General features: G+C 41.7%; 1 protein-coding gene across 2 annotated transcripts; it reads right to left on the bottom strand.

The window, feature by feature from the left end:
• Nucleotides 1-17,680: 17,680 nt before the first annotated feature.
• On the bottom strand, nucleotides 17,681-59,561 carry LOC311113316 (kinesin light chain 1-like). Of its 2 annotated transcripts, XM_084156537.1 has the most exons (16): nucleotides 59,243-59,561; nucleotides 51,665-51,948; nucleotides 40,321-40,551; nucleotides 39,189-39,267; nucleotides 38,571-38,799; nucleotides 38,264-38,351; nucleotides 37,615-37,716; nucleotides 36,982-37,155; nucleotides 34,470-34,569; nucleotides 32,132-32,181; nucleotides 31,479-31,534; nucleotides 31,247-31,355; nucleotides 30,746-30,862; nucleotides 22,727-22,851; nucleotides 19,749-19,812; nucleotides 17,681-19,451 (listed from the first exon to the last, which is right to left on the bottom strand). In XM_084156537.1, exons 2-16 carry the CDS (start codon nucleotides 51,911-51,913, stop codon nucleotides 19,368-19,370), a joined length of 1,857 nt encoding a protein of 618 aa, XP_084012663.1. In that variant the 5' UTR covers nucleotides 51,914-51,948; nucleotides 59,243-59,561; the 3' UTR covers nucleotides 17,681-19,367. The 2 variants fall into 2 exon arrangements, with proteins under 2 accessions (XP_084012663.1, XP_084012664.1); XM_084156538.1 differs by lacking the exons at nucleotides 17,681-19,451; nucleotides 19,749-19,812; nucleotides 22,727-22,851 and adding an exon at nucleotides 23,752-26,444 and having other exon boundaries at nucleotides 59,243-59,552.
• Between the last annotated feature and the right edge of the window lie 667 nt (nucleotides 59,562-60,228).

The following is a 60,228-nucleotide window of genomic DNA, read 5'->3' as shown; positions in this document are numbered from 1 at the left end:
GTTACAGCCTTATTCTAAAATGGATTAAATTGCTTTTTTTCCCCTCAGCAATCTACACACAATACCCCATAATGACAAAGCGAAAACAGTTGTTTTTTTAAAACCCAGAAATACCTTATTTACATAAGTATTCAGACCCTTTGCTATGAGACTCGAAATTGAGCTCAGATGCATCCTGTTTCCATTGATCATCCTTGAGATGTTTCTATAACTTGATTGGAGTCCACCTTTGGTAAATTCAATTGATTGGACATGATTTGGAAAGGCACACACCTGTCTATATAACAGGGGTGTCAAACGTACGGCCCGCGGGCCGGATCAGGCCCGCAAACGGGTTTAATCCGGCCCGCGAGATGATTTCGAAATGATTTTTTTTTTTTTTGGTAAAGTATAAAAATGCGCTGCAATTTTTCAAGAAAATAAACTGCTGTTCCAATTGCGTCCACTGGATGGCGCAATAGCAATTGTGTTAAGCAAGCAAACTGTTTATACCGGGGCAGAGCAAGTAGGTCAAGCACGTGCAGCCAATGAGCTACTTTGTTTTGCCCGCGATATTTATTACGGCTTCTACTTTTAACATGATGTGCTTTGGCACCCTCATTGCCCCAATATGTCTCTGTCAAAAAAGAGAAAAGTGGACGCAGAGTGCAGAGTGTTCCAAGAAAAATGGTCATCCTATTTATTCACGGAATTGAATGGGAAAGCTGTATGTTTGGTGTGTTCAGAGCATGTTGCAGTGCTGAAAGAATATAACCTTCGTCGCCACTATGTGAGTCTTCATGCCGACAAATATGACAACTTTCAAGGACAGCGGAGATGAGAGAAGGTGAATGAACTGTTGGCGGGTCTGAAGAAACAGCAGTCTGTGTTTACTCACAGCCGAGACATCAGTGACGCTGCATTGAAAGCTAGCTACCTCATTGCTAATGAAATCGCAGTGGCTTCAAAACCATTTAGTGAGGGTGAATTTGTAAAAACATGCATGATGAAGGCAGCGGAGATTGTGTGCCCTGAAAAGCGGCAGGCTTTTGCAAATATCAGCCTGACAAGAAACACAGTTGCAGACAGGATTTCCGATCTTTCAGTGGATTTGGACAGCCAGTTGAAGCAAAAAGTAAAGTCATTTATTGCGTTTTCGGTTGCAATTGATGAAAGCACGGACATTACAGATGTTGCACAACTGGCCATTTTCATCCGCGGAGTTGATGACACATTGACCGTCACCGAGGAGTTCGTGGAGTTGGTGCCGATGACAGATACAACGACAGCAGCTGATATTTTTACCGCACTCGTCGGCGCGCTGGACAGGGTTGGAGTGGACTGGTCCCGCGCTGTCAGCCTGGGTACAGATGGTGCGCCCTCAATGATCGGGAAAAAAGCAGGCGTTGTGACAAAGTTCAGAGAGAAAGTGCAATCTGCAAATGGAGGACGTGATTTTTTGACTTTTCACTGTATTTTGTACCAGGAGGCTTTGTGTTGCAAGTCATTAAAGATGGATAACGTCATGAAGGTGGTCATCCAAACTGTTAATTTCATCCGATCCAGAAGCCTGAATCACCGTCAGTTTGACAGCCTTCTCAGAGAGAAAGACCACATCTATGGCCTACCATACCACACTGAGGTAAGATGGTTAAGCCGAGGTGCTGTGCTGAGGCGTTTCTTTGATTTACGAGAAGAAATTGAACAGTTCATGGAAGAAAAGGGCAAACCAGTGTTAGAATTTCATTCCGCAGAATGGATGCAGGACCTTGCATTTATGGTGGATGTTACAGAGCACCTGAATAACTTGAACAAACAGCTGCAAGGGCGCAACAAAGTTGTCACGCAGTATTATGACAGCATACGTTCTTTCAAGTTGAAGCTGTCATTGTGGGAGACGCAACTTGCCGGTGGTGATGCAGCTCACTTCCCCTGTCTGAAAAATGTGTGCGCGACCCAACATGTGGCAGACATGAAGCGGTTCAAAGATAAAATAACGGGACTGTTACGGGAGTTTGAGCAACGCTTTCAGATTTATGTTTATATGTTTTTATGTTGATGTGCTATTGTTTTTAATTGATTTTATTTTATTTGTATATTTAACCTATTCTTGACTCTGTGGTTCTTGCACTTGTTTGGGGAACAGGATTTCATTATTTTTATCTACATTTCTGCCTGAGAAATGACACCCTGATATAGTTCTGTGATCTGTGATATACTTCTGTGAATCACTGAGGCATTGTGTGTTTGTGTGTTCTTTGTCCTCAGAACTTTCAAATAACTTGAGGTGTTTTATGATTAATAGTGATGTTGTGCTTTTGGACACTGTCCTCAGGCTCCAGCTTTATGTTTATATGTTTTTATGTTGATGTGCTATTGTTTTTAATTGATTTTATTTTATTTGTATATTTAACCTATTCTTGACTCTGTGGTTCTTGCACTTGTTTGGGGAACAGGATTTCATTATTTTTATCTACATTTCTGCCTGAGAAATGACACCCTGATATAGTTCTGTGATCTGTGAAACAGTTCTGTTAATCACTGAGGCATTGTGTGTTTGTGTGTTCTTTTTCTTTAGAATTTTCAAATAAACTTGACGTGTTTTATGATTAATAGTGATGTTGTGCTTGTACTATTTTGGACACACTGTCCTCAGGCTCCAGCTTTATGTTGTATGTTGATCGTATTAAAACAAAGAAAACAATCTGAAGTTGTTGTTTTTAAGTTATATATACCATGATTTTTCCGGTCCGGCCCACTTGGGAATAGATTTTCCTCCATGTGGCCCCTGAGCTAAAATGAGTTTGACACCCCTGCTATATAAGGTCCCACAGTTGACAGTGCATGTCAGAGCAAAAACCAAGCCATGTGGTCGAAGGAATTGTCCGTAGAGCTCAGAGAAAGAATTGTGTCGAGGCACAGATCTGGGGAAGGGTACCAAAACATTCTGCAGTATTGAAGGTCCCCAAGAACACAGTGGCCTCCATCATTCTTAAATTGAAAAAGTTTGGAACCACCAAGCCTCTTCCTCAAGCTGGCCGCCTGGCCAATCTGAGCAATCGGGGGAGAAGGGCCTTGGTCAGGGAGGTGACCAAGAACCCGATGGTCACTCTGACAGAGCTCCAGAGTTCCTCTGTGGAGATGGGAGAACCTTCCAGAAGGACAACCATCTCTGCAGCACTCCACCAATCAGGCCTTTATGGTAGAGTGGCCAGACGGAAGCCACTCCTCAGTAAAAGGCACAAAACAGCCCGCTTAGAGTTTGCCAAAAGGCACCTAAAGGACTCTCAGACCATGAGAAACAAGATTCTCTGGACTGATGAAACCAAGATTGAACTCTTTGGCCTGAATGCCAAGCGTCACGTCTGGAGATAGCCAGACACCGCTCATCACCTGGCCAATACCATCCCTACGGTGAAGCATGGTGGTGGCAGCATCATGCTGTTTTTCAGCGGCAGGGACTGGGAGACTAGTCAGGATCGAGGGAAAGATGAACGGAGCAAAGTACAGAGAGATCCTTGATGAAAACCTGCTCAGGACCTCAGACTGGGGCGAAGGTTCACCTTCCAGCAGGACAACGACCCTAAGCACACAGCCAAGACAACGCAGTGGCTTCGGGACAAGTCTCTGAATGTCCTTGAGTGGCCCAGCCAGAGCCCAGACTTGAACCCGATCTAACATCTCTGGAGAGACCTGAAAATAGCTGTGCAGTGACGCTTCCCATCCAAACTGACAGAGCTTGAGAGGATCTGCAGAGAAGAATGGGAGAAACTCCCCAAATACAGGCATGCCAAGCTTGTAGCGTCATACCCAAGAAGACTCGAGGCTGTAATCGCTGCCAAAGGTGCTTCAACAAAGTACTGAATAAAGGGTCTGAATAGTTATGTAAATGTGATATTTCAGTTTTTTATTTATTTAATACATTTTAGAATAAGGCTGTAACGTAACAAAATTTGGAAAAAGTGAAGGGGTCTGGATACTTTCCGAATGCACTGTATGTCACTCATATACAGTGTATTTCATTGCAGTGAATCGAGCAGTGTCACGTTCGTTGAATGACGGGTCAGACCAAGGCGCAGCGTGATATGCGTACATGTTTATTAAACTTTAAACACACGACAAAACAACAAAGGAAACGAAACGTGAAGTCCAAGGTAGAACACACAACATACCTTACAAGGAACAAGATCCCACAACTAGACAGTGCCAATAGGCTGCCTAAGTATGGTCCCCAATCAGAGACAACGAGCGACAGCTGCCTCTGATTGGGAACCACACCGGCCAACATAGAAATACACATACTAGATAATAAACATAGAAAACGCACAACAAAGAATATACACACCCTGACTCAACATTTAAGCGTCCCCTGAGTCAGGGCGTGACAAGCAGGTGGAGTAATGAGTCACCAACACTCTGTATTAAACCCACTGCCCAGCACAAGAGACCAATTCAAGTTTTGCAGACTCTATATTGAGTAATTCCGATTACATCTTGTATTTTATTAAATGTGTATTTATTTAAAGAGTGACTGCCCCTAAAAAGCAATTAATCCCTTTGAAAACGGCCTATGTGGCTTCGATATGAGTCAAAAACATTTATTCTTGTGTCAAAATTGACTACAAAGTTTAAATAGGATAATTTTTAATGAAGTCAGTCTTGTCTAAAATAGTTTAATATTATTTTTTCTGGTTTGTCTGTTGAGCAACACATCCTAGTCATGTCGAGTTTTGTGGATCTATGTATGTGTAAATGTTTAATTAATTATGGAAAAACTACACTGAACAAAAATATAAACAATATGTAAAGTGCTGGTCCCATGTTTCATGAGCTGAAATAAAAGATCCCCCAAATTTTCCATAAGCACCAAAATCTTATTTCACTCAGTTTTTGCATTAATTTGTTCACATCCCTATTAGTGAGCATTTCTCCTTTGCCAAGATAATCCATCCACCTGACAGGTGTGGCATATCAAGAAGCTGATTAAACAGCATGATCATTACAAAGGTGCACCTTGTGCTGAGGACAATAAAAGGCCACACATTTTCAGTTTTGTCACAATGCCACAGATGTCTCAAGGTTTGAGGGAGTGTGCAATTGGCAGGCTGACTGCAGGAATGTCCATTAGAGCTGTTGCCATATAATTGAATGTTCATTTCTCTATAATAAGCCGCCTCCAACAACGTTTTAGAGAATTTGGAAGTATGTCCAACCAGCCTCACAACCGCAAACCACATGCATGGCGTTGTGTGGGTGAGCTGTTTGCTGATGTCAACGTTGTGAACAGAATGCCATATGGTGGGGTTATGGTATGGCCAGGCATAAGCTATGGACAATGAACACAATTGCATTTGATCGATGGCAATTTGAATACAGAGATACCGTGATGAGATCCTGAGGCCCATTGTCGTTCCATTCATCCGCCGCCATCACCTCATGTTTCAGCATGTTAATGCTGAAACATGTCACAAGGATCTGTACACAATTCCTGGAAGTTGAAAATGTCCCAGTGCTTCCATGGCCAAAATTCTCACCAGACATGTCACCCATTGAGCATGTACGACAGTGTTCCTGTTCCAGCCAATATCCAGCAACTTCACACAGCCATTGGAGAGGAGTGGGACAACATTCCACAGGCCACAATCAACAGCCTGATCAACTCTATGCGAAGGAGATGTGTTGCGCTGCATGAGGCAAATGGGCACACTAGATACTGACTCGTTTTCTGATCCACACCCCTACCTTTTTTTTAAAGGCATCTGTGACCAACAGATGCATATCAATATTCCCAGTCATGTGAAATCCATAGATTAGGGCCTAATGAATTTATTTCAATTGACTGATTTCCTTATTTGAACTGTAACTCAGTAAAATCTTTGAAGTTGTTGCATGTTACGTTTATATTTTTGTTCAGTATAAATTAAATCTTACACAAATAATAGTTTGAAAACATTTTTTTTCTTTCACCTTTATTTAACCAGGTAAGCCAGTTGAGAAGAAGTTCTCATTTATAACTGCGACCTGGCCAAGATAAAGCAAAGCAGTGCGATAAAAACAACAACACAGAGTTACGTATGGGGTAAAACAAAACATAAAGTCAAAAATACAACAGAAAATATATATACAGTGTGTGCAAATGTAGCAAGTTATGGAGGTAAGGCAATAAATAGGCTATAGTGAAAAATAATTACAATTAGTATTAACACTGGAGTGATAGATGTGCAAGAGATGATGTGCAATTAGAGATACTGGGGTGCAAATTAGCAAAATAAATAACAATATGGGGATGAGGTAGTTGGGTGGGCTAATTTCAGAAGGGCTGTGTACAGGTGCAGTGTTCGGTAAGGTGCTCTGACAACAGATGCTTAAAGTTAGTGAGGGAGATAAGAGTCTCCAGCTTCAGAGATTTTTGCAATTCGTTCCAGTCATTGGCAGCAGAGAACTGGAAGGAATGGCGGCCAAAGGAGGTGTTGGCTTTGGGGATGACCAGTGAGATATACCTGCTGGAGCGCATACTACGGGTGGGTGTTGCTATGGTGACCAATGAGCTAAGATAAGGCGGGGATTTGCCTAGCAGTGATTTATAGATGGCCTGGAGCCAGTGGGTTTGGCGACGAATATGTAGTGAGAACCAGCCAACAAGAGCGTACAGGTCACAGTGATAGGTAGTATATGGGGCTTTAGTGACAAAACGGATGGCACTGTGATAGACTACATCCAATTTGCTGAGTAGAGTGTTGGAGGCTATTTTGTAAATGACATCGCCAAAGTCAAGGATCGGTAGGATAGTCAGTTTTACGAGGGCATGTTTGGCAGCATGAGTGAAGGAGGCTTTGTTGCGAAATAGGAAGCCGATTCTAGATTTAACTTTGGATTGGAGATTCTTTATGTGAGTCTGGAAGGAGAGTTTACAGTCTAACCAGACACCTAGGTATTTGTAGTTGTCCACATACTCTAGGTCAGACCCGTCGAGAGTAGTGATTCTAGTCGGGTAGGCGGGTGCCAGCAGCGTTCGATTGAAGAGCATGCATTTAGTTTTACTAGTGTTTAAGAGCAGTTGGAGGCTACTGAAGGAGTGTTGTATGGCATTGAAGCTCGTTTGGAGGTTTGTTAACACAGTGTCCAATGAAGGGCCAGAAGTATACAAAATTGTGTCGTCTACGTAGAGGTGGATCTGAGAGTCACCAGCAGCAAGAGCGACATCATTGATACAGTGGGGGAAAAAAGTATTTAGTCAGCCACCAATTGTGCAAGTTCTCCCACTTAAAAAGATGAGAGAGGCCTGTAATTTTCATCATAGGTACACGTCAACTATGACAGACAAATTGAGAAAAAGAAATCCAGAAAATCACATTGTACGATTTTTAATGAATTTATTTGCAAATTATGGTGGAAAATAAGTATTTGGTCACCTACAAACAAGCAAGATTTCTGGCTCTCACAGACCTGTAACTTCTTCTTTAAGAGGCTCCTCTGTCCTCCACTCGTTACCTGTATTAATGGCACCTGTTTGAACTTGTTATCAGTATAAAAGACACCTGTCCACAACCTCAAACAGTCACACTCCAAACTCCACTATGGCCAAGACCAAAGAGCTGTCAAAGGACACCAGAAACAAAATTGTAGACCTGCACCAGGCTGGGAAGACTGAATCTGCAATAGGTAAGCAGCTTGGTTTGAAGAAATCAACTGTTGGAGCAATTATTAGGAAATGGAAGACATACAAGACCACTGATAATCTCCCTTGATCTGGGGCTCCACGCAAGATCTCACCCCGTGGGGTCAAAATGATCACAAGAACGGTGAGCAAAAATCCCAGAACCACACGGGGGGACCTAGTGAATGACCTGCAGAGAGCTGGGACCAAAGTAACAAAGCCTACAATCAGTAACACACTACGCCGCCAGGGACTCAAATCCTGCAGTGCAAGACGTGTCCCCCTGCTTAAGCCAGTACATGTCCAGGCCCGTCTGAAGATTGCTAGAGTGCATTTGGATGATCCAGAAGAGGATTGGGAGAATGTCATATGGTCAGATGAAACCAAAATATAACTTTTTGGTAAAAACTCAACTCGTCGTGTTTGGAGGACAAAGAATGCTGAGTTGCATCCAAAGAACACCATACCTACTGTGAAGCATGGGGGTGGAAACATCATGCTTTGGGGCTGTTTTTCTGCAAAGGGACCAGGACGACTGATCTGTGTAAAGGAAAGAATGAATGGGGCCATGTATCGTGAGATTTTGAGTGAAAACCTCCTTCCATCAGCAAGGGCATTGAAGATGAAACGTGGCTGGGTCTTTCAGCATGACAATGATCCCAAACACACCGCCCGGGTAACGAAGGAGTGGCTTCGTAAGAAGCATTTCAAGGTCCTGGAGTGGCCTAGCCAGTCTCCAGATCTCAACCCCATAGAAAATCTTTAGAGGGAGTTGAAAGTCTGTGTTGCCCAGCGACAGCCCCAAAACATCACTGCTCTAGAGGAGATCTGCATGGAGGAATGGGCCAAAATACCAGCAACAGTGTGTGAAAACCTTGTGAAGACTTACAGAAAACGTTTGACCTGTGTCATTGCCAACAAAGGGTATATAACAAAGTATTGAGTAACTTTTGTTATTGACCAAATACTTATTTTCCACCATAATTTGCAAATAAATTCATGAAAAATCCTACAATGTGATTTTCTGGATTTTTATTTTCTCATTTTGTCTGTCATAGTTGACGTGTACCTATGATGAAAATTACAGGCCTCTCTCATCTTTTTAAGTGGGAGAACTTGCACAATTGGTGGCTGACAAAATACTTTTTTTCCCACTGTATACACAGAGAAAAGAGTCGGCCCAAGAATTGAACCCTGTGGCACCCCCATAGAGACTGCCATAGGTCCAGACAACAGGCCCTCCGATTTGACACATTGAACTCTATCTGAGAAGTAGTTGGTGAACCAGGCGAGGCAGTCATTTGAGAAACCAAGGCTATTTAGTCTGCCAATAAGAATGCGGTGGTTGACAGAGTCGAAAGCCTTGGCCAGGTCGATGAAGATGGCTGCATAGTACTGTCTATTATCGATCGCGGTTATAATATCGTTTAGGACCTTGAGCGTGGCTGAGGTGCACCCATGACCAGCTCGGAAACTGTATTGCATAGCGGAGAAGGTACGGTGGGATTCGAAATGGTCGGTGATCTGTTTCGAAAGGCAGGGCAGGATGGATATACAGTGAGGGAAAAAAGTATTTGATCCCCTGCTGATTCTGTACGTTTGCCCACTGACAAAGACATGATCAGTCTATAATTTTAATGGTATGTTTATTTGAACAGTGAGAGACAGAATAAAAAAATAAATAAAATAAAAAACGCATGTCAAAAATGTTATAAATTGATTTGCATTTTAATGAGAGAAATAAGTATTTCACCCCTCTTCAAAACATGACTTAGTACTTGGTGGCAAAACCCTTGTTGGCAATCACAGAGGTCAGACGTTTCTTGTAGTTGGCCACCAGGTTTGCACACATCTCAGGAGGGATTTTGTCCCACTCCTCTTTGCAGATCTTCTCCAAGTCATTAAGGTTTCGAGCCTGACGTTTGGCAACTCGAACCTTCAGCTCCCTCCACAGATTTTCTATGGGATTAAAAGGTCTGGAGACTGGCTAGGCCACTCCAGGACCTTAATGTGCTTCTTCTTGAGCCACTCCTTTGTTGCCTTGGCCGTGTGTTTTGGGTCATTGTCATGCTGGAATACCCATCCACGACCCATTTTCAATGCCCTGGCTGAGGGAAGGAGGTTCTCACCCAAGATTTGACGGTACATGTCCCCGTCCATCGTCCCTTTGATGCGGTGAAGTTGTCCTGTCCCCTTAGCAGAAAAACACCCCCAAAGCATAATGTTTCCACCTCCATGTTTGACGGTGGGGATGGTGTTCTTGGGGTCATAGGCAGCAATCCTCCTCCTCCAAACACGGCGAGTTGAGTTGATGCCAAAGAGCTCCATTTTGGTCTCATCTGACCACAACACTTTCACCCAGTTCTCCTCTGAATCATTCAGATGTTCATTGGCAAACTTCAGACGGGCCTGTATATGTGCTTTCTTGAGCAGGGGGACCTTGCGGACGCTGCAGGATTTCAGTCCTTCACAGCGTAGTGCGTTACCAATTATTTTCTTGGTGACTATGGTCCCAGCTGCCTTGAGATCATTGACAAGATCCTCCCGTGTAGTTCTGGGCTGATTCCTCACCGTTCTCATGATCATTGCAACTCCACGAGGTGAGATCTTGCATGGAGCCCCAGGCCGAGGGAGATTGACAGTTCTTTTGTGTTTCTTCCATTTGCGAATAATCACACCAATTGTTGTCACCTTCTCACCAAGCTGCTTGGCGATGGTCTTGTAGCCCATTCCAGCCTTGTGTAGGTCTACAATCTGGTCCCTGAACCTTGGAGAGCTCTTTGGTCTTGGCCATGGTGGAGAGTTTGGAATCTGATTGATTGATTGCTTCTGTGGACAGGTGTCTTTTATACAGGTAACAAGCTGAGATTAGGAGCACTCCCTTTAAGAGTGTGCTCCTAATCTCAACTCGTTACCTGTATAAAAGACACCTGGGAGCCAGAAATCTTTCTGATTGAGAGGGGCAAGTTGCAGCGGAGGGTGCAGAGGTGGTGGCCGGGGTAGTGGTAGTCAGGTGGAAAGCATGGCCAGCCGTAGCAAAATGCTTGTTGAAATTCTCGATTATTGTAGATTTATCGGTGGTGATAGTGTTTCTTAGCCTCAGTGCAGTGGGCAGCTGGGAGGAGGTGCTCTTATTCTCCATGGACTTTACAGTGTCCCAAAACATTTTGGAGTTAGTGCTACAGGATGCAAATTTCTGTTTGAAAAAGCTAGCTAGCTCATACAAGTTTATTGTGTATTTTCTAGATACTGCTGGTTATGTAATGTTAGCATTTGATAATGCAAGCTAGCTAGCTACAGGCTAGCTAATGTTCGCTAAAGTGCTCATACAAGTGTATTCTGTATTGTCTAGGGCAAAACGAAATAATGGATGCAGCTATGGCCGTAGCTAACTCATGTCTGAATCTGACTAATACAGTTAACTAGGAGCAACAAACCATAAATAATGGCGTCACCGGCCTGAATCTAATCTAATCCAATCTGGAGCTACAGTCAGCCTACATCTGTAAAGCATAGAATAGAATTAGCTTGACCCGAGTTACTGCCCTGATGACACAGACGGCTTCATCAACAACTGTAATGTGTGTTATGTGAAATGTTTTATAAAAAATACCCGGTTTGATAAACTAGTAGGTTAATTACCCAACCAAGCAGATACAAGTAGTAGAGTCACTTTGGTTGTGAAGTGCATTATCAAAAAGCTTTGTCCTTTCTTTAGAACAAAATGCAATTTACCACGTGGCTGTCTGTTGTATCACCCCGTCACAGGCCCTCCCAGTCAACACCACCTCATAAGATGAGGAAGTACATTGGTTATGAGGATTGCCTGCTGCAGTTGTTCGAGATATGTCCAGCTGAACATGCAACATAGAGAAGACCAGCAAGGGGACCCTCCAGCATCACAGACATGCCCATGCTTTGAGCGTTCCTATAAATGGAACAGGGAGTACACTTAAATCAGATTGGTTACATTTGACCTGGTGAAAGGTCAAACCAGTTTAGAGTTTTGTCCAAATTCACCTTTATAACCTAGCCTGGTGAAACCAGCCTGATCACTGTGTTTACCATTCTATTTCACTACATATACCATGATATCTGAAGTGAAATATAAAGGTGAATGCAGCGATCAGGTAGTTCCACCAGGCTAATCATAACCACCATTGATCATGTAATCAGTGCTCTGGGTGTGTGTTTGTGTGTGACTGTCCAAAATCTTTGATGAGGGGCCAGGGGCTGATCTACGCTGCCATGCTCACCAACGGGGCGCTTTCAAAGACCTTACCTCCAGCCTCACCTCTTTCCCGCTCACCAACGGTCGTCGATTAGGTAGGTTTAGTCTGACCTGTTCAAACTTCAACATAGTATATGTTTGTGTGTCAGATATCACCTATCCTAACTGCCATTGGTAATAGAACAGTGACTGTGTGTGTATGTATTCGCAGAAACATGTATGGAGCCAGCACATGGAGACTTGCAAGATGATGTGATGAAGTCCAGGACTGACAGACGGGCTTGATACTGATGTCTCTAAATGGAGAGAGACCTGGCACTCAGCATAACATTTTTACTAGACAACTTTTACTTGTATTGTCTTTTTTAAAATTGAATTTAATGTTATCAGTCAATATGGGGAGGGAGAAACCCTGTGTATTCTGCACCAGGATCAGGGAACTCCTGTTGTATACAGGACACCACACAGGAAGGTATAACCACTCTGACATGTTCGCCAACAAAATTATGATAGGCACAGTATCTGTATCAGCTGAGAATGACAATGAAAGGTGCAGATTGTTATATTAGCAGAACACTGCTTCTATGGTAATTATGTAAACGGTTGTTTATTCTACATGGACCTGTTACTTCATTTGAAAGTTATCAAAACACTTTGTTTAGAATATCTACATAAATTCAGCAATTGAATTCTTCTCATATTACTCTGTAGCCTACTGACCTATTTAAAGCTTCCTCCGGCATCTCACCACACATCTATCTGCCTTTAGTCATTGAACTCAACCTGCAGGAGGTTTGTTGATTGAGTGGGGTGAAACAGCTGCGGCAAGGTTCTGACAGATGGGTGTGTCTTGATGGTGGCAAGGACACACCCAAATGAAACCACACACCCAAGCCAACTGAAGTTTTGCTTCTGTCATAGCCACCAGTATTTCTTGAGGAGCAAGCCAAAAAATAAGTCAAAATTAGCAGGCGCAGTTCCCCTTTAAATATAGCCTGCCCTACACAATAGCTTTCAACATACCAGTATTGGTGTAAACTTTTTTAAAGAAATGCTGGTATAAATAATACAATATAAGAGTAAAAAGTATCTCACATTATCCATTTATTTTTTCAAAGGTGGTTGCAATGCTGTGAAAAACAGTTGTACTGCACTAGAGTAAAAAAAAAATCGATATGCCCAAAGTTTCGCATGAATTTGCAATGGGACTCTTATTTATTTATATATATATATATATAAAGAAATCCGCGATCGTGCTGCCAGCATAATATCCTGCTGCTATGAGAACGGTACTCAATGCCGCTGCGCGATAGGAAGCGGGGGTGTAACGTGTGCATGTCCTTGGAAAACAAAAAAAGTGATACATCAAACCGATGACGGTGCGTATAACAATGAATTGTATATATAAGGTTTATATACATCATTGATATATCAGCCACCAATGTTCCATGAAACGATGCCTACCATTGACTATACTTGACAGTTTATCATTAATGCTTGGTTGCTCCACCTCGGACTTTATTTTGTTCATTATATTCTATTCTTGTTCTATTCTGTTCCATTCCATTTCTATTATTAGAAAAGCGATACCCCTTGATAAGTTAAATAGTTTGATCCATTTTCTCAAGACAACTGCTGATGACTTGCTATGATTACCCAGCAGTGACATGACATTGTTTGTTGTTGCAGTTATGCATAGGCACAGCGTTGTGCCGACATTATTTTACGTCATTTAGCAGACGCTCTTATCCAGAGCGCCTTACATGAGCAATTAGGGTTAAGTGCCTTGCTCAAGGGCACATCGACAGATTTTTCACCTAGTCGGCTCGGGGATTAGAACCAGCAACCTTTCCGTTACTGGCACAACGCTCTTAACCACTAAGCTACCTGCCGCCTCTAAAGGCCGTGCATTATGTCCACAGTCATCATAGGCTATCAAAAGATTAGTAATAACAATCAATACCAGGACATGATATTAATTTACATTCAATGAAGGAATTCTGACTGAAAATGATTGCATGAGATGAATAATATCATAACCTGAGAATGGTAAACAATTTTACACCACTAAGAGACCCTTTAAATGTGAAGTAATATGAAAAACCTTTGATCTACATATCTATGTCTATCTCTCTATATATATATACATACATACACAGTGGGGAGAACAAGTATTTGATACACTGCCGATTTTCCTATTTACAAAGCATGTAGAGGTCTGTAATTTTTATCATAGGTAAACTTCAACTGTGAGAGACGGAATCTAAAACAAAAATCCAGAAAATCACATTGTATGATTTTAAAGTAATTAATTTGCATTTTATTGCATGACATAAGTATTTGATACATCAGAAAAGCAGAACTTAATATTTGGTACATAAACCTTTGTTCGCAATTACAGAGATCATACGTTTCCTGTAGGTCTTGACCAGGTTTGCACACACTGCAGCAGGTATTTTGTCCCACTCCTCCATACAGACCTTCTCCAGATCCTTCAGGTTTCAGGGCTGTCGCTGGGCAATACGGAGCTCCCTCCAAAGATTTTATATTGGGTTCAGGTCTGGAGACTGGCTAGGCCACTCCAGGACCTTGAGATGCTTCTTACGGAGCCACTCCTTAGTTGCCCTGGCTGTGTATTTCGGGTCGTTGTCATGCTGGAAGACCCAGCCACTGAGGGAAGGAGGTTGTTGGCCAAGATCTCGCGATACATGGCCCCATCCATCCTCCCCTCAATACGGTGCAGTCGTCCTGTCCCCTTTGCAGAAAAGCATCCCCAAAGAATGATGATGTTTCCACCTCCATGCTTCACGGTTGGGATGGTGTTCTTGGGGTTGTACTCATCCTTCTTCTTCCTTCTTCTTCTTCTTCTTCTTAGGCCAAGACCTAAGAGCTCTCCAAGGATGTCAGGGACAAGATTGTAGACCTACACAAGGCTGGAATGGGCTACAAAACCATCGCCAAGCAGCTTGGTGAGAAGGTGACAACAGTTGGTGCGATTATTCGCAAATGGAAGAAACACAAAATAACTGTCAATCTCCCTTGGCCTGGGGCTCCATGCAAGATCTCACCTCGTGGAGTTGCAATGATCATGAGAACGGTGAGGAATCAGCCCAGAACTACACGGGAGGATCTTGTCAATGATCTCAAGGCAGCTGGGACCATAGTCACCAAGAAAACAATTGGTAACACACTACGCCGTGTAGGACTGAAATCCTGCATCGCCTGCAAGGTCCCCCTGCTCAAGAAAGCACATATACAGGGCCGTCTGAAGTTTGCCAATGAACATCTGAATGATTCAGAGGAGAACTGGGTGAAAGTGTTGTGGTCAGATGAGACCAAAATGGAGCTCTTTGGCATCAACTCAACTCGCCGTGTTTGGAGGAGGAGGAATGCTGCCTATGACCCCAAGAACACCATCCCCACCGTCAAACATGGAGGTGGAAACATTATGCTTTGGGGGTGTTTTTCTGCTAAGGGGACAGGACAACTTCACCGCATCAAAGGGACGATGGACGGGGCCATGTACCGTCAAATCTTGGGTGAGAACCTCCTTCCCTCAGCCAGGGCATTGAAAATGGGTCGTGGATGGGTATTCCAGCATGACAATGACCCAAAACACACGGCCAAGGCATCAAAGGAGTGGCTCAAGAAGAAGCACATTAAGGTCCTGGAGTGGCCTAGCCAGTCTCCAGACCTTAATCCCATAGAAAATCTGTGGAGGCAGCTGAAAGTTTGAGTTGCCAAACTTCAGCCTCAAAACCTTAATGACTTGGAGAAGATCTGCAAAGAGGAGTGGGACAAAATCCCTCCTGAGATGTGTGCAAACCTGGTGGCCAACTACAAGAAACGTCTGACCTCTGTGATTGCCAACAAGGGTTTTGCCACCAAGTACTAAGTCATGTTTTGCAGAGGGGTCAAATACTTTTTTCCCTCATTAAAATGCAAATCAATTTATAAAATTTTTGACATGCGTTTCTCAGGATTTTTTGTTGTTATTCTGTCTCTCACTGTTCAAATAAACCTACCATTACAATTATAGACTGATCATGTCTTCAGCAGGGGATCAAATACTTTTTTCCCTCACTGTATATATATATACATACATACATACATACACATATATATATATATATCTCAACACATACAGTGGGGGAAAAAAGTATTTAGTCAGCCACCAATTGTGCAAGTTCTCCCACTTAAAAAGATGAGAGAGGCCTGTAATTTTCATCATAGGTACACGTCAACTATGACAGACAAAATGAGAAAACAAAAACCAGAAAATCACATTGTAGGATTTTTAATGAATTTATTTGCAAATTATGGTGGAAAATAAGTATTTGGTCACCTACAAACAAGCAAGATTTCTGGCTCTCACAGACCTGTAACTTCTTCTTTAAGAGGCTCCTCTGTCCTCCACTCGTTACCTGTATTAATGGCACCTGTTTGAACTTGTTATCAGTATAAAAGACACCTGTCCACAACCTCAAACAGTCACACTCCAAACTCCACTATGGCCAAGACCAAAGAGCTGTCAAAGGACACCAGAAACAAAATTGTAGACCTGCACCAGGCTGGGAAGACTGAATCTGCAATAGGTAAGCAGCTTGGTTTGAAGAAATCAACTGTGGGAGCAATTATTAGGAAATGGAAGACATACAAGACCACTGATAATCTCCCTCGATCTGGGGCTCCACGCAAGATCTCACCCCGTGGGGTCAAAATGATCACAAGAACGGTGAGCAAAAATCCCAGAACCACACGGGGGGACCTAGTGAATGACCTGCAGAGAGCTGGGACCAAAGTAACAAAGCCTACCATCAGTAACACACAACGCCGCCAGGGACTCAAATCCTGCAGTGCCAGACGTGTCCCCCTGCTTAAGCCAGTACCCGTCTGAAGTTTGCTAGAGTGCATTCGGATGATCCAGAAGAGGATTGGGAGAATGTCATATCAGATGAAACAAAAATATAACTTTTTGGTAAAAACTCAACTCGTCGTGTTTGGAGGACAAAGAATGCTGAGTTGCATCCAAAGAACACCATACCTACTGTGAAGCATGGGGGTGGAAACATCATGCTTTGGGGCTGTTTTTCTGCAAAGGGACCAGGACGACTGATCCGTGTAAAGGAAAGAATGGATGGGGCCATGTATCGTGAGATTTTGAGTGAAAACCTCCTTCCATCAGCAAGGGCATTGAAGATGAAACGTGGCTGGGTCTTTCAGCATGACAATGATCCCAAACACACCGCCCGGGCAACGAAGGAGTGGCTTCGTAAGAAGCATTTCAAGGTCCTGGAGTGGCCTAGCCAGTCTTCAGATCTCAACCCCATACATTTTTTTGGGAGGGAGTTGAAAGTCCGTGTTGCCCAGCGACAGCCCCAAAACATCACTGCTCTAGAGGAGATCTGCATGGAGGAATGGGCCAAAATACCATTAACAGTGTGTGAAAACCTTGTGAAGACCTACAGAAAATGTTTGACCTGTGTCATTGCCAACAAAGGGTATATAACAAAGTATTGAGAAACTTTTGTTATTGACCAAATACTTATTTTCCACCATAATTTGCAAATAAATTCATTAAAAATCCTACAATGTGATTTTCTGGATTCTTTTTCTCATTTTGTCTGTCATAGTTGACGTGTACCTATGATGAAAATTACAGGCCTCTTTCATCTTTTTAAGTGGGAGAACTTGCACAATTGGTGGCTGACTAAATACTTTTTTCCCCCACTGTATTAAGCACTGGAGTGATACATTTTAAATCTTACAATCATATATAAACAAATATTAATCATATTAAAAAACATTCACAATTCAAGCTTAATGATATTTTTATCTCAATACTATATTCATATGATGGATTAATACAAACTCAATAAAATGTTACCAATCATTATATTTATGCATAATCATTTTTCAATATATAATGTAATATCTGTCCTACAACTGGTAAATAGATCTTTCATGGCTGAATGAAAACAAATGTCTTACTTTTGGCATCTCTCCAGCAACGTTCTTAGGGAGGAAAAGCTATAGAGAAAATGACCATTCCCTTTCAACATTGGAACATTTCGACATCCATACAAAGTTAGCCTTAGCTTGTCACTTATTATCATGCCAAACAATTACAATTTTGCTGTGAGGCTAGACTGTTGGGCTTGACAATGAGCAATGGAGTGGTCAAGAGCACAAACAGATCTGAGACCAGGCTAGATATGGCTTAGCTACACTCTTAGAAAAAAAAAAAGTGCTATCTAGAACCTAAAAGGGTTCTTTGGCTGTCCCCATAGGAGAAACCTTTCAAGAACCCTTTTTGGTTCCAAGTAGAACCCTTTTGAGTTCCATGTAAAACCCTTTACACAGAGGGTTCTACATGGAACCCAAAATAGTTATACCAGGAACTAAACAGGGTTATTCTATGGGGACACCTGAAGAACCCTTTTTTCTACGAGTGTATTGCATGAATTGGAACTAAGATACAGCATTGGAAAGTATAGCTTTCGGAAACACTAGATCCCTGACCCTGAGATAAATAATTACTGTATTAGGTTCTTATACAGTGCCTGAAGAAACAACATAACCAGGTCAATATGTGGTTACCATCTAACCTAAAATGATAATTACATCATGACATTTGGCCTTTACTGAGTAAGTACTTAGATTAAGGTTAATTTCAGTAGCTGCACTTTCCCCCAGAGTTATTTGTGCTCATATTGCTCCTTTACTTGAAAATCTCTGAGGAACACCCTAATTAATGAACATGGTCAAAAAAGAAGTAATTTGGAACAAGCTAACAGGGCCACTTTAATTATGTTACACTCAACAATGCTAAAGGCTAAACTGTAGTAGCTATATAAACAAGAAATCTCTGGTTCCAAACTATTTTCTTAATGTACATTGTTATTAGGTGAAGTACCCCTTTAAATCTCAGATATATTTTATTCTATATTCTAAATTCATGATTATGATCTTCATGACTTAATTACTATTTAACAACAGTACCGAGTATCTTCATGGTTATGGAAAGGGGGAGAAAACACTGTAAAAAGAAGTGTAACGGCTAAATTGGACAGCTCTTGAAAATAATAATCCTCTCCGATTTGGGAAGAGTGCTTTCGGAAGCTGCAGGTATAGTGAATAATAGATCCAGGCTTGGTCTCCACGGGAAACGCGAAACACTATTGTCCACAATACACTGCCCTGAGAGTCTGATTGCACAGTGCACCTTAAGGGGATTTGTATCAAACTAAGCCAAGCAGTAACGATTTTCGCTGTCTGATCTCACAATATATTATTACATTAAAACCAAGCAAATTTTTACAATATATTTTTTGTATTCTACAGAAAGTCTACAACATTAATACAATGTCTAGAAAGCAGCAATAACATTAAACAGTGTTTAAATGTAGGAATGGAAACTACAGAATTTAGGTGTAGAATGGCACAAGTGAAAATTAAACAACATCATATTTGGAAAAACTGTTGGGAGTGTGTGTGTGTTCAGTTTCCAGTTCCACTGTAGAGCTCAACAGTACTGGAACTCAGGTACCTGCTCTGCCTTAGCCTCCTGCCACCTGCTGGACTCTGTAGATAGAGAGAGAGAGAGAGAGAGACAGGAGGAGGAGGGAGAGAAGGAGACACAGAGAGAAAATGAAAGAAATACAGATTTAAAAAACAAAACATAAAAATACTAGGTCATGCTTTATCGCTAAACTTGTTTCTGAAGAGAGAGAATGGCGGGGTTGTTTTTAGAACCGGTATCTTGTTCCTGGGTGAACTAAGGTGAACTATCCAGCAGGCAGCTGATAAATTGCTACAAGGCCATAATGCAAACTAAGCAAGAAGTATGAACACCAGTATATCCATTAGGGGACGAGTTACCTGAAAGGAGTCATCGTCATCACTGCTCTTGTTCAAGTAGTTCAGAGAGGCAGCTCGTTTCATACTGCAAAGGAAAAACAAAGTATTTTCATTGGAGTGGGTCTTAAGCAAATTTACATTAAATGTCTTATGCTTTGGCGAGTGTGTGTGTGTGTCTTTGTGTGTGTGAGGCCACTGAAGGGTACTGGACCTAGCATGAAAAGAGGAGTGTATCATGTTGTGTGAATTTGTGTGTCAAACGAATGTCACAACATTTTAATTTGTTAAGTGCATTTCATTTTGTTTGATAATGATTTAGTAACACCGTTACTGAATATCTGCTCAGAATAGCATAGCTCCATGTGAGATTCATCATTATTATAACTGTACATTTAAGATAATTTTCTTGCTATTTATCTTCAATTGAATCTTATACAGAAATGTTGGGTTGGTGGTCCTAATAAAGTAGGACCACCAACTCAATATCTAAAATAAAAAACACTGCAGCATTTTCCTTAACCAAAAATGCAGTGTCAGACTATCTGCTGTAGTTGCAGAAACACAATTGTAAGATAGTGAAAATTGGAGTGGAGAGGGGATAAAAAAATGTTGAGGTACTTGGTTAAAATAATTTACTATGTGTGAATATTGTTGTCCATAATCTAAATCTATATTTTTTAAGCCAGGGTATTTTGACACTATTGAGACAGCATGGAAATCAGATGGGGATACAGGCGGGTGGGAGACACATTGGGATAGGTGAACATGGGGATTGAACCCTGGTCTCCAGTGGGGAGATTACAATGTCAATAATCAATTAACTATAATGGCTTGGGAGTATGAACATGTCGTAGTAAATATATTTACTCGTAGTGAATATAAATGTTATAGATGTGTAAGATGTTGTGCAAAGACCTATTTAGGTCAGGAGCTTGTTTTCAATAAATGCTGTTCCTATGCAAGAACAATGGACAGAGGACCATATCTTGTCACCAGGTGGCCAAGGACAACACCCACGCCACAGGCCACAATCACTTGCTGCTCCCCACGAGTTTCCCTTGAGACACACACACACACACACATCTCACTGTGGACGCACACTCATTCTCAACTTGACACACATACACACACACATCTCACTGTGGACGCACACTCATTCTCAACTTGACACACATACACACACACACACACACATCTTACTGTGGACGCACACTCATTCTCAACTTGACACACATACACACACACACACACACACACACACACATCTCACTGTGGACGCACACACATTCTCAACTTGACACACATACACACACACACACACACACACACACACATCTCACTGTGGACGCACACTCATTCTCAACTTGACACACATACACACACACACACACATCTCACTGTGGACGCACACACATTCTCAACTCCCCTGTCTACTGGTCGGGTGCCAAGGGCAGAGGACTCTGCCGTGCACCAATGGGGCTTCTGCTCTGGACAGAGCAGACCCGCCTCCTACGCCTCGGGAACCAATCAAGGGACTAGAAGAAGGACCCCTTCCTTTATGTTACATTGTATAAAGTAATGCTGTAAACTCTGTTTTTTATCCTTCTCAACTGTCTCCATAAGAGGCAATTGATTGGGTCCATGCATTGGGCCCATGCATGTAGCTTGAGCAGTACCAGCTATCTCTGTTTTAATAAACTGCCTTTTGCTTAAGCAAATTCCTCTCTGTCTAGCGTCGTTGGTTTTGTACTTCCTCTCCTCATTATGGTTTCACCAACAAACACATAACTAAAGTTGGCAAATAATTAGTAGGAAACCACTTTATCATTATTATAATGGCGTCATATTTACTTTAGACAGATAGCTGTGTTGCCACATTAGCTTGCAACTATCGTCATAAAAACCTAGCAATTCTAACGTTAGCTAACTAAAATACAGCGGTTTTCATTCAATCTTAGCTAGCCAACATTATACTACATCTAAAGTAATTCTGACGACAAAGGTTTTGCCTAACTATTTGCTTACTTTAGAAATGTAATTGTATTTCCAGCCACTATAATACACTGTAGAATAAATCTTCATCAGCGGAATGCATTGAGGTGAACTGTCAGTCGACCAATGCCATAACAACATTCAGTTACTGATTGGTTGTTGGAAATAACAAATATTTTACATGACAACATTAAGAAAAGACGACGCACTAGGGGCTTTATTTTTCGTGTGGCGTAGCGTACGTTAGTTGGCTATTTCGGCATGTAAACAGGCGCTCTGGAATTTACCACCCCTGCGCCTAATCCAACCTGGTGTCTGAGCATTTCTTATTAAACATTTACCAAAATTTACGCACTGCAAAAATTGAGCATGGAAATTAGTCTTCCTCTATTATTTAATGTTCCTACAGTGAGGGTTCAACCAACGATGCATACAAACCCTGGGTTGCTGTTGCTATGTCTTGGCCAATGAGAGGCTTTGAAGCCACTGTTGACCTTAACAAGGGCCCCAGGACTAGTGGAGGCAAAATAACCCCATAACATCAAAGATCCACCACCATATTTTACAGTAGGTATGAGGTTATTCTCTGCATATGCATCCGTTTTGAGACGCCAAACCCACCAGTGGTGTGCGTGGCCAAAGAGCTCTATTTTCATGCCATCTGACCATAGCACCAGTTTCAATCCAAGTGCCAATGCCGTTTTGCAAACTCCCGGCGCTGCTATTGTCAGATGGGTCTTGGGTCCTTCTAAAGGCAGGTGGCTACGCCTCTTACGTGGGAGCACAGGCCAAATCTTCCCGCCAAATCGTACCTGAACACTGTTATTCCAGCAGCTACCAGAGGCAACACTGGGGTCTGAGGTTATCATGTAATCTTCAAAGCATTTTATTCTCTGATCCTTGCCACTTTATTATGGCCATTTAGAGCTATCTGAATGAAACATTCTTACATAATGGGGTGTGAGGACTCACTAGGCACTGTGTGTTTGTGCATGTTTATAACTTACTGGGGGTTGCGTGGGTCGGGGGGACCGTTCCCCTGTAGTTTCTTCACCAGCATCTCACTGCTTCGCCGTATGATGTCCCGGAGCTTCCCCATCGATCCTGCCCTCCTCAGGCCCCCACTGCCATCCTGAAAAAACACCAGGGTCAGGCAGTCCTGTAAACTCAGTCTCCCAATCCATTCCTGAAAGACCCCAGGGGGTGTGCACATTTTTATTCCAGTCCAGCCCAAACATACCTGATTGCTTTGACAAATTGTCTCCAAAGAGCATCAGCAATAAACTTCCTTTACAATACCCAATGTTTTTTTGTGCTGGCCTAGAACAAAAGCCTGCAGACCTTGTGGCTCTCCAGGGGTGTATCTCAACTATTAAAGTGGCTTACTCATACTCACCTTGTCTCCTTTCCTTCATCTGTACTGATGGGTTAGGGTTAGTACTGGACGATTAAAATCAAGTCCACAAATTGTTATCCACCCTATGGTTTTTACTGTTCAGTATTTTTCAGACCAGTGCAAATGAAGGCGGCTGATGAGAAGAAGCTACCTAACCCTGCCCTCGCTAAGGCAGTCAAGGGCATTATTTCAAAATCAGTACTTCTCCAGTAGGGGGCAGGAGAGATAAGAATTGACAGTGTGTCGAAGACAATACATTTCAAACACAAAAATGCATGAATAGGATGGAATAGGAAGCTGTAGAAATGCTTTGCTTTGAGAAACTAGTCTTTGATGCCCTACCACCACTGAAGCAAACCTTCAGTCCTTAGAGACTTAAACTGACACGAAGCGCACACTTCGAAGGAGAATGTACAAGTGCACACTTCAGGTAGAAGGGGGTGAAATGTAATTGGATTAATCTGCATTTTAGTATGACAGTGAAGCTATCATGCGCCAGAGCATCCAGGTAGTGAAACTAGGTCAATGGACTCCAGAGGGGGGAGAGAAAGAGTGTGTGGGAGAGAGCGAGAGCATATTGGATGTGCGGTTCTCCCTCAGGTTGGTTTCCACAAGCATCCAGCCAAAGAAAAGCCCAAAATGAAAGTCTTTATTTTCAGTCGATGTCAAACAAAGTTAAGAGACACATTCATCACAATGTAACAAAGCGAGGGTGTACGTAGGCCTACATAATGCCAGGACAGGGGTATCAGTAATGGAGAGCACAACGTTCTACAGACAGACCGATGAAAAAAAGGTGTGACATAGCTAGATTGCTCCACTACATAGGCCTACCAGCCCGACAGCCAGTGTGTTTCAGAATTGGCTAGCTCCACTATTACTGCTTTTCAGAATCGGTTAGCGACATTGGAGCCGTCTCTTTACACTGAGATACCAAAATGCCACAGTTACATGGAAATTGCATTTTCATATGGTAACAAATAGTGTAATTACTTTTAACTATTCAATAACTACACATTAACTAATAGTCTCGTAGTACTGCATCAGTTTTGGTAAAGCACATGCACTTTCTTTTAAACCATTATCTGTAAATGTACTATAATTGAGTATATACCTGCACTGATTGTGAAACAGTTCTTATATAATAGTTAAAAGTCCTTATAGAGTAACTACACGGCATACAGGCAACTTCAATTTGGTGGTGTTGGCTAATGCTGAAAAGACTGGCTAGCTAGAAGGTTAGTTACTAGTACTACACGTATTCAGACTAAAATACATTGTTCCCCTCGTTCCTTCTTTATACTAACTAAACTAAAGTGACTGAAACATGGGAAATAGAAAAGAAACTGGAACAGTTAAGTAGTGGACATCCGTGAGTACATTTCAAGCTGCAGTGTTGTTTGAAAAATCTTTCCATTCAGGTAACATAACACTGTTCAACGATGCCTCACAATATTGTCACACCTAACTTAAAATACCCAATCTACAGCAGATCTTTAAGCTGCTATAAGCATAGCATGACAATGTCATCAGGAGCAATCAAAATCTGATGTCAATTTATAACGTATAGCTTATGAGCAGCCAGATAGGTCACATGTCACTGTGTTCAAGGTAACTAAGTTGTTGGCTGACAAGGTAGCTAACATTTGTCGTTTCATATGTGCCATGGCTATTCATAGAGGTGTCATAAACTAACATAAGCTGTTATGACTGCCTTACGTCATGACAGGGTAAAGTAGGCTTTTAAGATGAGGATAACAAGAGAGAGAGAGCTGTGCCAGGAACAACAAGATGACCATCACGCTAAAACCAAATAATGGACCTCACGAAATTTCACTCAAAATACAAAGTCAAATACAACGACTTTGTGCGGCAGTGTACATTAATTTGTGTGTTTCTGTGTCTCTGGTGTTTGTGTCCCTTTTCAATGGCTACTTCAATACATGAAACAAGATTCTCTCTTGCTTGGAGCATAATTACAGAGAAAATCACATTTTTCAAGCCATGGCTTTGGAAAAGCAACTTGCACAATGCCATTCAATTCAAAGACTTAGTTTGAACCTACATTTAGCAAGCTGTTCCTCTTCAAAAGTCAATACCATAATCAGGCACTGACACCACCATTATTCCTGATCCTATGGCTATATAATAATAATAATGGCTTTAAAATATTAAGCAATTGCTTAGAGGGACAATGCAAAGATAAATAAGCATGATGATAAACACTGTTTAATATTTTCTTAAATAGCATAAAAGTAAACTAAATAAAAACCATAAAACAGGAGACATCGATACACTAATCTCAATAAAACACATAAGTAATCAATGTGTAAACTCAAAAGGTGCTTGTAAGTGGCGACGTGACTTGGAATCATTATAATAGCGTCACAATATTTTGTATTTTCTTACATCTGCTCCCATATAACATAATAGTACGCATTAATATTTTACAAGGGTCATGGTCACACTTAAAACAAGTTGCAAGTTAAAATAAGTGAAAATAAAAAAAGGCACCTAGGTAGTTCAATCCTGGTCAAATGTCAGGACAAAAAGCTGTCTGCAGCAAAATAAAAAAACAGTACTGTAGCTAGCTGCACTGTTATAGCTGTAACAAAACAGGATACAAATTCTGACTGGTCTCATTTGGTAGTGGACTAATAATTGATGCCATTATAACTGTGTGACTGTGCTTGGTGGAAATATGAAGATCAATTGAAAAGCAATCATATTTGCATACAAGGAGAACAGAAAAGAGGGAAAATCAAACAACCAATCCAAAGCTTTGATAGTTAAGTTTCCGGTGTTCAATTGGCCTCTGGTGCCACTGTCCACCATCTCTTATTGGTTAGAATATCATACATAGTACACAAGTGATGACACAGCAAGAGAAAAGGGAGAGACAAAGAGGGGGAGAGATGGATAGAGGAAGAGAAAGATGATGTGATGCAGCATGATGAGAGAAATGAGAGGGCATGAACGAAAGAGCAATTTAGCTAGAGAGGGAGAGAAAATGCAAGAGGAAGAGGGTAAGAGATGAGGAGAAGCAGGGCAGAGTGTGGAAAATGCAGGGAGATAGAGAACATGTGAGAGAGAGAGCGAGGGAAAGTGTGTGAGAGAGAAAGAGGCGGAGGTGAAAGGGATAATCCGTTTTGGGCCAGAATTTGGAGTGGGGATGAAGGAGGTGTCCTCCATGAGAGATTAGAAGAGGCTTCACACAGAGGGAATGACAAACGGCATCCATTTTGATTCGATTGGCGTGATTTGATTGGTTGGCTTGATTTGATTGGTTGAGGAGAGTGACGGAGGAAGGTCATCCCGCTGATTTAGGCCTAATGAAGGAGAGAAAGAGAAGAAGAGAAAGAGAAGAAGAAGAAAAGTAGAGAGAAAGCAACAGAAAAAAAAGAGAGATTGAGGAGAGAGTGAGAACCAGAACGAGGAGAAAGCGAGAGATGCAGCAAGAAAGAGAAGAGAAACACACAGGTAGAAAAACATGAGGTTAACACACCCTTCTAGAGAAGAATAAAGCAAGATTAAAAGATCAAAGCTTAGAACATTAATTTATGACCAATATTAATAAATCAGTATCAAACGTGACTGTACATTTGCACCTGTCATAGTGAATTAAAATGTAGAAGACAGACAGTGTAGGGCCACAAATGATTGACAATTATATCACAGTAATCATTTGAAAAGGTTTAGAGAAGACAAAGCTTTTGTAGTATTCACTAGGCTGCACTGAACGCATTATCGAAGAGTCAGCTAATGACATCAGTGTGAGCCGCAGTGGGACTCGAGGGGCACCTTGGCAGTCTGCTCACCCTGCAATGCAGTGTGCACCTAGCCATTTACAGTAGGGACCAGGTCTGTGGAGAATCTGCTTTAAAACTGGTCAGAAACCATTATACACTGAGTATACCAAACACTAGGAACACCTAATATTGAACAGCCTCAATTCGTCGGGGTATGGACTCTACAAGGTGTCGAAAGCATTCCACAGGAATGCTGGCCCATGTTGACTCCAATGCTTCCGACAATTGTGTCAAGTTGGCTGGATGTCCTTTGGATGGTGGACCATTCTTGATACATACGGGAAACGGTTGAGCGTGAAAAACCCCAGCATCGTTGCAGTTCTTGACACAAACCGGTGCGCCTGGCACCTACTACCATACCCCGTTCAAAAGGCACTTACATTTTTTGTCTTGCCCATTCACCCTCTGAATGACACAATCCATGCCTCAATTGTCTCAAGGCTTAAAAATCCCTCTTCAACCCGCCTCCTCCCCTTTATCGACACTGATTGAAGTCGATTTAACAAGTCATATCAATAAGGGATTATAGATTTCACCTCGATTCACCTGGTCAGTCTGTCATGTATACTTAGTATATATTAAACCAAGTATAACATACAGAGACGTGATTAGAGGATATTAGTTATTTATTAATAAAATGTCTTCTGGATTGACAAGTTGCTGACAAAGAACCAAATCTATGTTAGAAATACACTACATGACCAAAAGTATGTGGACACCTGCTCGTCAAACATCTCATTCCAAAATCATGGGCATTAATATGGAGTTGGTTCCCCCTTTGCTGCTATAACAGCCTCCACTCTTCTGGGAAGGCTTGACTACAGTGAGGGAAAAAAGTATTTGATCCCCTGATAAAAATATCATTAAGCTTGAATTGTGAATGTTTTTTAATATGATTAATATTTGTTTATATATGATTGTAAGATTTAAAATGTATCACTCCGGTGCTATATATGTGTTGAGATGTATGTATGTATGTATGTATGTATGTATGTATGTATGTATGTATGTATGTATGTATGTATGTATGTATGTATGTATGTATGTATATATATATATATATATATATATATATACATACAGTGAGGGAAAAAAGTATTTGATCCCCTGCTGATTTTGTACGTTTGCCCACTGACAAAGACATGATCAGTCTATAATTTTAATGGTAGGTTTATTTGAACAGTGAGAGACAGAATAACAACAAAAAATCCTGAGAAACACATGTAAAAAATGTTATAAATTGATTTGCATTTTAATGAGGGAAATAAGTATTTGACCCCTCTGCAAAACATGACTTAGTACTTGGTGGCAAAACCCTTGTTGGCAATCACAGAGGTCAGACGTTTCTTGTAGTTGGCCACCAGGTTTGCACACATCTCAGGAGGGATTTTGTCCCACTCTTCTTTGCAGATCTTCTCCAAGTCATTAAGGTTTTGAGGCTGATGTTTGGCAACTCGAACCTTCAGCTCCCTCCACATATTTTCTATGGGATTAAGGTCTGGAGACTGGCTAGGCCACTCCAGGACCTTAATGTGCTTCTTCTTGAGCCACTCCTTTGTTGCCTTGGCCATGTGTTTTGGGTCATTGTCATGCTGGAATACCCATCTATGACCCATTTTCAATGCCCTGGCTGGAGGTTCTCACCCAAGATTTGATGGTACATGGCCCCGTCCATCGTCCCTTTGATGCGGTGAAGTTGTCCTGTCCCCTTAGCAGAAAGACATCCCCAAAGCATGTTTCCACCTCCATGTTTGACGGTGGGGATGGTGTTCTTGGGGTCATAGGCAGCATTCCTCCTCCTCCAAACACGGCGAGTTGAGTTGATGCCAAAGAGCTCCATTTTGGTCTCATCTGACCACAACACTTTCACCCAGTTCTCCTCTGAATCATTCAGATGTTCATTGGCAAACTTCATGTATATGTGTATGTATATGTGCTTTCCTGAGCAGGGGGACCTTGCGGGCACTGCAGGATTTCAGTCCTTCACGACGTAGTGTGTTACCAATTGTTTTCTTGGTGACTATGGACCCAGCTGCCTTGAGATCATTGACAAGATCCTCCCGTGTCGTTCTGGGCTGATTCCTCACCGTTCTCATGATCATTGCAACTCCACGAGGTGAGATCTTGCATGGAGCCCCAGGCCGAGGGAGATTGACAGTTCTTTTGTGTTTCTTCCATTTGCGAATAATCGCACCAACTGTTGTCACCTTCTCACCAAGCTGCTTGGCGATGGTCTTGTAGCCCATTCCAGCCTTGTGTAGGTCTACAATCTTGTCCCTGACATCCTTGGAGAGCTCTTTGGTCTTGGCCATGGTGGAGAGTTTGGAATCTGATTGATTGATTGCTTCTGTGGACAGGTGTCTTTTATACAGGTAACAAACTGAGATTAGGAGCACTCCCTTTAAGAGTGTGCTCCTAATCTCAGCTCGTTACCTGTATAAAAGACACCTGGGAGCCAGAAATCTTTCTGATTGAGAGGGGGTCAAATACTTCTTTCCCTCATCAAAATGAGAATCAATTTATAACATTTTCGACATGCGTTTTCTGGATTTTTTGGTTGTTATTCCGTCTCTCACTGTTCAAATAAACCTACCATTAAAATTATAGACTGATCATTTCTTTGTCAGTGGGCAAATGTACAAAATCAGCAGGGGATCAAATACTTTTTTCCCTCACTGTAGATGTTGGAACATTGCTGCGGGGACTTGCTTCCATTCAGCCACAAGAGCATTAGTGAGGTCGGGCACTGATGTTGGGCGATTAGGCTTGGCTCGCAGTCGGCGTTCCAATTCATCCCAAAGGTGTTCGATGGGGTTGAGGTCAGGGCCCTGTGCAGGCTAGTCATGTTCTTCCACACCGATCTCGACAAACCATTTCTGTATGGACCTCGCTTTGTGCATTGGGCATTGTCATGCTGAAACAGGAAAGGGCCTTCCCCAAACTTTTGCCACAAAGTTGGAAGCACAGAATCTTCTAGAATGTCATTGTTTGCTGTAGCATTAAGATTTCCCTTCACTGGAACTAAGGGGCCTAGCCTGAACCATGAAAAACAGCCCCAGACATTTATTCCTCCTCCACCAAACTTTACAGTTGGCACTTTGCATTGGGGCAGGTAGCGTTCCCCTGGCATCCGTCAGACTGTCAGATGGTGAAGAGTGATTTATCACTCCAGAGAACGTGTTTCCACTGCTCCAGAGTCCAATGGTGGCGAGCTTTACACCACTCCAGCCGATGCTTGGCATTGCGCATGGTGATCAAAGGCTTGTGTGTGGCTGCTTGGCCATGGAAACCCATTTCATGAAGCTCCCAACAAACAGTTCTTGTGCTGACGTTGCTTCCAGAGGCAGTTTGGAACTCGGTAGTGAGTGTTGCAACCGAAGACAGACGCTTCAGCACTCGGCGGTCCCGTTCTGTGAGCTGTTGCCCTACCACTTCTCGGCTGAGCCGTTGTTGCTCCTAGACGTTTCCACTTCACAATAACAGCACTTACAGTTGACCGGGGCAGCTCTAGTAGCCAGAAATTTGACAAACTGACTTGTTGGAAAGGTGGCATCCTATAACGGTGCCACGTTGAAAGTCACTGAGCTCTTCAGTAAGGCCCTTCTACTGCCAATGTTTGTCAATGGAGATAACATGACTGTGTGCTTGATTTTATACACCTGTCAGCAACGGGTGTAGCTGAAATAGCCAAATCCACTAATTTAAAGGGGTGTCCACATACTTTTGTATATATAGTGCATATTTTACACTACATTTGCACTCAATGCCTTCCTAAATAATATATGAAGGCTTAGGTGTGTGTGTCTGTGCAGTGCACTCACCCCATTCCAGTCCACGCTGCCGTCCTCCCCTGCTTCGGAGGCGCTCTCGTATTTGACGCTGCTCAGACTCTCCCTGCTCCTCCTCCCGTCTCCGTCTCTCTGCAGCTCCACCACACCCTGAACAAAACACACAAATCCTTTCAATATTGCTATATCATTTCACCTTTTGTTCTTACATTATTATTGAAAGTAATTGGTGCAACTGATTGGTAAATCAGTAAACCATGCAGTCACTCAAACACACACTCAAGCAAAAAAGTCCATGAATATACAGATGTGCCCTGGATCAAAGGCAAGCAAGAAATAGGGAAATCCTAATACTCAATATGCAACAATAGATCATCAAGTCTCTGTGGATGTCTACATTCAGTTAAAGCATTCCCATAACTGAATATAAACAAGTTTGGATTTCATAGTGTGGATTTAAGCTTGAACGTGTGTGTGTGTTTTTATAAAATGTGAGGGATTAGGCGTGTGTGTGTGTGAGCGAGAGAAGCTGACCTGTTTTCGGGACCTCAAGGCACACTCCTCCAGGGTCTCAGCGGCCTCCATCTTGCCTTGGCGGCGGTACAGAGCTCCCAGATTACGTAGCGTGGTGTTGACAGTGGGGCTGAGGGACACACACACACCAAGGTCACTTCAAAATCACTGCAGTGACTACAGAGATGCTAATCACTACCATTCCTTTGCTTCGGTAATGCTTACAAGTCTTTAAGTGGACTTATTTTCTTACCTGTTCACCTTGCAGTTTTTATACCAGCCGCCATAATCTCCATAGTCATCTTTGCTCTGATGATAGAAGGATAGAGAAGGAGGGGGATAGAGGAGCACAAAAAGACATCACAAAAAGGGTAACCCCTCACATTCTCCAAAATGTCCCTCCGATTGACTCAGCTATTTGACAAACACAGCAGGGCAACATCCTGCTAAAAGACATCTACAACAGAATTCAAATCTGTCCAGACTACCACTGACTGTTAGCAATGTGCACCTTCCCTTGAGGCATGCTTGGGAAGAGCTTTTTGTTGTTGTGGATTTCAGTTAGCAGGAAGTTGCTCCCTCGATGTGTATGATGTCATATCGCTGAGTCTACCCAAAATAAGCATTTTTCCAAAAAAAAATAATTTAGCAGACGCTCTTATGCAAAGCGATTTACAGCAGTGAGTGCATACATTTAGGTTCTTTTACTGGTCCCCCGTGGGAATCAAACCCACAACCCTGGCGTTACAAGCGCCATGCTCTACCAACTGAGCAACACGGGACCAGACAGAACACTGGACCTACCAGAATTGACAAGCAAACAAATAGGCGCTCCTTATAAAAATGGGCACCCCTGCCACATGCCCGCGCTCTCTCACACACAGATACACTTTACATGGCACTCACCTTGCACTCCTCCCGCTCCTCGGCATGCATCCAGATGGGCTTGTTCTCAGCTGCAGAGACAGAGGAGAAAGAGAAAGGTGTGCTGTGTGCTGGCAAAAACATCCCCAACGATTAACAGACAGACGTTGAACAAATGGTAGGATACAGACGTAGACGCCTGCACCTTGCTGACATGTAGGCAATATTAGTTCAACTTTGTTCCCATCCTTCGTGTGACAAGATCCTATCGCAACCTCTCAATCTCAGTAATCGTTAGAGATACGTTGAAACCGCGTTTAAAACAGAGACCAGAGTTCTGATAATCCCTCCAAAATGCACCCCCACCCCACTCCCTCACGGAATCAATTGAGACTTATTTGTTAATTAACCGTGCATTATATTGGCATGGTAAGAAACTCAAGAGAGAGACAAGGTCACAATTCTGCCTCAAATTTATTGAGAATATGGAAATACGTGAAAATAATGTAGGCATGAAAGGCACTTGTGTGTAAAAATACTTAAACCTCAAATCAAAGTCAACCCATCATTTCACATGTTAAATCTTGAGGAGAGATAACAACTTTGATGAAATCATTTCATTAGATTATGGATCAAAAATAACAAATAAATGAAGTATATTTCATATATTTCATAAAATATAATAAATCATTCAAAATAAAATAAACGTCAAACATTCAATAAAAACTCAACATAACGAGAACACAACATGTGATTTGCGAAAGACAATGGAAGGACAGTAAAGAAAAATACATGAGAAATGTAAAGAGGATGTGGTAGCTTACTTGAAATATCTTGGTATGTTAAGCGTGAAAAACACTATCATAATGAAGACATGCTTATCCCCCCCCCAAAAAAACTTTTGACAGTATGATAACCAACCTTTGTCTTCTTTACAGCGACATCATAAGTATTATGCTAGTAGTTATAAGAAAACATTGGCTGTAATAAGTGGTCATGTATGTTATGTGATCCTATAACAGTGTTACGAAGGCATTGTGTCAGACTACTTCAAGAAGTGATTTCCAAAGAAAAGTTTGTGAAATAAGAGACGACTTCATGACAGAAGAACCAAAAAATACAATGAAACATAAAATGTGCCACTATTTTAAAAAGTATGAAAAGTATATAACAAAGTATGGAATTTTACATAAGACAAAAACAAGCAACACAAAACAAACAAAGTCCAGACAATTCCATGCCCTCATGCATGAAGACACACAAAAACCGAGACTTAAATATCTTTGTTCACATTCTTTATATCGCAATTGGTAATAAAGAATTAAATGGTGGACAATATAATAAGCACCACCTATGTAAACCAAGTTGGATTTTGTTCTTGTTTCAGATATGTGCATATTCCACTCCGGGAAAAACCCATCAATGTTTCCACTCACCTTCATTGCTGTGTATCATATGCACACGCCCAGTGATTATCCTACAATGTGACATGGCATTTAGGGTGAAAGTTCAAGAATACCTTTTATGGCACTTTGATCAACCATAACACCTCAAATTAAAACTCTCAGAAACAGCTTGCAAATGCTAGAAAATAGGAAAATGGTCAAGATCCCAGTACATTCAATATGGGAAGAAGTCACATTTTTTCATCTTCTTGGTATCAAAATACTTCTTCCAACGGGGGAATTTAACAAAACAGAATCGGTTAGTTAGTCAGCTGGCACTTAAATAATATTCAACATCTTTACATCTAAAAAAAATTAAATAAAAAAAAAGACTAAACTATCCTTTCATATCCTCTATACTCTTAGTAACCAGTTGCTTTCTTTATAATCTAGAAAGTCAAAAATGATTTCGAAGTATTTCTTGAACAGCTCTTAAATCAGTCTGCTCTAGCCTGCACTGTTCTGTAAGAGGTGGTTGAACCATACACTTCAAGTCGAATATTGATTATGTTCTCATTAGCAATGAACCCCTACACTTCAAGTTGACTTGTCATCCATGTTGTCATTAACTGGGTGTCATAATAACCCATCCTAACAATTGATGGCAAAATGTGACAAATCAGTTAGCATTTTCTGCTGGCAAACTAGCTATGTGTGAAATAACGGTGTTCTACAAATGTCAGAACCACAGACTTATTGTATGTCTATGGTCAGTACAGTCAAGTGCTCTATTGTTCCTTCTAGAAATGTAAGACTTTGAATTCACATAAGGGTTTATGTAAATGACTCACATTGATCTCGATTGACTGAACAGCCATTTCATGTGAAAGCAACACCAGAACGTTTTGAAAAAAGTTTGCAAATAAGGACGCAAAGTGACTACTATCCCCAAGAGTTTGTTGTGGCCCGTTCGAGTTTTGGACTAGTTTGCTCACCATCCACGGATCCAAATTCCTTCTCGTGAGCTTGGGTGAGGATCTCTTTGTAAAGGATTTCCGCCTCCTTGTACTTCCCCTGCTTCAAGTAACACGAAGCCTGGGAGACAAGAGAAAAGGTTCAAACAGTTCAGACATTTCACCTTTGAACTACAAGTATGCACAAAGCAAAATCACTGAACCAGGTGCTATCTATACAAAGCAACAACCATCAAAGTTAGGGCGGCAGGTAGCTTAGTGGTTAAGAGTGTTGTGCCAGTAACCAAAAGGTCGCTGGTTCTAATCCCCGAGCCGACTAGGTAAAAAATCTGTCGATGTGCCCTTGAGCAAGGCACTTAACCCTAATTGCTCCTGTAAGTCGCTCTGGATAAGAGCGTCTGCTAAATGATTAATTATTATTATTATTATTATTAATTATTATCTTTAAAGGAAAACAAAGTTCATTCTCATCCTTGCACCATCTTGTTTAGTCTACCACCAATATACAGTGGGGGAAAAAAGTATTTAGTCAGCTACCAATTGTGCAAGTTCTCCCACTTAAAAAGATGAGAGGCCTGTAATTTTCATCATAGGTACACGTCAACTATGACAGACAAATTGAGAAGAAAAAAATCCAGAAAATCACATTGTACGATTTTTAATGAATTTATTTGCAAATTATGGTGGAAAATAAGTATTTGGTCACCTACAAACAAGCAAGATTTCTGTCTCTCACAGACCTGTAACTTCTTCTTTAAGAGGCTCCTCTGTCCTCCACTCGTTACCTGTATTAATGGCACCTGTTTGAACTTGTTATCAGTATAAAAGACACCTGTCCACAACCTCAAACAGTCACACTCCAAACTCCACTATGGCCAAGACCAAAGAGCTGTCAAAGGACACCAGAAATAAAATTGTAGACCTGCACCAGGCTGGGAAGACTGAATCTGCAATAGGTAAGCAGCTTAGTTTGAAGAAATCAACTGTGGGAGCAATTATTAGGAAATGGAAAACATACAAGACCACTGATAATCTCCCTCGATCTGGGGCTCCACGCAAGATCACAAGATGATCACAAAATGATCACAAGAACGGTGAGCAAAAATCCCAGAACCACACAGGGGGACCTAGTGAATGACCTGCAGAGAGCTGGGACCAAAGTAACAAAGCCTACCATCAGTAACACACTACGCCGCCAGGGACTCAAATCCTGCAGTGCAAGACGTGTCCCCCTGCTTAAGCCAGTACATGTCCAGGCCCGTCTGAAGTTTGCTAGAGTGCATTTGGATGATCCAGAAGAGGATTGGGAGAATGTCATATGGTCAGATGAAACCAAAATAGAACTTTTTGGTCAAAACTCAACTCGTCGTGTTTGGAGGACAAAGAATGCTGAGTTGCATCCAAAGAACACCATACCTACTGTGAAGCATGGGGGTGGAAACATCATGCTTTGGGGCTGTTTTTCTGCAAAGGGACCAGGACGACTGATCCGTGTAAAGGAAAGAATGAATGGGGCCATGTATCGTGAGATTTTGAGTGAAAACCTCCTTCCATCAGCAAGGGCATTGAAGATGAAACGTGGCTGGGTCTTTCAGCATGACAATGATCCCAAACACACCGCCCGGGCAACGAAGGAGTGGCTTCGTAAGAAGCATTTCAAGGTCCTGGAGTGGCCTAGCCAGTCTCCAGATCTCAACCCCATAGAAAACCTTTGGAGGGAGTTGAAAGTCCGTGTTGCCCAGCGACAGCCCCAAAACATCACTGCTCTAGAGGAGATCTGCATGGAGGAATGGGCCAAAATACCAGCAACAGTGTGTGAAAACCTTGTGAAGACTTACAGAAAACGTTTGACCTGTGTCATTGCCAACAAAGGGTATATAACAAAGTATTGAGAAACTTTTGTTATTGACCAAATACTTATTTTCCACCATAATTTGCAAATAAATTCATTAAAAATCCTACAATGTGATTTTCTGGAAAAAAAATTATTCTCATTTTGTCTGTCATAGTTGACGTGTACCTATGATGAAAATTACAGGCCTCTCTCATCTTTTTAAGTGGGAGAACTTGCACAATTGGTGGCTGACTAAATACTTTTTCCCCCCACTGTAAATACAACATATAACAGGATCAAAGAGCTATGGCATGGATGAGCAACTTTGGTTCTCATAGGACAGGGGTGTCAAACTCATTCCATGAAGGGCCTAGTGTCTTTTAAAAATATTTGTATTAAGCCCTAGACAACCAGATGTGGGGAGTTAATTAATCAATCAAGCGCAAGAGAGGAGTGAAATCCCGCAGACACTTGGCCCCTCCGTGGAATTAGTTAGACACCTGTGTCGTAGGGCCTTAGCGTCTGCTGGTTTTTGTTCTTAAATTTGAAACCGCCGTCTGATTTAGACCAGGGAAACCAGGTGTGGGCACTTGTGTCCAATTAGTGTCAGATGAAAGAGAAAACCAGCAGACACGGAGTTGTTCACCACTGAGCAGCAGTAGAGTCAAGCGCGGCAGTCAAGCCAGGCAGCCCCCTCACCAGGTTGTTCTTGGTCTTGGCCACGTTGGGGTCGTCAGGGCCCAGCCTGCGCTCGTAGATCTCCAGGGCACGGCAGTAGTAGTACTCCACCTCCTCGTACTTGCCCTGATTCTGGCACAGCAGGGCCAGGTTGTTCAGCTGCTTGGCCACGTCAGGATGGTCCTTGCCCAGCACCTATATAGGAGGCGAGAGGACAGAAGCATCAACCAACATGAGTTGAGGAGCAGCCAAATAATCATTGGAACATTTCTGGAGATTTCTGGAAACATTGATGTTTTATGGCTGCCATGAAACCATTATAATTATTATGGGACAGAGTGATGGCATAATTTTTTTACGAACCTCAGCTATCATCAAAGCTACAAAAAATTAATTATCATGTAATATGACCTCATATCAACGTCTCGCCATGTTAAAAATGATAATTATGAGCTAGTGATGAACCAGTGATGAACTTCGGTTATAAGCGCCACCTATGTAAAGTTACTTTTCAATTCCAGATTGCGACATTTGCAATTGTTAAGTATATTCATTAGTAATATTGCTAATTGAATGTAGCACAGTACAAATTAACTGACATTGTATCATTGTACCAAGTATGTCTACACTGGTTATGAACTGCACTGGACCTACCTTCTCCCTGATCTCCAGAGCCCTCTTGCAAAGGGGCTCAGCTTCCTTGTACTTCCCCCTCTTGCCATACAACACTGCCAGATTGTTCAGTGTCGCAGCCACCTGAGAAACAGAGAAGGATTAGTGAGCAGCTTTCATCATGTTATGTAGCTGCTCTGTGCCTGCATTGCGGTGAGTCAAACAAGGGAGCCTGTACCGTGCTCCCAAAAGTGCAACTACAAACGTGTCGTCTTATAGACCCCTAACACCACTACATATTGACATTAATTTAATTGACAATAGTCATATTGACATATCACCTTTGGGAGCATTAACACTAGAGTGAGAGAGCACCTTTTGCATTCCTTTTATGCCCGTGTACTTTCCAGGAGCCAGTGATGTGGATGCGTATAAATGCATATTCACTAACTTCTCTCTGGCTAGATGCCTGCCCAAGTGCTGACACAACCAGATTTGCCATTAGGAACGTGCTAAATAGTACATTCCTGTAATGTATTAATGGCCCACATGTTTTAGGATTAGCCAGCCTTTGGAGCCACTGATGGCAGTTTCAACCTGACCTGCTCCAACCCATGATGAACAAAAAAAATTCAGAAAAGTCCCTTTCGTCTAGTGAGAAGAGATTGCTCCATCCGGTATACTAGCTCACCGCAGGGTGGTCTTTCCCAAGGGTTTTCTCCCGGATAGACAGTGCATCGTTGAGCAGGTGAGCCGCCTCCTTGTATTTGTTCTGGTCCCTGAAAAAAAGAAGGAAAATACATAAAAAAAAGAGATCCTGAATAAACTCGGTACAGAAGGGAGAAGCAGTGTGTAGGTAAGTGGCATAGGTGGTTATAGAGGTGTTACATTATAAGGATAAAGGATAGCAGTGTGATAACTCGGCTCCAGCAGGAGAAGGGTTAATATGGTGGCTACAACACAAAGACCAACGCAAAAGCACACACTCAACCACACACCTGTAGACCAGGGCCAGGATGTTGAGCATGGTGGCCACGTCAGGGTGGTCGTGTCCAGATGTCTTCTCCAGGTCCTCCAGGGCCTGTTTGCAGAGGGGCACGGCCACCTCGTAGCGGCCCTGGGAGGCATACTGGATCACCAGGTTGTGGAGGGTCCTCAGGCGGGCCGGGATCTCATAGCCACCCTGCTGGGCTGCGGCCACTGCTGCGCTGTTATGCTGGTGCGGCACTGAAGGAGAGAGACAGGGGAGGGACATATGCTGTTTGTTCATAGGTAGAAGGTTTAGGCAGCTGCTGCAGAGTTTTATGTTCGTATAATGTGGATTTGGAATTCTCTCATTTGCATACAATCCAAAGAACATAAGAGTTGAAGACCAGTAAAATGCCAGTTCTGTGCTGATAAAATGATCAGATGTAAGGTCCTCAGCTCAATATTAGAGCAACACAAGTTCAAATATGGGACCTTAAATAAAAAGAAAGAAATAAGATGACGCAGCAGGTTTTGTTGTCTGACGTTATGCACCAAAGCAATGAACATTCAATTAAAGGAAAGAATCTATACTAAGCCGATACTGTATGACGACATAGGATATGGTTGTAGGTAGACAGACCACTTACTTCCTTGACTGTTTTCCTCCTCATCATTGGGGAAGAGGTCATCCAGTGTATCTTTAGGAGGCTCTCCATCTTTCTCCTCCTGGAGAAAAACGTTCAAAAAACAATCCGTCGCTTATTGGCACTTTCATCTTGGAAATTATACTTTTTTTAAGTATAAGTGTCTTTGGTTTAAGGAGAGGAATTCTAATTCTATACTCAGTGCCAGTTACATTTGCCAAGATCCACCCCACAGTTTACAAACAGCCGGGGCAGCGCTTTTGACTAGAAATTAAAGTAAATTTTGTGCCTTTAAATCCCAGATGGCCACAAGAAATTTCCATCGAATTGAGAGTAAAATGTTTGAAAGACAGCATATGAACATCCATTTCCCAGGTCTCTCATGGAGACTCACCAGTTCCCTTCAGGCAGAACTAGAAATACCTCACCTACCACATTCATACCCCCTGTCCTTGCATTCTCAAACACGTACTACAATTAGAAATATATTCAACAGCCGACATCATTTGAACAGTGCTAAATTCCAGTCTGGACTACATTTGGTAAATATTAACAGGCTCTCTTCAAAGTGTATAAATGTTAATGACTAAATGAATTGCCTTACCAGCAGCCAAGGGACAGATGACTTCCGCCCACCATAAACTTTAACCAGTTCATAATGGTTGGGGCGAATAAGGTATTATAAAAAGAGAGTGAGTGAGACCAATTCATTTACCTTGGCAGCCTACATTGCTCATGGAAAGGGAGAAAGAGAGAGGGAAGAACAAAGAAGAGTACGAGAGGAGCAAAATGGCTCTTTTATGACAAAATACGGAGCTTGTCTGTCTAGTTAACTAATAGGCTGCTACGCTTTACAAAAGACAACTCATTTCATCTCGTAGGGAGAATTCCACAGCCATCAATTCGCTCAAAAAAATTATCTTGCACATAAAGAGATTCAAATCCTGGTTGAGAATGTAGACTACAGGCAGGAGAGAAGAGGTCAAGTATTATCGATAGGTCACAGTTGCAAACCCCAGCAGCGGCTTCATCAGCTGAGGCTTATGCCATGCCTGATTACTTGCTTTTGTGCTTGCGCGCAAGCAATCGTGTTGTCCATTCAAGTATGGGTGTATGGGAGTGCATAACAACTCACAATAGGGGACACGTCCTCGTCAAACTTCTTGAGCTGGTTCATGAACTCCAGGTGCTTCTTCTCTTCTTCCAGCTGGGCCACGTTCTGCTCGCTCTTCTGCAGCTTCTGCTGGGTGCCCGCCAGCTCGTCCCTCAGCCACTGGTTCTCCTGGCACAGCCGACGTACCTGGGCACGCAGCTTCTGCTTCTCCGACTCCACAGCGTTCAGGTGGGCAGACAGGGCCATCATCACCTGATAGAGAAAGGTGCATACATGCATACATACATACATACAGAGGGATCAATTAATGATGTATCATTGTACAGTGGTTCCTCAATTAAAATGTTTTGAGCTTATGTGGTAGATTGTGGTAAATTGCGTCATTCTGTCATTGCACCACACTATCACAAGGGGGAGTTAGAATGCTGATCTATCGGTAGTCTAAACTGTGGCACAAATTGTCTATCTTTTCGTAAATTAATGGAGGTGTGAATGTTACAGTCCGAGAGTCTCTTCTCTGGCACTAGAGTTATGCATCAGGCAAAAATAATTATAGCTGGCGACTAGTCCTGGAGTTGAGAAAGAACTTTGGTAAATACAATGGCTCAATTACACTTGACATGTGGACTGACGATTTTTGAAAAATGGGCACGGTGGGCTTTTGGTTTCTCTCCCTCTAAAAACAGAAATCAATCAATCATTCTAAATAACAAACTGGCTTTCTTTACCACAGTGGGAAAGAGTGATATCCCCTCTATTTAAAGAACGTTTCTGAAACACGGAGTCCTTCTTTGCTGATGTGAAGAAGAAACTGAATGAAAGCGAGTCCCTTGAGGATAGGGAGGGGAAAAAGGTTGCCCATATTGTCAAGACCTGAGCTACTTTATTTATTTATTTTATTTATGAAATGTACTAGTTTATTTAGGCAATTTAAGATATTTGTTTAGGCTTGGCCTATTTAGTAGGCTATTTCACAGTATAAAGCTATATTTGTCAGCATAAAGCTGACTGACTCACTCAATCGTGGCTTTGGATCAAAATAAATAAGTACCAACATTCTTTCTGATAGTCTTTAATAAATACAGTGGGGAAGAAAAGTATTTAGTCAGCCACCAATTGTGCAAGTTCTCCCACTTAAAAAGATGAGAGAGGCCTGTAATTTTCATCATAGGTATTTGGTCACCTACAAACAAGCAAGATTTATGGCTCACAGACCTGTAACTTCTTCTTTAAGAGGCTCCTCTGTCCTCCACTCGTTACCTGTATTAATGGTACCTGTTTGAACTTTTTATCAGTATAAAAGACACCTGTCCACAATCTCAAACAGTCACACTCCAAACTCCACTATGGCCAAGACCAAAGAGCTGTCAAAGGACACCAGAAACAAAATTGTAGACCTGCACCAGCCTGGGAAGACTGAATCTGCAATAGGTAAGCAGCTTGGTTTGAAGAAATCAACTGTGGGAGCAATTATTAGGAAATGGAAGACATACAAGACCACTGATAATCTCCCTCGATCTGGGGCTCCACGCAAGATCTCACCCCGTGGGGTCAAAATGATCACAAGAACGGTGAGCAAAAATCCCAGAACCACACGGGGGGACCTAGTGAATGACCTGCAGAGAGCTGGGACCAAAGTAACAAAGCCTACCATCAGTAACACACTACGCCGCCAGGGACTCAAATCCTGCAGTGCAAGACGTGTCCCCCTGCTTAAACCAGTACATGTCCAGGCCCGTCTGAAGTTTGCTAGAGTGCATTTGGATGATCCAGAAGAGGATTGGGAGAATGTCATATGGTCAGATGAAACCAAAATAGAACTTTTTGGTCAAAACTCAACTCGTCGTGTTTGGAGGACAAAGAATGCTGAGTTGCATCCAAAGAACACCATACCTACTGTGAAGCATGGGGGTGGAAACATCATGCTTTGGGGCTGTTTTTCTGTAAAGGGACCAGGACGACTGATCCGTGTAAAGGAAAGAATGAATGGGGCCATGTATCGTGAGATTTTGAGTGAAAACCTCCTTCCATCAGCAAGGGCATTGAAGATGAAACGTGGCTGGGTCTTTTAGCATGACAATGATCCCAAACACACCGCCCGGGCAACGAAGGAGTGGCTTCGTAAGAAGCATTTCAAGGTCCTGGAGTGGCCTAGCCAGTCTCCAGATCTCAACCCCATAGAAAATCTTTGGAGGGAGTTGAAAGTCTGTTGCCCAGCGACAGCCCCAAAACATCACTGCTCTAGAGGAGATCTGCATGGAGGAATGGGCCAAAATACCAGCAACAGTGTGTGAAAACCTTGTGAAGACTTACAGAAAACGTTTGACCTGTGTCATTGCCAACAAAGGGTATATAACAAAGTATTGAGAAACTTTTGTTATTGACCAAATACTTATTTTCCACCATAATTTGCAAAGAAATTCATTAAAAATCCTACAATGTGATTTTCTGGATTTTTTTTCCTCATTTTGTCTGTCATAGTTGACGTGTACCTATGATGAAAATTACAGGCCTCTCATCTTTTTAAGTGGGAGAACTTGCACAATTGGTGGCTGACTAAATACTTTTTTTCCCCACTGTAAATGTTTTGACCAAGTTAATCTGCTCATGTTGTGTGTGTGTTCAATTATTTGTGACATTGTGGTTACAATGAAGAATGTAAATGAAATAAATCCTATTCATAATGAATAATCAGATGCGTTTTGCAAGCTTGTCCTTTTTCCTTATTAATTGTTTTTGTACGATTTTATTTTATATTTTTAGACAAAACAAAACATACACATAAAACAACAACTGCATCACACCTGCCTAGACCCACCTGCTCACACCTCCATCACTCTCCGCCACATGGCCTCAAACTGCACCATTTTGTTTCTCTCCATTGCCCACATGCACTTTCAACATTTGGATAATAAAGCATTTAAAGGCTGACATTGGTTGAAGTATACGTTTTTTCAAGATGATTTACGAGAAAGGTATCGTCCAACCCCATTGGGTATCTCACTGCACCCTTATATGCCATGTCTTGAAATATGCAGACAGACGGATTAAAAAGTTCATTTCCATTGTAATACTTGACAGCCAAATTTCTAACTCCACCCATAACTTTTGGACTTTATAACATTCCCAGACGGCATGGATTATTAAAACCTAATGAAAAATGAACCTGCTAATCTAATTGAATTTACTGTAGGCCTAAGATTTACGGGAAGATTATATTGAAGATAGAAGCAGCCTCAATGTGTTCCGAGAGCCGATCCGTTACCCAACAAAATAATATCAATTTATTTAGCCTAATTGTTTCCTTCATTCATTAAATATGTCTGCATGTCTATTCAACATAAAAAGAAACCATGCCATTAATTAAGAACATATACACTACCGTTCAAAAGTTTGGGGTAACTTAGAAGTGTCCTTGTTTTCTAAAGAAAAGCAATTTTTTTGTTCATTAAAATAACATCAAAATGATCTGAAATACAGTGTAGACATTGTTAAATGTTGTAAATGGCTATTGTAGCTGGAAACGGCTGATATTTAATGGAATATCTACATAGGCATATAGAGGCCAATTATTAGCAACCATCAGTCCTGTGTTCCAATGGCACATTGTGTTTGCTAATCCAAGTTGATCATTTTAAAAAGGCTAATTGATCATTAGAAAACCAATTTGCAATTATGTTAGCACAGCTGAAAACTGTTGTGCTGATTAAAGAAGCAATAAAACTGGCCTTCTTGAGACTACACGCTCAAAATAGCCAGAAACAAATAACTTTCTCCTGAAACTCGTCAGTCTATTCTTGTTCTGAGAAATTAAGGCTATTCCATGCGAGAAATTGCCAAGAATCTGAAGATCTCGTACAATGCTGTGTACTACTACCTTCACAGAACAGCGCAAACCAGCTCTAACCAGAATAGAAAGGAGTGGGAGGCACAACTGAGCAAGAGGAGAAATACATTAGTGTCTAGTTTGAGAAACAGACGCCTCACAGGTCCTCAACTGGCAGCTTCATTAAATAGCACCTGCAAAACACCAGTCTCAACTTCAACAGTGAAGAGGCAACTCCGGGATGCTGACCTTCTAGGCAGAGTTGCAAAGAAAAAGCCATATCTCAGACTGGCCAATATAAATACAAGATTAAGATGGGCAAAAGAACACTGGACTTTTTCTTTGCAACTCTGCCTAGAAGGTCAGCATCCCGGAGTCCATTTCCATTCCATTTACGTCATTTAGCAGACGCTCTTATCCAGAGCGACTTACAGTTAGTGCATACATTATTCTTTTTTATTTTCATACTGGCCCCCCGTGGGGAGTCGCCTCTTTACTGTTGAGACGGGTGTTTTCGGGTACTATTTAATGAAGCTGCCAGTTGAGGACCTGTGAGGCATCTGTTTCTCAAACTAGACACTAATATAATTTGTCCTCTTGCTCAGTTGTGCACCGGGGCCTCCCACTCCTCTTTCTATTCTGGTTAGAGCCAGTTTGCACTGTTCTGTGAAGGGAGTAGTACACAGCGTTGTACGAGATCTTCAGTTTCTTGGCAATTTCTCAAATGGAATAGCCTTCATTTCTAAGAACAAGAATAGACTGACGAGTTTCAGAAGAAAGTTCATTGTTTCTGGCCATTTTGAGACTGTAAATCAAACCCACAATTGCTAATGCTCAAGATACTCAACTAGTCTCAAGAAGGCCAGTTTTACTGCTTCTTTAAATCAGCACAACAGTTTTCAGCTGTGCTAACATAATTGCAAATGGGTTTTCTAATGATCAATTAGACTTTTAAAATGATCAACTTGGATTAGCAAACACAATATGCCATTGGAACACAGGACTGATGGTTGCTGATAATGGGCCTCTGTACTCCTATGTAGATATTCCATTAAAAATCAGCAGTTTCCAGCCACAATAGCCATTTACAACATTAACAATGTTTACACTGCATATCTGATCAATTTTATGTTATTTTAATGGACAAAAAAAATGCTTTTCTATCGAAAACAAGGACATTTCTATGTGACCCCAAACTTTTGAACGGTAGTGTATATATTTTTTTGACAACTCAAATTGCTTTAAAGAGCCTTCTAATATTTGACAACAAATAAATAGACTAAAACAATAACTTCAAAAACAGTACATTCATCACTGGATTTCTTCAAATTGCTGTGCAGGAAAAGGATGTCATCCACCGTGCCTGGTTGCAGGCTCGCAGCTGGCTTCTCTCTGAATCCACAAATCCATCTGTAGGTGCTGCTTTATCCTTTGGAACCACACACTTACCAGGTGGACAGTAGGCCTCTTGAAGCAATAGAGGAAATCAACAAGATCCACAAGTATTCTTTCACAATAGCTGGCCATACAATGCTATGAAAAAGTATTTGCCCCCTTTCTAATTTTCTCTACTTTTGCATATTTGTGATACTGAATGTTATCAGATCTTCAACCAAAACCTAATATTAGATAAAGGGAACATAAGTGAACAAATAACACAACAATTACATATTTATTTCATAAACAAAGTTATGCAACACCCAATTCCCCTGTGTGAAAAAGTAATTGCCCCCTTACACGCAATTACTGGTTGTGCCACCTTTAGCTGCAATGACTCCAACCAAATGCTTCCTGTAGTTGTTAATCAGTCTCTCACGTCGCTGTGGAGGAATTTTGGCCCACTCTTCCATGCAGAACTGCTTTAACTCAGTGACGTCTGGGTTTTCAAGCATGAACTGCTCGTTTCAAGTCCTGCCACAACATCTCAATTGGGATTAGGTCTGGACTTTGACTAGGCCATTCCAAAACTTCCAATTTGTTGCTTTTTAGCAATTTTCATGTAGACTTGATTGTGTGTTTTGGATCATTGTCTTGCTGCATGACCCAGCTGCGCTTCAGCTCACAGATGGATGGTCTGACAATCTCCTGTAGAATTCTCTGATACAGAGCAGAATTTATGGTTCCTTCTATTAAGTCGTCCAGGTGCTGAGGCAGCAAAGCATCCCCAAACCATCACATCACCACCACACTTGACCTTTGGTATGAAGTTCTTACTGTGGAATGCAGAGTTTGGTTTTCACCAGGCATTACTGGAAACATGTCGTGGGGAATTGGGTGTTGCATAACTTTGTTTCTGAAATAAATATGTAATTGTGTTATTTGTTCACTTACAGTGGGGGAAAAAAGTATTGTCAGCCACCAATTGTGCAAGTTCTCCCACTTAAAAAGATGAGAGAGGCCTGTAATTTTCATCATAGGTACACATCAACTATGACAGAAAAAATGAGGGGAAAAAAATCCAGAAAATCACATTGTAGGATTTTTTAAAAATGTATTTGCAAATTATGGTGGAAAATAAGTATTTGGTCAATAACAAAAGTTTCTCAATACTTTGTTATATACCCTTTGTTGGCAATGACACAGGTCAAACGTTTTCTGTAAGTCTTCACAAGGTTTTCACACACTGTTGCTGGTATTTTGGCCCATTCCTCCATGCAGATCTCCTCTAGAGCAGTGATGTTTTGGGGCTGTCGCTGGGCAACACGGACTTTCAACTCCCTCCAAAGATTTTCTATGGGGTTGAGATCTGGAGACTGGCTAGGCCACTCCAGGACCTTGAAATGCTTCTTACGAAGCCACTCCTTCGTTGCCCGGGCGGTGTGTTTGGGATCATTGTCATGCTGAAAGACCCAGCCACGTTTCATCTTCAATGCCCTTGCTGATGGAAGGAGGTTTTCACTCAAAATCTTACGATACATGGCCCCATTCATTCTTTCCTTTACACGGATCAGTCGTCCTGGTCCCTTTGCAGAACAACAGCCCCAAAGCATGATGTTTCCACCCCCATGCTTCACAGTAGGTATGGTGTTCTTTGGATGCAACTCAGCATTCTTTGTCCTCCAAACACGACAAGTTGAGTTTTTACCAAAAAGTTATATTTTGGTTTCATCTGACCATATGACATTATCCCAATCCTCTTCTGGATCATCCAAATGCACTCTAGCAAACTTCAGACGGGCCTGGACATGTACTGGCTTAAGCAGGGGGACACGTCTGGCACTGCAGGATTTGAGTCCCTGGCGGCGTAGTGTGTTACTGACGGTAGGCTTTGTTAATTTGGTCCCAGCTCTCTGCAGGTCATTCACTAGGTCCCCCCGTGTGGTTCTGGGATTTTTGTGATCATTTTGACCCCACGGGGTGAGATCTTGCTTGGAGCCCCAGATCGAGGGAGATTATCAGTGGTCTTGTATGTCTTCCATTTCCTAATAATTGCTCCCACAGTTGATTTCTTCAAACCAAGCTGCTTACCTATTGCAGATTCAGTCTTCCCAGCCTGGTGCAGGTCTACAATTTTGTTTCTGGTGTCCTTTGACAGCTCTTTGGTCTTGGCCATAGTGGAGTTTGGAGTGTGACTGTTTGAGGTTGTGGACAGGTGTCTTTTATACTGATAACAAGTTCAAACAGGTGCCATTAATACAGGTAACGAGTGGAGGACAGAGGAGCCTCTTAAAGAAGAAGTTACAGGTGTGAGAGCCAGAAATCTTGCTTGTTTTTAGGTGACCAAATACTTATTTCCCACCATAATTTGCAAATAAATGCATTAAAAATCCTACTATGTGATTTTCTGGAAAATACATTCTCAATTTGTCTGTCATAGTTGACGTGTACCTATGATGAAAATTACAGGCCTCTCTCATCTTTTTAAGTGGGAGAACTTGCACAATTGGTGGCTGACTAAATACTTTTTTCCCCCCACTGTATGTTCCCTTTATCTAATATTAGGTTTTGGTTGAAGATCTGATAACATTCAGTATCACAAATATGCAAAAGTAGAGAAAATTAGAAAGGGGGCAAATACTTTTTCATAGCACTGTATGTTATCTACAGTTTTGAGCTGCACTGTCCCATTCTGTGGTAGATAACATCCACTCTTCGTTTATGTAATGGGCTGTAAGGCACAAGTATCCTATTTTTCGAAAATGTCAAGTGTAATTGAGCCATTGTATTTACCCAAGTTCTCTCTCAACTCCGGGACCACCTGCCAGCTGATTTTTTTTGCCGGATGCAGGACTCGAGGGCGATAGGAGAGAGACCGACTGAAACATTCACACCCCAATTAATTTGCAAAAGGATAGTCTAATAGCTTGGCGTGTGAAAAATCCCCCAATTTGTGCCACAGTTTAGAATACCGATAGATGCTGCGGTCCTATTGTAAAGTGTAGCCTAATGGCCAAAAAATTGCAAACTTGCAATGTATTCGATGCTTAAGTACTCTAAAGTTTTACATTTCTAACTCAATATCACAGACCAGATTTTCCCTAACGAAAATTGCATCAACCCCTACAAATGTATTAATAATCCACATCATAATTCAAACGAAATTAGCTGTAGCGAGAGGAGAGACTGCATGTTAAAGACAAATCCGAAAGAATGTGTCTTTAACCCTGCATTAATAATATAACTTATTTTGAACAAAAGCCAGGAATGAGTGAGTCACTCAGCCCTATGCTGTTCCTGCTTCTGTTGCCTATTTGAGTGTTTGTTTAATATCCTACTGATTCTGTGATCACCAAGCTTCATGCAACTGCCAAAATGTCGGATAAAGCAATTTCACAAATCCGGCTCTTTTAAACTTTGCTATGCTGTATTAAAAGGCTTTCCAATTTTTTTTCCCATTAGAACAGACTCTCTGGTATGACTTATACTTTATTTAGTATCGTTTGCACTGTCCCAAACTGGCAGATAAATGATATTGTAATCTAACAGCACCTGTTTGTCATGCAACTCTATCTCCTGCACTCTTGACAATGATTTTACACGAGGCCTAATTCACACGATGCCTAAAATACTTATATCCAATAGGCTAATAAATAATCACATTTTTCCTTTCGATTATTTGATTAACCTATATCACGATATTTCAAGTTATCCCTTTGGAGCACATGCAAAAGCAATTTGGAGTTGTTGAACGGGATTGACAAAATGTATTACAATGTAATTTCATGAACTGAATGATGAGAATGAAGAAGAGTGATTGAATTTAAAACAATATTGTAATAATTGCTCTTCCTTTGTCCTGCGCGCACACTAAAAAATACACTTTGTTTGTTTCTACTTTGTCAGAAGAAGCTGTAACTGGACTGTAGCTTCTTACTTACTAAAACTGTTGTTACACTGTAAGGTTTCTATTCTAAGAGAAAATAAAATGTTATGTTATATTCCATTATATTCTTAAAATATATGAGTTGACTGAATGTACGCAAGTGATGTCTGCTAAATTAACAAGTTGATGGCAAAGCCATAAAGCCTCAGCTACTAAGCACAGATAAATAAAACTCAAAAAAAGGTTTAACATATTTTCCAGACCTGAGCTATTTAATGTATGTGTTTTATTTATTACATTTACTTGTGGAATGTTACCGAATAGAAAACAACAATAGAAAGAAGCATCTGGGTTAGAATGGAGTGAAAGTGCACAGTACTGTAAGTACACAACAAGGCTGTGGGCCAGGTGTAAATGGTTTATCAGTCTTTCCAATAAATTGAAATACAAAAGAAGCCATCCTCCCTTGATGGGCTATCAGCAGGACAATAGACTCTTGCCGAGCTTAGGGACTTTACATTTATTAATGGCTGTTTGCGAGGCATGTCACTTTACCCATCTCTTTGCATAGCCCAACACATGCAGTGTTTTCTAACCACATCTGGATGGATCCATAACGAATTACTATGGGAATAAATATCACTGAATGACAGAAATATAGGAATAAAGTAGGCTAATGCAATTGAAGGCATCAAATTGTTGCTTACTGAAACACCCAAAGTCATCCAATTGTTATAATAGGATTTGAAGCAATAGCCCCCATGTGGTCAACTATTTCAGCACCATTTCGCGCTGCTTTGAGACAAGCATGGGGACTGGTCTTGATAAATCAATCAGATTTTTCACTGAATCTCCATTTGGGTATTGGTTATCCTACAATTAGGGTGTGGAAATGTTAGGATCATTTTGCTCTTCACTTGCAGTCGCTTAGTAGCCTAGGCCTACTCCCGACCGGTCACGTTGTACAGCGCCATATTTACCTCACGGAAACCCTGAGGCCTACATAGGCTACTGTAAAATACATTTTAGTTTTTCTTGGAATAGAAACACCATAATATTAATCAATTTAACGAAGCTACATTTCTAACAGTATAAACAGCACAACAAACACAATAATAATTTACAAACAAATGATAATCAATCCAATATAGTCTGTTCTAACAAAAAAAGGTTTTAAAGTCTCTAGTACAGCCAATATTAAAAACAGTCAAATGCATTCGTAAATTCAATCGCTTTAGCCGACATGTTGCGGTTTATTCATTGTTTAATTATTCAAGGCTCCCTTTGTTATTTCATTTTAGAACTAAAATGCTTGACTGTATTTAAAGACATTGATGACTTGTATGCTGTGTGATGACATGTACAAATGAATGAATGATTGATTGATTGATATACTGTATATTGAAGTAGTAAGTATGTGATTCAGCCATGCCTCAGGACTACCTGGCCTGACGACTCCTGGCTGTCCCCATTCCCAGTCCACCTGGTCATGCTGTTGATCCAGTTTCTGCTGTTCTGCCTGTGGCTATGGAACCCTGACCTGTTCACCGGGTGTGCTACCTTGTCCCGGACCTCCGCTCTCCCTCGCTTGCTCTCCCTTTCTACCGCACCTGCTGTCTCGACATCTCAATGCTCGGCTATGAAAAGCCAACTGACCCTTACTCCTGATGTGCTGACCTGTTGCCCCTCTACAACCACTGTGATTATTATTTGACCCTGCTGGTCATCTATGAACGTTTGAACATCTCGAAGAACGATCTGACCTTAATGGCCATGTACTCTTATAATCTCCACCCGGCACAGCCAGAAGATGACTGGCCACCCCTCAGAGCCTGGTTCCTCTCTAGATTTCTTCTTAGGTTCCTGCCTTTATAGGAAGTTTTTCGTATCCACCGTGCTTCTACATCTGCATTACTTGTCCTTTGGGATTTTAGGCTGGGTTTCTGTATAAGCACTTTGTGACATCTGCTGATGTAAAAAGTGGTTTATAACTACATTTGATTGATTGATTCAGAATGAAAAACGTGTGGCAGCGGTGGATTCCTGTGGCCAGAGAAAGGCAGGCTATATAAGCCATAGAAAGATTAGTTAACTTCCAAACATGAAACTCTGACGCATGCAACATTAACACCCTTTAATGTTAACTCATGGGGATCCCACAAGAATGGATTGTGAAACCGTGCTATAATCACCCCAAGTCTCTCCCGTATGGCTTACTCTCTCCATATCGCCCAGGGACCCTCAACCCCTGACCCATCCCCGGGTGCAAGTCTTACCTGCGCCTCGCCCAGCCCCAGCTCGATCATCTCTACCGACTTGCGCAGCAGGCTGGACTTCTCGTGCACCAGGTTGGCCTCCTCGTCCTTCTTCAGGCAGCGGATGGTCTCCAGCAGGCTGTGCAAGATGGAGTTGTGCTCGCTCTTCAGCGCCTCCAGGCCCTGGATCACCAGCTTGGTGTTGGAGATGATCTCCTCCTGGGACAGCTTCTCCAGTCGGTCCTCCCTGGGGTACACCATGATTGACATTGCCTGGTGGACCTAGGACCTAATACACTTAGAGGCTGGTGGAAGGAGGGAAGTGGAAGAAAAGGAAGGTTAGGTCACGCTTAGGGCAGTGGTTCCTTCTAATGCCATGACCTCACTTTTGGGGATTTTCTTGGACCTATCAGAACAAAACAATAGCCTACTTCTTTTCACAAGCTGGTTTTTAGTGACACAGGAGGGACTAACCACTACTACCCTCCATTTGTGAAACTGCTTTAGGGTCAAGTGGTGGAATTCACACCTAAATTGTCTGGTCTCGTTACGAGCTACACATAAAGCTTGTCAACGGGAAGTTTAATAATGCTGCAAGACAATAAGAGTGATGCTCCTGTTAATAATTTACAAAACATAAAATGACAAATCTTCTATAGGCTATAGAACAGTCAAAGTAGTAGCTATGCGTTGTTCTACGAGATTCCAACATCTTGAGACTTCCACTGTCTTTTTCAGCAGAAAAAAAGCACAGCTCAAGCAAACTTTCATTGAGGTTGCTCCGTTTACAATCCACGCTACATGTTTTGAATTAAACTGGATAGAGATGTACGAGAAAATGGAAGCCTTGGGATACAAAACGAAAGGGTAGGAGTCCAATCTAGCCCACAATCTCTACACTCCCTGGAATCGACAAAGCCAGAGGAATTAAACACTTGGCTCTCTCTGCCTTCACAAGATGGTCACGTGATTATGCTTGGTGTGGGCATAGCCAACAGAAAATTAGGCTAACCCCCGAGCATTTAGCCCTGAGTTCACCATCAAAGCGCTTGTAGATAATTATGAGTAGGCTGTTGTAGCCGGCTTAATGTGCATTTCCATTGTGGAAAAATTCTGCTTTCGTCACTCATATTGGTTTTCTTATTATAAAACATAAAAACAGGCAGATAACTAACTCTGGGGTGATTTTTGCATTTAAATTGAAATATCCCAGTACAATTAAAAGGTCTGTTTAGATCCATGGTAACAGACTGACAGAAAGAGCACCAAGAGCCAATCATAAAATGAGAACTAGTCCTGCACTGTGCCTACGTATCGTTTCACCTGGATGCACACTGTGCGAATGCAAACAAGCACGCACACAAACAGTCTAACAGAGTAGTACAGTAGGCTACTAGCTTGCATGACATTCCTTTCATATTAAAAACAAACATGGCATTTCAGAAAGCCTTCTAAAAATAGGTTGACTATCCAGCGAAAGCCTATAGATTCAGAAGAACACAGAATTGCTTTAAAGAATGGAATTCATTGATGCTCACATAACTCTTCTTGCTTAGATAGACTGAAGGCCTTTAGACGATAATGGACGCATCCTGACTTGAGATCCACGCATATAACTTCAAATTTCGCAGAAACCTCCTTTTGAAATCAACGCAAGTCCAATTTACACACAAATATTTAAAGTTAGGATAGGGCCCTTAGATCTCCATTCTATAAAACCCAGTAAGCTTCCGAGAAAAGTCAAAAGCAATGTTCTTCCGGTGTATTCCAGCACAAAACAAATGTTGTTTTGAACATCCTAGACAACCAGTTACGGAGATTGAATGAAAAGCCCTGCTGAGTCGTTAAAAGGGGAGAGGGAGGTTGTCTCCTTGATGTGACACCCCAAGGCTAAAGATACTTTTATAAACCGGCTTTTATAAACAGCTGGTCTGATATGTCTCTTCAAGCTGACATTTTCCAACCAATCTGACAATGGTGAGTCATGGCAATGAATCATTGATGCTGGTCCAAATGCCACGCAACCCCTTTCAGAGGCAGAAGGAGCGAAAGAGAGCGTGAGAGCGAGAGCCAGAGAGAGGGAGACAGAGAGAGACAGAGACAGAGAGAGAGAGACTAGCACAAGTAGAGATCTGCTGAGATAATTGTCTCTCTTCAGTCTCTTGGCTTTACTTGCAGCTTTGCCAGCAAAATGAATGTCTTGTTATGTCTGGCATTACAAATAGATGGGCTACACAAATGTCTGCTGAAGAGGGAATGGAAATTCCAACCCGTCTGGTTTGAGAGCAGTAAATCAGACATAGTGGTATCAATAGGATGTGCAGTCCATTCGTAAAGTATTCAGACTGCTTCTCTTTTTCTACATGTTGTTACATTACAGCCTTATTCTAAAATTGATTAAATAAAAAACGTTCCTCGTCAATCTACACACAATACCCCATAATGATAAAGTGAAAACAGGTTATTAATTTGTGCAAATGTATTAATTTTTGCTATGAGACTTGAAATTGAGCTCAGGTGCATCCTGTTTACATTGATCATCCTTGAGATGTTTCTACAACTGGATTGGAGTCCACCTGTGGTAAAATGAATTGATTGGACATTATTTAGAAAGGCACACCTGTCTATATAAAGTCCCACAGTTGACAGTGCATGTCAGAGCAAAAACCAAGCCATGAGGTCGAAGGAATTGTCCGTAGAACTCCGAGACAGGATTGTGTTGAGGCACAGATCTCGGGAAAGGTTAAAAAATCATAATTCTGCAGCATTGTAGGTCCCCAAGAACACAGTGGCCTCCATAATTATTAAATGAAATAAGTTTGGAACCACCAAGCCTCTTCCTAGAGCTGGCCGCCCGGCCAAACTGAGCAATCGGGGGAGAAGGGCCTTGGTCAGGGAGGTGACCAAAAACCTGATGGTCACTCTGACAGAGCTCCAGAGTTCTTCTGTGGAGATGGGAGAACCTTCCAGAAGGACAACCACCTCTGCAGCACTCCACCAATCAGGACTTTATGGTACAGTGGCCAGACAGAAGCCAATCCTCAGTAAAAAGCATGACAGCCCGCCAAAAGGCACCTAAAGGACTCAGACCATGAGAAACAAGATTCTCTGGTCTGATGAAACCAAGATTGAACTCTTTGGCCTGAATGCCAAGCGTCACATCTGGAGGAAACCTGGCACCATCCCTACGGTGAAGCATGGTGGTGGCAACATCATGCTGTGGGGATGTTTTTCAGCGGCAGGGACTGGGAGACTAGTCAGAATCGAGGGAAAGATGAACGGAGCAAAGTACAGAGAGATCCTTGATGAAAACCTGCTCCAGAGTGCTCAGGACCTCAGACTTGGGCGAAGGTTCACCTTCCAACAGGACAACGACCCTAAGCACATAGCCAAGACAACGCAGGAGTGGCTTCGGTACAAGTGTCTGAATGTCCTTGAGTGGCCCAGCCAGAGCACGGACTTGAACCAGATCAAACATCTCTGGAGAGACCGGAAAATAGCTGTGCAGCGACGCTCCCCATCCAACCTGACAGAGCTTGAGAGGATCTGCAGAGAAGAATGGGAGAAACTCCCCAAATACAGGTGTGCCAAGCTTGTAGCATCATACCCAAGAAGTCGAGGCCGTAATCGCTGCCAAAGGTGCTTCAACAAAGTACTCAGTAAAGGGTCTGTATACTTATGTAAATGTGATATTTCATTTTTATATATGTGCAAACATTTCTGAAAACCTGTTTTTGCTTTGTCATTATGGGGTATTGTGTGTAGATTTTATCAATTTTAGAATAAGGCTGTAACGTAACAGAATGTGGAAAAAGTCAAGGGGTCTGAATACCTTCCGAATGCACTGTATTTTATGGAAAAACAAGCTTGAGCTTTGCAATGCATTTTTGTTTTGTTTTTTAAAATCTCTGTACAATTCACAAACTAACTACATTAAGACATTAGCAAATAGGCATAAGAACTCCAAATCAATATGGCCCTGAACCTGTATCGATTCAACATGAGACCTAAATTCAATCCTGGGGAATATGATTCCCTATTTGTGCAAGGTTACGCATAGGCTAGTACCTTTTCTTATACATATAGGCTATTGCAGTAAATGGGGGAGGTTTTAGGAGTTTACAGCATTTCTCTCTGATTCATTAATTTCCTCCTTCCTCGAATAGGTCAGACACACGAGAAATCTGATGGACGATAGATACTCAGCACAGTACGAGGCCGTTCCTTCTCTTGCTAGACCTGGTACTGTCGAACCTGCCGTTTCTACTTGTAGAATCGCAATGATCGGCAATGGCCGACTTTGAGTCAATCAGAGAGCATGAACCTCCACGTGGGGGAGCTGACAGGAGTGACAAGAAAAAGGAAAAAAACAGGGCACTTTCCAGTGTAATCTACCCTCTTTTCTAAAACAATAAAGCTGCAAAATATATTTTTTTCTAGAGCAAGTCTTTACAACTAGCTAAGGAATTTTGTGCTTGAAGGATTTTTTAAGTTAGGTTTGATATGCACTAGCTCATTAATTAGCTAGCTAATGTTTGCTTGCCAACTGAGCAAGGCTGTCACACACTTCATATGAAACGAATGGGGTGGTAAGTGCTGCACAATGCACACAACACAAAATGATTTACCAAGCGAGCTATCTAGCAAGATGAGGAAATAATTAAATTCACTATCCATTATCCCATACTGCCAGTGCCAGTTCCCTTGCTAGCTAACGTTAGCTTAAGGGTTAGTGTCGCCATTTGTCAGTAGCACAGCATAGCTAGCTTCTCCACTGAATCTCAGCAGCTTACAGGCAGCTGCTTCATTCAAAAATGAATCCATTGTGATTTATTTATAAATGTTGCTAACTATGCTAGTTATGGCCATCTAGCTAGTATCAAGAAGGGCTTACTACAAATACTAGCTAGCTAACAACATTAGCGCCGCTTGCTAGTTAACATTAGCAATCTTCAGCAGGCACAACCCAAACAAGCTACTGCCACCTTGTGGTGTGGCGTATTTACGGTGGTTAAACTGGGCTATATGAACAACAAAAGGTTAACTGCCGACACTCTAGGCAGAGGTGCTAAGTACCTATCGGCAGTCAGATTTCTCGGTGTGTCTGACCCTTTAGATGACATTCAGAGACAATGGAAAGTATTTCCCCTGAGTGTTGCGAACCATTCAACTGGAGATAAAAGCACAACCTTATTCATGCTTAAATTCCTTGCACTGGTAAAATTGTTATGTGAAACAGGCAATGATAGGAATACATAGGAAATGGAAGGAATAATAGTCAATGGAGATGTTCTCTTCAAAGTGTAGCAGCTATGAATGTTTCAGATTTTGTCTGTTTTGTAGGCCTCTTTTTATGTACATTTTTGACTGACATCAAGGGGGTAAGGGCCCAACGTGATTTCAAAAGTCATAGTCCAAGAGTGTACATTTTACAGCATCACAAGGGTAAATTATAGGCCTATTACTGTTTGTGTCAGCTTGCTTCGAGGTTTCCCCACCATAGCATACATTTATTTGACAGAGCACGTTGAAAGGAAACTTCACTGCAAACTACTATGAAAATAATTACAGAGGAACAAAAGCTTTCATACAGTACTGTATGTCTTCTGGGTGTGTGCATTTGCGCACCTGTCTGGTAAAAAACTGTAACTAGGGGACCAATTTCTTCCTTTTATCTCACTCTCTTTCAGATCCAGTTAATATCTGACTGCTGTTGTTATGAGGTGTCTGCATCCAAAGGTCACTTAATTTCTTCACTGGCCTCGATTTACCTTCTCCACTCTAGTAAATAAAGGCAAAGTGGACTGGACAAGCATCTCTGCTCAAATCGTTTCATGACTGTCATTAGGAAACACCAACTTAAATTCGAGCTACTTTTGAAGCACATGTTGTGCCCTAGAAACTAATATAGAACTCTGTAAATACATTACATTATTATAAAAGCTTGATAAGAATACCTGTCATTGAAATTACAAAATTCATTTGTGGAATATTAGGTTTCTACATTGTGTAAAAGCACTATTTCCCTGTTGAGATGCATTACATAGAAGAAAACGATCTGTGATTCATTCATTGCAATGATCATTGATCTCCTGAAGAAGCTATCCCTTTTCCTTTCTTTCTGTGCTCCCAAATGTTTGGATATACTGGTAAAGTTGCCAGGTTGTTAGCCAATGAGGTAACATTGGTTATTGACGTCGACGAGCAAGTAGTGTAATGTAAAATGCGGTCCAGTCGATACGCTATAAGAAGACCTGGTTGGGCTACAGGCAAGCTGTTTTCGCTGCAGTAATGGTGAAACCGTAACGCACTCGTTTGTTTCTCTAGGGCACTTGGAAACAACGGTACAGCGAAGCCTTATCATTACAGTAATTATTATCTGGGAGATTTTTTTCCATAGTCGCACAGTGCTCCCAAAATAAAACTCCTGGTCGCACGAGACCAATGGGATGCTCGAGGAGGGTCATCACACACTATTGGGTCCCACAGCTAAATCTTTTGTCTCATATGCGACCAAATTAGTCGCACTTTAGAGCCCTGTGGGGGCTGCTCTTACACACACTAAATACAGTAACACATTAACACACACAAAATACAGAAACAATACACACAGACAAGTCTGTCAAGATATAGAACATCAAATCAATGCCCCTTTTAATATTATACTGAACAAAAATATAAAACGCAACATGTAAAGTGTTGGTCCCATGTTCTGAAATAAAAGATCCAACATTTTCCATACGCACAAAAGCTTATTTATCTCAAATTCAGCACAAATTTGTTTACATCCCTGTCAGTGAACATTTCTCCTTTGCCAAGATAATCCATCCACCTGACAGGTGTGGCATATCAAGAAGCTGATTAAACAGCATGATCATTACACAGGTGCACCTTGTGCTGGGGTCAATAAAAGGCCACTAAAATGTGCAGTTTTGTCAACACAGTGCCACAGATGTCTCAAGTTGAGGGAGCGTTCAATTGGCATGCTGACTGCAGGAATGTCCACCAGAGCTTTTGCCAGAGAATGTAATGTTAATTTCTCTACATAAGTCACCTCCAACATTGTTTTAGAGAATTTGGCAGTACGTTCAACAAGCCTCACAACCGCAGACCACATGTAACCACGCCAGCCCAGGACCTCCACATCAGGCTTCTTCACCTGCGGGATTGTTTGAGACCAGCCAGCTGATGAAATTGAGGAGTATTTATGTCTGTAATAAAGCCCTTTTGTGGAGAAAATCTCATTCAGATTGGCTGGGCCTGGTTCCCCAGTGAGTGTGCCTGGCTCCCAAGTGGGTGGGCCTATGCCTTCCCAGGCCCACCCATGGCTGCGCCTCTGCCCAGTCATGTGAAATCCATAGATTAGGGCCTACTCAATTTATTTCAATTTACTGATTTCCTTATATGAACTGTAACTCAGTACAATTGTTGAAATTGTTGCATGTTGCCTTTATATTTTTGTTCAGTTTAAATAAAAGGCTTTTACACGGACTGTTATCAATAGAGCAAGAACAATCACACTGTTCTTTCTTATGCAGTGTTACATTCTGTGAGCCGAGACAAAAACACAGATGCTGCTATATGTATGTGGTTACATACCTAAATTGGTTAATTCCTCGTAGAACAGCCAGGAACTATAGGAGCCTTCTCGATGTACACACACACAGCTGAGACAGCAACAGCAGCAAACCTATCTCAACAGAATTCCCAGATGACCGCGGCAATATGGTTTGGGATAAATGCGTGGAAATTTTCACTAGAACGACGCCATTTCATCGCGCACGACTGACAAACAAACCCTTTGACGGTACATTCTAAGTAAATATCTGGCCGACCGCAATGATAAATGGTGTTTCCAACTGAGCTTATTTTCTTCAATCACTGAGCGAGCTCCTTTTAAATCCAAAATGTCTTCCATGGATATTGATCTCCCAGCATCCACAGCGAAAGTTTTGAATGACGTCGTCATGTATTGCCTGTTTTCGGGCGTGGCTGCAGAGAGGCTGTGTGTCTGTGGCACTGACTGACCGTATGAATAACAAATCCAAATGCATCATTTCCATAGATACATCATTGGTCATATATAGATAAATAAATCCCCCTTTTATTAATTTGAATGTACACTTGCTTTCGACTAGTCTACATAGCAAATACATAAAATGTGATGATTTGATTTATAACATAGTTATAACAAATATATAATTAAATAGGCCTAACCAAACACATCTTTTTTTCATCCAGATGTTCGAATACAGTAAAAAAGTTTTGTGTTTCACAACTTCATGTTAAATGGTTCCTCACCCTGAAAGTAGTCTATGTGAAAAACTATAATCAATGGTTCGGTTGTCTTTGAACATCCACTAAAATCTTTAGCTAACATTAGCCACGACTAGCTAATAATAATCAAAGGAACAAGCAGAGGCCATTTTTTAAAAATCCTTTAAAGGAAATATATTAAACAAGCAGTCCTCAAGAAGGAAAGAGATCAATAGTTTCTAGTAAATCATTGTGTGATGCATTTATTCATATGATATTTTAGAAAATGTAAACAAAAAACAACAAATGATAAAATGGCTATGAACGTT

The sequence above is a fragment of the Coregonus lavaretus genome (assembly GCF_964263955.1).
Source record: "Coregonus lavaretus genome assembly, chromosome: 40".
Classification (NCBI taxonomy): Eukaryota; Metazoa; Chordata; class Actinopteri; order Salmoniformes; family Salmonidae; genus Coregonus; species Coregonus lavaretus.
This window is presented reverse-complemented; position numbering and strand designations above follow the sequence as displayed.

What these genes read in the sequence shown, in the direction of transcription:
- LOC311113316 (XM_084156537.1), bottom strand. Translation starts at nt 51,913, where the DNA reads ATGTCAATCATGGTGTACCCCAGGGAGGACCGACTGGAGAAGCTGTCC. An exon ending in GGAATTTGGATCCGTGGATG is followed by an intron (nt 32,182 to 34,469) that starts GTGAGCAAACTA and finishes CTGTCTCTGCAG; the next exon opens with CTGAGAACAAGCCCATCTGG. An exon ending in ATGACGATGACTCCTTTCAG is followed by an intron (nt 19,452 to 19,748) that starts GTAACTCGTCCC and finishes CTCTATCTACAG; the next exon opens with AGTCCAGCAGGTGGCAGGAG.